This window comes from Chrysoperla carnea, chromosome 1, assembly GCF_905475395.1.
Source record: "Chrysoperla carnea chromosome 1, inChrCarn1.1, whole genome shotgun sequence".
NCBI classification, from domain to species: domain Eukaryota; kingdom Metazoa; phylum Arthropoda; class Insecta; order Neuroptera; family Chrysopidae; genus Chrysoperla; species Chrysoperla carnea.
In genome coordinates this window covers 122,353,546-122,425,634 of record NC_058337.1, presented here as the reverse complement: position 1 = coordinate 122,425,634, position 72,089 = coordinate 122,353,546, and the positions used below count along the sequence as shown (strand labels likewise).

Genomic DNA, 72,089 nt, shown 5'->3' with positions numbered 1-72,089 from the left:
TTCCTTTCCTCATCATTCATTTTATTAAATTCTTCTTCTGTTATTTTAGGAACAGACACTTTTTTCTTTAACTCCAATTTTATTTTGGAATTAATCCAAGACATTTTTGGAGAAAAATCATCAGTTGTTTGTTTCAAATTCTCGTAACTTGATTTTTCCAACTTATGCTTTGGAAATTTAGGAGCCAATCCCTCATTTAATAACTCATGTTCTGATTCCATTGTTAACTGACTTCTTGTTCTAGGGCTTAGTTTAAATGAATTCCAAGACAATTTTGGACCTAACTCTTCGCCAATTAACTGCAACATTTCATCTTGATCCATTTTTCCAAATTGTTTTGGTGGTATTTTAGGAGCAAGTCCTTTTTTAATTAGCTCATGTTTTATTTCCCGATCCAACTTTCTGAAACTGTTCCAAGATATGTTTGGAACTAAGTTATCAGAAATTAATTGTCTTTTTAAGTCATTACTAAGCAAATTGAATTCTTTTTCTGGTATTTTAGGTGCACATCCCAAATATATCAAATCTTTTTTAATTTCCAAATTCAAGTTATTAAACGTATTCCAAGATAACTCCGGGGTTAAACCTTCTTCCATGATTTGTTTCATTCGTGCGTCATTTAGTTTTTTAAAATCATTTTTAGGAATTTTAGGGGCCAACCCTCTTTTTATTAGATGATGCTTTATATCTGGGCTCAATTTGAGAAAAGAATTCCACGATATTTTCGGAACTAAGTTAGAAGCAATTAATTTTCTTTTTAAGTCATCATCCATAATTAAGAAATCATTTTCTGTTAGTTTAGGTGTTAAGCCCTTTTTTTCCAAATACCACTTCACATTGGGATTAAGTTTACTAAACGAATTCCAAGATAACTCTGGGATTAATCTTTCATTTATTAAATGCTTTATAGCATCGTCATTCATTTTTGCTATTTCTTGTTTTGGAATCTTGGGTGCCAAACCTTTATTTACTAATTTACGCTTGATATTGGGAGTTAAATTTGCAAAATGGGTCCAAGATATTGCTGGAGCTAAATTTTCTGAAATTATTTGTAGCTTAAGATCATCATCCATAGAATTAAACTCCTCTTGAGTTATTTTTGGTGCTAAACCTTTCTTTAATAAGCTTCTTTTAAAGTCACTATTAAGTTTATTGAAAGAATTCCAAGATAACCTTGGCGCTAGCTCATTGTCGATTATTTGCTTCTTTTCCTCGTCATTCAATTCTTCAAAATCTTGTTTTTGGATCTTAAATGTCCCACCTTTGCTGCTTAATTTGCGTCGAACAGAGGGACTCAAATTTTTAAAGGTAAACCAAGATAAGTCTGGATATAAGTTTTCAGTAATTACTAGTTCCTGCAATTCATCGTCCATTAAAATAAAATCTTTTTCTAGTATTTTTGGAACTTGCCTTTTGAGGATTAAAGCTTCTTGCATTGTTGGTTTGAGTTTATTAAACGTGTGCCATGACAGTACAGGAACTAAGTTATCAGATATCAATTGATTCTTCACATCGTCATCAACTGAAAGAAATTGATCTTCTGGAATATTCGGAGCCTTTCCCCTATCTAATAATTTATTTCTCAATTCTGGATTCAATTTGTTGAACGAATTCCAGGATAATTCCGGAGTAAGGCCTTTTTCTATAAATTGAATTTGCTGTTGAGTATTCATTCTCATAAATTCAACTGGCTGTGGCGTTTTTGGAGCCCACCCTTTCTCTGTTAATTCACGTGTGATGTTTGGACTCAAAGTCTGAAAACTGTTCCAAGATATTTCTGGGGCTATGTTTTCAGAAATCAATTGGTGCTTCGTTGCGTCATCCATTAATTTGAACTCTTTTTCCGGTATTTTCGGCGCGAATCCCTTCTTTGCTAAATCTTTTCTCATTTCGGGATTTAATTTAATGAAATAACTCCAAGACATTTGCTTCAATATTCCTTCCTTCATTAAAGAACCGTGCTTCTCTCCATCCGATTTTTTCAAACTAGTTGGTGGAGGTTTTGGGTCTAAGCCTTTTTTCAATAATTCTTGTTTTATCTCGGGATTCAACGTGTTGAATGAATTCCAAGATATTGTGGGAACAAAGTTATTAGATATCAATTGCTTCTTCACATCGTCATCAACTGAAAGAAATTGATCTTCTGGAATATTCGGAGCCTTTCCCCTATCTAATAATTTATTTCTCAATTCTGGATTCAATTTGTTGAACGAATTCCAGGATAATTCCGGAGTAAGGCCTTTTTCTATAAATTGAATTTGCTGTTGAGTATTCATTCTCATAAATTCAACTGGCTGTGGCGTTTTTGGAGCCCACCTTTTCTCTGTTAATTCTTGTTTTATGTTCGGATTCAAAGTCTCAAAAGTGTTCCAAGATATTTCTGGGGCTATGTTTTCAGAAATCAATTGATACTTCATTTCGTCATCCATTAATTTGAACTCTTTTTTCGGTATTGTCGGCGCTAATCCCTTTTTTGCTAAATCTTTTCTCATTTCGGGATTCAATTTTATGAAAGAACTCCAAGACATTTGCCCTAATATTTCTTCCTTCATTAAAGAACCGTGCTTCTCCCCATCCGATTTTTTCAAACCAAGTTGTGGAGGTTTCGGGCCTAAGCCTTTTTTCAATAATTCTTGTTTTATTTCGGGATTCAACGTGTTGAATGAATTCCAAGATATTTCGAGAGCTAAGTTATCAGATATCAGTTGCTTCTTCACATCGTCATCTAGTGAAAGGAATTGATCTTCTGGAATATTCGGAGCCTTTCCCCTCTCTAGTAATTTATTTCTCAACTCTGGATCCAATTTATTAAACGAATTCCAGGATAATTCAGGAATAAGGCCTTTTTCTATTAATTGAAGTTGCTGTTGGCTATTCATTCTCATAAATTCAACCAGTTTTGGCGTTTTTGGATCCCAACCTTTCTCTGTTAATTCTTGTTTTATGTTCGGATTCAAAGTCTCAAAAGTGTTCCAAGATATTTCTGGAGCTATGTTTTCAGAAATAAATTGATGTTTCATTGCGTCATCCATTAATTTGAACTCTTTTTCCGGTATTTTCGGTGTTAATCCTTTATTTGCTAAATCTTTTCTTTTTTCAGGATTCAATTTAATGAAAGAATTCCAAGACATTTTCCCTAATATTCCATCCTTCATTAAAGAACCGTGCGTCTCTCCATCCGATTTTTTCAAACCAGTTGGTGGAGGTTTTGGATCTAACCCCTTTTTCACTAATTCTTGTTTTATTTGGGGATTCAACGTGCTGAATGAATTCCAAGATATTGCGGGAACTAAGTTATCAGATATCAATTGCTTCTTCACATCGTCATCTAAGGAAAGGAATTGATCTTCTGGAATATTTGGAGCCTTTCCCTTCGCTAGTAATTTATTTTTCAACTCTGGATTCAATTTATTAAACGAATTCCAGGATAATTCCGGAGTAAGGCCTCTTTCTATTAATTGAATTTGCTGTTGGCTATTCATTCTCATAAATTCTGCCTGCTGTGGTGTTTTTGGAGCCCAACCTTTCTCTGTTAATCCACGTTTTATATTCGTATTCAAATTCTGAAAAGTGTTCCAAGATGTTTCTGGGGCTATGTTTTCCGAAATCAATTGATGCTTCATTGCGTCATCCATTAATTTGAACTCTTTTTCCGGTATTTTCGGCGCCAGTCCCTTCTTTGCTAAATCTTTTCTCATTTCGGGATTCAATTTAATGAAAGAATTCCAAGACATTTGCCCTAATATTCCTTCTTTCATTAAAGAATCGTGCTTTTCTCCATCCGATTTTTTCAAACCAATTGGCTGAGGTTTAGGGTCTAAGCCTTTTTTCAATAATTCTTGTTTTATCTCGGGATTCAACTTGTTGAATGAATTCCAAGATATTTTGGGAGCTGAGCTATCAGATATCAGTTGCATCTTCACATCGTCATCTACTGTAAGGACTTGATTTCCTGGAATATTTGGAGCCTTTCCCCTCGCTAATAATTTATTTCTCAATTCAGGATTCAATTTGTTAAACGAATTCCAGGATAATTCCGGAGTAAGGCCTTTTTCTATTAATTGAAGTTGCTGTTGGCTATTCATTCTCATAAATTCAACCAGTTTTGGCGTTTTTGGATCCCAGCCTTTCTCTGTTAATTCTTGTTTTATGTTCGGATTCAAAGTCTCAAAAGTGTTCCAAGATATTTCTGGAGCTATGTTTTCCGAAATCAATTGCTGCTTCATTACGTCATCCATTAATTTGAACTCTGTTTCCGGTATTTTCGGCGCCAATCCCTTCTTTGCTAAATCTTTTCTCATTTCGGGATTCAATTTAATGAAGGAACTCCAAGACATTTGCCCTAATATTCCATCCTTCATTAAAGAACCGTGCTTCTCGCTATTCGATTTTTCAAAACTAGTTGGCGTAGGTTTTGGATCTAACCCCTTTTTCACTAATTCTTGTGTTATTTCAGGATTCAACGTGCTGAATGAATTCCAAGATATTGCGGAAACTAAGTTATCAGATATCAATTGATTCTTCACATCGTCATCTAAGGAAAGGAATTGATCTTCTGGAAGATTCGGAGCCATTCCTCTCCCTATTAATTTATTTCTCAACTCTGGATTCAATTTATTAAACGAGTTCCAGGATAATTCCGGAGTAAGGCCTCTTTCTATTACTTGAATTTGCTGTTGGCTATTCATTCTCATAAATTCAGCCTGCTGTGGTGTTTTTGGAGCCCAACCTTTCTCTGTTAATCCACGTTTTATATTCGTATTCAAATTCTGAAAAGTGTTCCAAGATATTTCTGGAGTTATGTTTTCCGAAATCAATTGATGCTTCATTGCGTCATCCATTAATTTGAACTCTGTTTCCGGTATTTTCGGCGCCAATCCCTTCTTTGCTAAATCTTTTCTCATTTCGGGATTCAATTTAATGAAGGAACTCCAAGATATTTGCCCTAATAATTCATCCTTCATTAAAGAACCGTGCTTCTCGCTATTCGATTTTTTCAAACTAGTTGGCGGAGGTTTTGGATCTAACCCCTTTTTCACTAATTCTTTTGTTATTTCAGGATTCAACGTGCTGAATGAATTCCAAGATATTGCGGGAACTAAGTTATCAGATATCAATTGCTTCTTTACAACGTCATCTAAGGAAAGAAATTGATCTTCTGGAAGATTCGGAGCCATTCCTCTCCCTATTAATTTATTTCTCAACTCTGGATTTAATTTATTAAACGAGTTCCAGGATAATTCCGGAGTAAGGCCTCTTTCTATTAATTGAAGTTGCTGTTGGCTATTCATTCTCTTAAATTCAGCCTGCTGTGGTGTTTTTGAAGCCCAACCTTTCTCTGTTAATCCACGTTTTATATTCGTATTCAAATTCTGAAAAGTGTTCCAAGATATTTCTGGAGCTATGTTTTCAGAAATCAATTGATGCTTCATTGCGTCATCCATTGATTTGAACTCTTTTTCCGGTATTTTCGGCGCCAATCCCTTATTTACTAAATCTTTTCTTTTTTCAGTATTTAATTTAATGAAAGAATTCCAAGATATTTGGCCTAATAATCCTTCCTCCATTAACGTTCCGTGTTTCTCATGATCTGATTTATATAAATCAGTTTGTGGAGTTTTTGAGTCTAAACCTTTTCGAACTGGTGTTTTACTAGTTGATGCTTCACTATTTCGATCATCACTACTTTCAGCCAACATTCCCCATACTACTTGATTTTTAATGTCATCGGTCATTGTTGTTTGTTTCCTTACCTCATTTTCATCAAAATTACTGATTGGAGCTTTCAGCTTAACATTAGATGGTTCCATATCAAAAATACTGTAATCTATCGGTGTTTCTTTTAACTCCGAAGTTGCAGTCTCTTTTGATATAATTTGGTTATCTGCTATCAATTGTTTTTTTATACCGCCATCAGCAACGACATTTTTTTCTAAAATTTTCGCTGCTATACCTTTTTCCGTTAATTGCTTTTTCCTCTCTGGATTCAATTTGTTAAACGAATTCAAAGACAATTCCGGAATAAGCCCTCTTTCTATTAGTTGAAGTTGACGTTCGCTACTCATTCTCATAAATTCAGGGGGCTCTGGCGTTTTTGGAGCCCAACCTTTGTCTGTTAATCCACGTTTTATATTCGTATTCAAATTCTGAAAAGTGTTCAAAGATATTTCTGGAGCTATGTTTTCGGAAATCAATTGATATTTCAAAGCATCATCCATTAATTTGAACTCTTTTTCTGGTATTTTCGGCGCTAATCCTTTCTTTGTTAAATATTTTCTCATTTCGGGCTTCAATTTAATGAAAGAATTCCAAGATATTTCTGCAACTTTTTCACTTTTAATCAATGGCCCTGGCTTCTCAACATCCAACTTTCCAAAATCAGATGCATGAGTCTTTGATGTGAAACCTTTTTTCGTTAATTCTTGTTTTATCTCGAGATTTAAAATTTTAAAAGAATTCCAAGATAACTCTGGAACTAAATTATCAGATATCAATTGTTTCTTCACATCGTCATCCACTGAAATAAATTGATCTTCTGGAATTTTGGGAGCTATTCCTTTAACTATTAATTTGCTTTTCAATTTTGGATTCAATTTGTCAAACGAATTCCAGGATAATTCCGGAGTAAGGCCTTTTTCTATTAATTGAAGTTGATGTTCGCTATTCATGATCATAAATTCAGCAGGCTCTGGAGTTTTTGGAGCCCAACCTTTCAATGCTAATTCACGTTTGATTTTCGAATTCAAAGTCTGGAAAGTATTCCAAGATATTTCTGGAGCTATGTTGTCACTTATTAATTGATATTTTGAATCGTCATCCATTTGCTTGAACACTGTTTGTGGAATTTTGGGCGCTAATCCTCTTTTTTTAAAATCGTTTCTTATTTCTGAATTCATTTTAATAAAAGAATTCCAAGAAGTCTCTGCAAGCAATCTGTCCTTTATCTGTGATCTCAACTCCTCGCTTTGCAGTTTCTTCACTTCAAATTGAGGTATTTTAGAAGTCAAACCTTTCCTGATAATTTCATGCTTTATCTTGGGATTTAATACTTTGAAAGATTTCGAAGATACTTCTGGAGCTAAATTGTCAGAAATCAGTTGTTGTTTTACATTGTCATCAACTAAAAGAAATTGATTTTCTGGAATCTTCGGAGCCGTTTTCTTCTTAGTCAATAATTTTCTCATTTCTGGATTCAATTTGTTAAACTCATTCCAGGATAATTCCGGCATTAATCCATTTTCTATCACTTGTAATTTCTGTTCGCTATTCATTCTCATAAATTCAGCCCGTGGTATTTTTGGAGCAAAATTTTGATTTGTTAATGCATGTTTTATTTTTGGATTTAAAGTTTGGAATGTTTTCCAAGAAATTTCCGGCGCGATATTTCCTGTAATCAATTGATATTTTACATCATCATTCATTAGTTGGAACTCCCGTTCTGGTATTTTCGGTGCCAATCCTTTCCTTGCTAAATCTTTTCTAATTTCAGAATTTACTTTAATAAAAGCATTCCAAGATTCCATGGGAATTAAAACATTTCCTTTGATTTCGTTCCTTAAATTTTGTTTTGAATTTGTTGATTCTTTCAATGTTTGATTATCTTTGCCCGGAAAAGATTTCGCCGATTGTTTCGTGGCTGTTTCTTTTCCAAACTCTGGATATAATTTTTGAAAGGAGTATAAAGTCAATTCTGGAGTAAAACCTTCTTCTATTGACCGTTTCATTTCATCGTCATTCATTTCTTCGAATTCCCTCTGGGGTATAGTAGGAGCTAGACCTTTTTTTGTTAATTCATGTTTAATATCTGGATTTAAATTTTGAAAAGAAGTCCATGATATTTCCGGAATAAAATTTTCATTAATAAGGTTCTTTTTAAAAAAATCATCCATTCGTTTAAATTCTCCAGCAGGAATTTTTGGTGCCATACCTTTCTTTGCTAAATAACTTCGGACTTCAAGGTTTAGTTTATTAAATGAATTCCACGACAATTCCGGAGCTAAACCTTCATCAATTAATTTTATCTTTTGATTATCGTCCATTTGTTCAAAGTCCTTTTGTGGAATAGCCGGTGCCAAACACTTTTTAATTAATTCTTGTCTTATAACAGGATTCAAAATTTGAAAAGTATTCCATGTAAGTTTTGGAACCCAATCTTCTAAAATTATTTGATTTTGGAAGCCATCATTCAACAAAATAAATTCTTTTTCTGATATTTTCGGCGCCAATCCCTTTTTGGCTACTACTTTCCTTTTTTCAGGATTCAATTTGATAAAAGAATTCCATGATATTTCTGCTGCTGATTGTTTTATCAATGACGCAAGACTCTCGTCATCAAATTCTTCCAAGTCAATGGAAGGAGTTTTTGGGGCCAAACCTTTTTTCGCTAATTCATGTTTTATCTCGGTATTCAAAGTTTTGAAATAATTCCAAGATACCTTTGGAGCCAAGTTATCAGATATCAATTGTTTCTTTACACTGTCATTAACAGTCAAAAATTGATTTTCTGAAATTTTCGGTGCAGCCCCATTCTCAATTAATTGTTTTCTCATTTCTGGATTTAATTTGTAAAACGAATTCAAGGATAAATCTGAAGTTAATTCTTTTTCTATTATTTGAATCATCTGCTCGCTACTCATGTTCATAAATTGAGGTGGCTCTGAATTTTTTGGAGCCCAACCTTTCATTGTTAATTCACGTTTGATGTTCAGCGGTAATGTTTCAAATGTATTCCAAGATATTTCTGGAGCAATATTTTCGGAAATGAAATCATATTTCATTGCATCATCCATTAACTTGAATTCCTTTTCTGGTATTTTCGGAGCTAATCTTTTCTTTGCCAAATCTTTTCTCATTTCGGGATTCAATTGTCTAAACGAATTCCAAGATATTTCTGCAGCTTTTTTTACTTTAATCAGTGGTCCTGGCTTCTCAGCATCCAACTTTCCAAAATCAGATGCTTGAGTCTTAGGGACCAAACCTTTTTTCGCTAATTCTTGTTTTATCTCGGAATTCAACGTTTTGAAAGAATTCCAAGAGACCTTTGGAGCTAAGTTATCAGATATCAATTGATTTTTTACATTGTCATCAACCAAAAGAAATTGTTTTTCAGAAATTTTAGGAGCCATTCTCTTCTCAATTAGTCGTTTTCTTATTTCTGATTTCAATTTGTAAAACGAATTCCAGGATAATTCCGGAGTTAAACCTTTTTCTATTATTTTAATCATCTGTTCGCTACTCATTCTCATAAATTCAGCGGGGTCTAGCATTTCTGGAGCCAAACTTCTCAATGTTAATTCACGTTTGAAGTTCGGTGGCAATGTTTCAACAGTGTTCGAAGATATTTCTGGAGCAATGCTTTCGGAAGTCATATGATATTTCATTGTGTCACTCATTAATTTGAATTCTTTTTTTGGGATTTTTGGCGCCGATTCCTTCTTAACTAACTCTTTTCTTATTTCGGGATCTAGTTTATCAAAAGAATTCCGAGATATGTCTTTTTTGTCGCCTTTTCTTAATGAGTGAAGCTTATTATTCAGTACGTCCAAATCTGATGGTGGATTTTTAGGAGCCAAACCTTTCTTTACTAACTCATGTTTTATTTCGGGGCTCAATGTTTCGAAAGAATTCCAAGAAACTACCGGAACTAAGTTATTCGATATCAATAGTTTCTTTATATCGTCATCAACCAAAAGGAAATGATTTTCTGGAATTTTGGGTGCCACTTCTATCTCAATTAACTGTTGTCTCATTTCTGGGTCCAGTTTGTTAAACGAATTCCACGATAGTTCCGTTGTTAATCCTTTTTCTTTTATTTGAATTCTTCCGCCATTCATTCTGGTAAATGTAGCAGCCTCTGGCGTTTTTGGAGTCCAGCCTTTCAATGTTAATTCACGTTTGATGTCCGGCTTCAAAGTCTGAAAAGTATTCCAAGATATTTCTGGAGCAATGTTTTCGGAAATCAAATTATATTTCATTCCGTCATCCATTAATTTGAACTCTTTTTCTGGTATTTTCGGAGCTAATCCTTTCTTTGCTAAATCTTTTCTCATTTCGGGATTTAATTGTATAAACGAATTCCAAAATTTCGTGGGAGCTTTAACGTTCTCTTTTAATTCGTGTTTTGAACTATGTTTTAGATTTGTCAAAGCATCCGATGTTTGACTTGTTGGGTATATTGGTGCTTGCATGTCATAATCTAATATTCTGATATCTTTCTCTGAAAATTTTTTTAATGATCCATCCTTCAGTTTTTCATTTATGAGCTCTGGATATAACTTTTTAAACGAATACCAAGATAATTCTGGAGCTAATCCTTCTTCTATTGACCGTTGGATTTCATCGTCATCCATATCTTTAAATTCTTTCTGGGGTATTCTAGGAGCAAAACCCTTCTTCGTTAGTTCGTATTTAATGTCGGGATTCAAATTTTGAAAAATAGTCCAAGATATTTCTGGAGCATAATTTTCATTAATTAGTTTTTTCTTTAAAGTATCATCCATAAGTTTGAATTCTTCACCGGGTATTTTCGGAGCCAAACCTTTTTTTGCTAAATACGTTCGCAATTCAAAGCTAAGTTTATTAAAAGAACTCCACGACAGTTCTGGAGCTAAGCCTTCGTCTATTAACCTCTTTTTATTATTTTCGTCCATTTCTTCAAAATGTTTCTGTGGTATTAGAGGTGCTAAGCACTTTTTAATTAATTCCTGTTTTATACTTTTGTTCATATTTTGAAAAGTGTTCCATGTAATTTCCGGAACCAAATTTTCTGCTATCAATTCCTTCTTAAAGCTATCGTTCATCAAGCTAAATTCCTCTTCTGGTATTTTTGGGGCCATTCCTTTCTTTGTCAGATCTCTTCTTTGTATCGGAGTCAACATAGTGAATGAATTCCAGGATAATTTTGAAGGAAAACCTGTAACTGATTGGTTAGTTTTTTTACTATCTACATCGTTGGATTGTATCAAATCGTCAGAAATTAATTGTTCCTTATAGCTATCATTCATTGAATTCAATTCTTCCTCTGAAAATTGTGGCGCTAGTCCCTTCTTTATCAAAAGAATTTTTATGTCAGGATGAAGTTTATTAAAAGAATTCAAAGGCAATTTTGGATAAAATCCGTTATTGATTGATTGCATCATTTCTTTATCATCCATTTGATCAAACTCCTGGTTCGTTATTGTAAAAGTAAACCCTTTATTTTTAATTTTGTTTTTTACTAAGGGATTTAAATTTTTGAAAGTAATCCAACTTAGCTCTGGTATGAAACCTTCAGAAATAACTTTATCTTTTTCGTTATCTTTCAGTAAAATAAATTCAGATTCTGGTATTTTAGGCGCGAGTCCATTTTTGAATAAAGAAGTTTTGATGTCATGGTTCAGTTTATTAAATGAATCCCATGACAACTGAGATGTAAATCCTCCACTGATTGATCTCATTTTTTCATCATCACTCATATTTTCAAATTCATCTTCCGACATTAAAAAAGTCACTTTTTTGTTTTTTATATTCTGTTTTACATCAGAATTTAATTTTTTAAATGTAGCCCAAGAAAGTTCCGGAATTAAATCATCAGAAATTACCTGTTTTTGTAAGTCATCATTCATTGACAGGAATTCTTTTTGTGGTATTTTTGGAGCCATACTTTTCCGGATTAAAACTTTTTTGATTTCGGGGCTAAGTTTTTCAAAACTATTCCACGACAATTCTGGAACTACTCCATCGCCTATTACTTGTATCTTTTGCTCATCATCCAAATTCTCGAACATCTTCTGTGGAATATGTGGAATTTTCCCTTTCCTTTTCAATTCGAGTTTAATATTGGGTGCTAAGTCTTTAAAAGAATTCCAAGATATTTCTGGAGCTAGTCCGTCGTGTATTACTTGTATTTTTTCTTCTTCATTCATTATTAAGAAGTCATATTTTTGAATTTTTGGAGTAAAGCCTTTATTCATTAAATCTTGTTGTATAACAGAATTTAAATTTTTTAAACTTTTCCAAGATAATTCCGGAATTAAGCCTTCACTTATAACAAGTCGTTTTGTTTTGTCATCCATTTTTTCGAATATATTAAACGGTACTTTAGGAGCTTTTCGCTCTTTGATTAATGCTTTTTTAATAACATCCTCTAATTGAGTAAATGTATTCCACGAGACAGTAGGTTTTAAGCTTGCAGCTTTAATTTTATGTTTAATCTTCACGTCAGAAATTTTAGCTTCAAGTAACTGGGATCCTAACTCAATCATTTTTTGCTTTAAATCGCCATGAATTTTTTTAAATTCCTTCAATTCTAATTCAGTGCTCATACTCGCAGCCTTTAATTTTTGTTTTACTTTAGGTTTTGTTGAAAACTCAGTGTCTAAAATTACAAGACCTGTGATCTGTTGCTGCGGCTTAATATCTTGAGTTGTCAAATTATTTTTATCAATTAGGCGGATTTTTGTAGGACTTTCATATGATCTTTTAGTTCGAATATCATCCATTCTCGTGTTTGTCTCATTTTTTGGTTTGAAATCATTTTTAGATACCCCATTATTAATTTCTTTATTTAAATTCTTTTTGAGATCAATATTGGAATCGTTGAATGTTTTCGATGTATTTTGAGAAGTTGTTCTTTCGTTCTTCGGCTCATATTTCTTTTTTTTACCACTACTGTTACCTCTGAAACTGTCCCGCGATGCTTCACTATACCAGCCATCTGTCTTCGTTTTCTTTGTAGATTTATTGCCATTTACCGAATAATCACGACTTGGGGATTGCTGTTTAAAACCTTGAGAGGTCGTCTTGTTTTTATCATTAAAATTGGAAGCTGAAGCTTTATTGATTTTATCATCGATGAATGAATTTCCTGTTTCTCTTGGTATTTGCGCAGTCAAATTCTTTGTGTCTTTGTCCTTTTTAATCATTTTCTTTTTGGCATCTATACTAAAATTTCTAAAGGTTTCCGAGAATGAATCAGTAACTATACGATTAGATATTAATTGAATTTTGGAATGATCATCCATGAGTATAAAATCTTCAATTGGTACATGTGGGGCAACTCCAGCGGAAATAATTAGATTATCAATATCTAAATTTAAGTCTTTAAATGTTTTCAATGATATTTGAGGTGTCAAACTGTGTGATACTATTTCTTTTTTTGAATCATTGAACATTTCCATGAAATGATTTTTTTTCATTTTTGGATTTAGGTCAATAGGAGTCTTGTGCTGTTTAACATAATCACCAAGTTCCAAAAATGTTTCCCATGAAATTTCGGTTGTTAAAATGTCTTCTGTTATCATTTCTTTTTTTGTTTCATCATTCATTTTTATGAATTCAACAATCGGAACCATTAATGCAACACCTTTTGATATATCAATTTTAATATCTTTTGAAATCTGTGAAACTATTGGTGTTATTCCTTTTGAAATCACTACCTTTTTTGTCTGATAGTCCATTTTATAAGAAATATCTTTTGGCACATTCGGGACAATACCATTCAATATTAATTTCTTTTTAACGTCTGTAGTGAAAATATTACAAGTTTTCCAAGATATTTGAGGTGCTAAACCATTCGGTATCAATTGAAAATCTTCAATCGATATATCGCTTGAAACTCCCACGGATAGGTTTTGTTTTTCATTGTCCGGATGATTGGTTGTTTCTCCTAGCAGGGCTTGTTCCAAGTTTCTTAATGTCCTTTGTTTTTGATAATCATTGCAATGATGTTTTGATGATTCTAGTAGTCTTTCTGAAAATTGATTTTCTTGATCCCTCTGTGTTCTTTTCATTTTAATATTTACATTGAAAATATCCACGAAAAATTTTACCCAGTACATTACACCTTCTAATATAATTTGGGAAAATTGCTCAGAATCCTTATACTGAAAGAAAATAACATTGTTGGCATTTTTCTCTACTATATCTTTTAATAAATATTTTTGCTTTGCTCCACTCTTTTTTTTCTCAAAATTTATGTCTCTTTTTAATAAAATTAAAAAACTCAATAAATAATTTACCAAACTTTTAAGTTTATTTACTTTGTAGTTTTCTTTAAAATGATTATTTTCATTGTTCCGTAATGGTACCCTAAATTCTAATATTTCATATATTTTATTTTTTATTTCTTTTCCGATATCATCAATTTTACTAAATGTTTGCACTGGTACCTCAGAGCTTGTTTGTTGAATTATTGCTGACATATCTAGCGAATAATTATTCAGCAATTTTTTTTGATAAATGATTAGACAAGATGCGCGTTTATTAATCAATTCAACTAAGACAAAATGTTTAGGTATTTTTTTCTTTTTCACAAAATTATCTAGCATTTGACAGATATTCCAGGAAATATTTTCGTAATTCATTTCTTGTATAATATAACTTTTAATTTGTTTAAATGTATGCAGTGAATTTAGCAATTTCCATGCTTTTCGAAACATTTTCATGTCCTCAAAATTACTTTCTTTAAATTTCTGTAAACATTTTAGTACTTGAACTATTTGTTGTTTTAAGTCACTGTCTAATTTGGTCAAGAATTTCCACGACGGATTGGTGATAAAATAATTATTGCCTTCTAAATTTTGTAATTTAGTTGTTCCTTCAGAGATATACTTTTTATCAATTAAATTTTTTTTTGTAATTTTATTTTGTTTTTTTATTACATAAGGGAAATTGCGACAAATGCATGGAACACACTTACACTTTTTATATCGTGATGGGCTTGATTCTAAATTATTCTGACTTATTATTAACTTTTCTGCGCTTTCCACATTTTTTAAGTTTTTTATTTGAGATGGTTTGTTTTCAAATGTTTTATCATTAATTTCGTAAAATGTGTGGTCAGTACTATTTGGGATTGATATTTTTGCTATTACTCTTTTCAAATCTATATTTTGTTCAACAATGCTATTCATTTTTTCAGTATCTTTCCCATGAGAAAATGTTTCTAGAACTTTTGGTACTGTACCGTTTGTAATTTTAAAATTTAATAAATTTTTTAAATCTTTATCTGATATTGATGCTAATGATTTTTCCGATAAATTACTTTTCATTTTATTATTTAATATTTCAGAGTTATTAAACTTTTCAAAACATATTCCCGAAGTTTCTGGTGTTTTACAGTTGACATTAAATTCTTTTTCATTTAATTGTTTTTTTTCAGTAAATCTTACATTGGACACTCCTTCTGTGATTTCATTTTTTATAACTTTAGACACTCGTCCTGTTTTAGCACCTATTACATTTTCTGTAAAACTTTCTTGTTTAGCACTTATCTTCTTTTCGAAAGAAAGGTAATCAACCAAGTCTTGTTTAACTTGGGTATTGACATAATAACAACTGACGTTTGAGTCTAATGAACCTAATTAAAATCAAATATTCTTATATATTTAAACGAGCAATTCTTGTATATATATAAATATATATATATATATATATATATATATATATATATATATATATATATATATATATATATATATATATATATATATATATATATATCAACGATCTTGGAAATGGCTCCAACGATTTTCATGAAAATGAGTATGTAGGGGTTTTTTGGGGCGATAAGTCGATCTAGCTAGGTTTCATTTATCAGAAATGTCGTTTTATCCGTCTTTTCATGAAAAATTCATCAGACATCTATTGGTGTATAACGTAGTTAATGAAATACAATGCAAATTATAACATAACAAAAAGGAGGCGTTTGAGTAGTCTAAAGTGAAAAATATGACTCTTGCTGACATCTATTGGCGAATAACCGAGCGAAGCTCGGTCATCCAGATATTTTCAAATAACGTTACTATGAATGGAGGTGAATAAAGCGTTAAAACAGGTTACTAAAAAGAGATACGCTTTCACTAGTAAGAATTAGCAACTGCAATAGTTGATAAGTTGTTGCAACGATAATGGAAAATGAGAAATATGACAACTGTGCCTAACCAAGTATGCACACTCTAGAAACCCATCAGCAACATTGATTATTTGAGATACTTTTTTGTATTAATTTATTGGCTAAAATACAATCAGTTATATACATAGATTATTTTGGTAGTTTATGACCAAATTAACAAATTTCGTTAAAAATACTTTTATGAATAGCGATCTTAATTTTACTTTTTTTAAACTATTTGTACATACGAGATTCAATAATTGCTTATCGACCATTGTAGGTGACGAAAACCATTTTCATAAGCACAAATCAGCTAAGTATTATTCTACAAAGCTCACTGCTTCGATTTGGCCCATTTTTAAGCTCGATTAATACCAACTATGTTATTTTGATATATGTAGTTTATTAACGACAAGCACGCATGCTCGTCAGCATTCATCTGTGCAATTCGTTGAGGAAATGCTAAAGGTAGGTAAAAATTAAGGGATTTTCATTTTGAAACTGGTTGTTGAAGTGCCTATAACTTACCGAATTTCATTCGTATATCGATTTCTGTCTTTAAAAAAGCATTACATTCTTAGAGCAACTGAGACTTTAATCGATAATGATGGTTGTTGGAAAGCAATTATTGAATCATTTCAATTATCTTACTTAGAAACATTCCTAAGTATCACGCACAATCTTACCTTTTGGTTGGTTCATGCTTTCATTATTTCTGTCCATAATACAACATTCAGAATGTTCATTAATGGGTTTTTGTTCCGTGTTAGAGAACTTACTTTCAAGAGTTGGTATTATTTGTGTCGATGTTTTATGTTCACCTATATTTTCCAATTTATTACTCTCTTGTGATTTTATATTAGTGCATTTGCTTTCAATGGTTGTGCATTTGCTTCCAATGGTTGGGCATTTGCTTCCAATGGTTGGTATTAATTGCGACGTTGCAATATTAATACACACATTTTGTAATTCATCATATCGTTGCCGTTCTCTATTTTGTAAATTATCACAACATTCTTCTGTGGTAATGGATTTATTTTCCATGGTTGGTATTGATTGTGATGACGTAATATATTGTTGGCTAAATTTTTTTTCTGAATTTGAAGTTAAGATATCCCTCGATTGATATGTATTTATTTTACTGCAATTTAAACAAAATAATGTTGGATTTTCTTTTTCTGTATCACATGACTTAATTGTTTGATTTGAAGGGTATGAAACAGTTTCCAATTCTTTGCTCTCATCTGTTTGTATACTACTTTCATCTTCATAATTATCGTGGGTTAAGTGATTATTATCACATATAAATTTTGTTTCATGTAATATTTTATCATGATGACATATATGTCTCATATATGGATACAAACAATTTTCAACCATAGTATATTTATTATCATATTCAATATTTGTTGAACAGAAATGTTTCATTTTTAATTGATCTTGTAATTGTGTGTTTGGTGATATGTAATTTTCATTGTAAAGTTTGGCATTACAATTATATTTAATGTTAGAATTTTGATATATTTGTGCAATTTTATTACAGGCTGTTTTTTCACTTTTTAATTTATCTTTATTTGTTATTACTCTAGCTGTACTTATTTCTGATGATAAATTATATTGATTGAGATTATTTTTATAATTTTTATTATTATGAAAATTATAATTGTCGTAATCGTAATCTTCGATTATATAATCAGATTCTGGCCATAAATAAGGTTTACTATCAGAATATTTACTATTAGATTTTGATGGTGGTTTTTTGTTTAAATCGTCATTATGGGATTGTTTGTAAGGGCAACATTTCATTGGTTTGGGATATTCTAATTGTTCAGTTGTACCACATACATATTTTGCATTTACTTTACGTAATGCAGCGCATGGTGATGGTTTTATTGGTTCTGGTTTTAACCAATTTGAATCACTAACTTCTGGTTGACGAACGGGTATCATGTCATCTTTATATATGTCTTCACACTTTAAAGATTCCAGCATCATTTTGTTTGCTTTTTTCAAATCTGATAATAATCTACAATCGAGATTGGTGTATTCCTAAAATGTGTATATTGTGCATTTAGATAAAATATTTAGTGGAAGGAAACTTCTGACCTAAAAATGGTCGTCGGGCCCAGCTTAGTTTTGGGCTAGGCTAGATTGGAGTGACTGTTCTGGGGTGGGACACACTTAGACCATAGGGTTCATGTGATACCGAAAAAAGTTGACCCACCAATACTCCATGAACCATTTGAAGTTGTTTAAGAACAGCAGGAGTAGTGCGTTGACGTTAACAGACTTCAGGTCGGAGAGGTCGTCAAAAAAGGGCTGACTCAATTGAGTCCATCTTCTCACCGGCTTCATAATTTCCTGGAATGTTTTTGTGTCCCGGTACCCATGCCAGGTTTACATTCATTTGTTCCGCCAGCTCATTTTAACGCGTTTAGCAGTTTTGTGCTACTTTTGAGGTTAGGTAGACCGAGCTGAAGGATTTTAGCGCTGCTTAGTTGTTAGTGAAGATAGTGATGCCGCTGCACGTGAGAGTGTACAGTATTATACATTCACTTACATCGTAACTAACCATCATTTCCGCTTAATACACGCTGCAAGGATCCGGTAGACGAAATGATAGCTATAAATTTAAATTTTCTCCCTAACCTAGATTCGTCGGTATAAAATACCGCACCCTCTGGCTTAACCAAGTTCTCGCCCCAATCTTGCCTGGGGGGTATTTAGTCTAGTCTATACGTAAATAGTTAAATAAGGTGTTAGGTTTAATAGGTACTTCAAGTTTAATTTCATATTTCTTGTATCTAATTTTTTGGCAAGCAGCTGGTTATCTATCTAGTCAGTTTTTCGTAAATTTTTAGTAAAGATACATCAGATTCACGTTTCGGTTATTCCTGTGGTAACTATAAATTTTTACTTACCTTTTGTAGCACATTAAGAGCATCTGTTAATTTTTTTGTAGCCTTCCGTAAATTTGGTATCGATTGTTGTTCAGCAACAAACTGTTCCAAGCGTTTAATACGTTCAGCCTTCATTTCTTCTAATTTCTTTTCACTCTCTAATCGTTTGCGCTTTTTTTCAGGATCATTTAGACCTAGACATTCTAAACATTTACAAAATTTACAATTACAATTTTCAAGTGGCGTTTTAAATGGTAAATCGGACGTATCAGCACATGGTTTTGTACTGCCACACAGAAGTCCTTCTAATGCTTTTTTATATGCATGTTCTTTAGTTGCCATTTCGTCAATTTTCCCTTTTATTAATCGTTCTTGTATTTTTAATAATTTAAGTTTTCGTATACATTCATCTTTTGTTTTTACGGATGATGTATCGTTTGCTACAGCTAATGCTTCTTCAATAAATTTTGTTGTTTCTGTAGGTAATGCAAGATTTTTTTTCCTTCTGCAAAATAAAAAGTATACTTAAATAAGAAGCATGGTTGGGCTCATGGCCCAGAAAATGATCGTAGTAAAATCAACTCTTTTATCAACGGTTTAATTTACCTCATATCTATTTGTGCTTCAATTAATTTTTCTAAATCAATTTGCGGAGCTCTTCCGTTTTTTCGCCATTCTTTACAAATTAAAACTGCTGGAATAGTAGACTGCAATAACTCGATTCGCTTTTGGACAGCCTCCTTAAAAATAATAATTATTAAAAATTATTTTCGTATGCCCGAATTTATTAACTTGACATTTACAGATTTTGAAGTATAATTCTTTAATTCTTGAAAAACTTGAATAGAAATTTATTTTCGAATCCAAAGCCGAAACCATATTTGAGGAAATTTTATGTATGAAAAATTAAACTTCAAGATCTCTCACAAACTATTTTATAACTTTTCTCAAAAGCTTTTATTTGTTGCTTTCTTGCAGTTATTCAAAGCTTGACCTAGTACTTACTGCAATAGTGCAATACCTTGTAAAAATGAGTAATATACTAATATTCAAAGGGAAATCAAGGCTCCTATTTTGCAAGGGGAAGGGGGTTTCATACAATGTAAAATAAATTTATTTTTAAATTACTTACAATATTATTTTCAAGTATTTGTTTACGTTTATTATGTTCATGAACAATATAATCCATTTGGAGTTGATCTGACATTTTGGCAACTTTTACTTCCTACTTATTAACTAAATTTTATACTTGTTTTACTCTATGAAGAAAAATAGTTTCATGTAATGCAAAATTAATATTAAGGCGTTATTGTTATTTATTTAAAATTGTTTTTTCATTACCTTTTATTGCATTTTTTTATTCTTTTTAATATTTTTGTGATTATGATTCGCGGAAAAATTAAATATGTGAAAATGACTTCAATAGTAATGTTGCATTTAGCTAGAGTAATGTGTGACACCAGAATGATTTGGAAACAATAAAATTTGGCATTTGGATAAACATTTTTTATTACCATGGGAATATATTAAAAAGTTTGAATCAAATAGACCTTCAAAATGTTAACTGGTAGGAAAATTTGGAAATGAGAGTTCAACTTGAGATACTTTACTAAAGATACGTTAAATTTGACCAAACACTTGAAAAATATTACCCAAAATAAGTCGTATACTTGATTGATCAAAATTGGATAAAATTTGCGAGTGGTGGGGCATAATCATTTTTTTTGGATTTTGAAGACGTCACAAAGTTCAAAAACCAATTTTTTGGATATATTGGCCAAATTTTAACGTATTTGGACGAATTTTTTTTTGAAACCCACTAATTTTTGGTCATATTTTTCATTTTTGGTGGTACTTGCTTTATATTTTCCCTTATATCAAAAGTGGAAAGAACGATACTGCATTTTCGAAATTTATTGAAGATACGTTAAATTTGACCGAATATTTGAAAATAACGACCCAAAATTAGTGGAATTACATACTTGGTTGATCAAAATTGGATAAAATATGCATGTGATGAAGCAAAATAAAATTTAATGGATTTTTATGACGTTTTACGAACTTCCAATGTTTACTGTTTCAATTTCTCTACTACAACAATTTTCTACTAAAACGCATGATTTATTTTCTATGTTGCATGGTTTTCTTCCTACGCACAGTTTGTTTTTTACGCATGCTTTTTTCATATTTTTTGCATCTACACATGTTCCAGGTATTTTTTTACCACAACCTCCTCCTGACGATTGTTTACCACATTTTTTCGATCCACATTTTGATGTTAAATTACATTTTGGTGTGTGCTGACATCCTGTTAGTGGAAAAATACACTTTGGTTGATCAGAAAATACTGATGTTGGTACAAAGCACGGTGTGTACAAAGATGTTATTGGATTAAAATTTGGTGGTATAGTATATTTTGGTGAAGATTCCTTGCCTTTTGGTATATGAAGACATTTCGTTGATGGTTTATGGCATGGTATGTGTGGAAATGACGGTGGTTCTAAATTACATTTTGGAATGATTTTACATGTTGAATGTTGACGACAAGATAGAACATCTGCCTTACATGAGAAATTTGATTTACTTAGTTTACATCCGTCAATAATTGGATCATCTTTGAAATTAATTTCAACACTATTAGTTGCATTTGAAGTTTTATGAAATTTGATTGAATCACGTATTAATATACTGTCATTACAACCAATGAAGGAACATGGTGGATTGTGGGAACATTTTGATTTTACTGGTAAACATAGACCCAAGTTTGTCTTTTGCCCACATGAGGACATTGTGCTTCCACATGGCTTTGGTGTACGGCATGATGACTTGATATTTACGCATGACTTTTTCCCATCAGATGATTTTGTACCGATAACGCACTGTTCTAGTAAAATATTGCTATCGCTTTTACAACATGGTGAAATATGTAAACAATTTTCACGATCACATAATCGGCAAAAGTTTGGTGGAGGTGGCGGTTGTGGTTTTACTTCACAGAATTGTTTTTCTCGTGCATAATCAATAATTGCACATAGATGTGGATCGAGTGCTGGTTTAACTGTTAATCCGTCATGTGCAGAAACTGTATTTAATGATGTTTGAATGGGTCGATGTTTTTCGCGTAATTTTATTATTTTTGCTGCGGCTGATACGGTTGTGGTTACCTCTTTTAATTGTTCAATTAATGAATTATGTACATTTGGATGATTCTGGAAAATAAGTTTGTTTATTATTTACTTGAATTCTGTAATTGAGGCTAATACAGTAGTTGAGCTAATACACAATCGGGACAACTGTGCGCACTTTTCCCTTTCAAACCCATACCATGTTTTAGATAGAGCCTTTATAATTGTCTATAAATGAAAACAGAAAGTGCTTGATTAATTCTTCGTTCACAATTACAGCGTCTTTGTATCACTCAAATGTAGAGCTCTCTTCTACCACACTTTTTTCCGGAGATAAAGGCGGTGCATTCACTTATCCACTGCACTCAGTTACCCCCAAATGACTCGAAGTAAATTAAAAATTTGATTAGAACTATTACCTTCATTATTCCATTAAGTGATGTGGATAATTTAAAAGCAATTTCTTCAATATTTTTCCTCCAACATGTATCAATACAAACATAACCATTTGTACCATCTTTTAATCTTTTTCGTGTTTCAAATTCTTTTAATTTCATTTCTTCTTCCTGTTTTATAGCACTATCAATTTTTTCACGCTGCTGTTGTTGAAACAAATTAATACGTTTATCTTTTTCTTCTTCGAATTTTTGACCAGCAGCCAGAAAATCATTTTTTTGCATACAAATATAACATTCACATTTTTTACAATCGCAGATATTCTTTAATTTTGGAGGTAAATTTTTTAATGTTTGTAAGCATGGTTTAACATTTTTTGTTATTACATTTTCTAATACATTTTTATACGCTTGTTCTTTACGTTCGACTTCTTCTATTCGCTTTCTTATTAATTTTTCTTGTTGCATTAAATATTCTAATTTTCTCATTGAATCTACTTCATTTAGTTCAGTTTGGTTTTGTGATAGATCTATATTTGCATACCTTCTATCGCCATTGCGTTGCCTATATAATTAATTTTAAAATTAATGTTCTTTCCCAAATTTTTGGGTGATATGGAAATTTATATCGTTTTTTCTATAATTAATATTCTAAGTATCTTACCGAATTTCTACTTGGTCGTCAATGATCTTGTCAATATCATAGTTGGTTATATTTTGACCTGTTTTTAATTTTTTCCAAATAGTTACAGCTGGTATAGTTGCTTCTAACATTTTAATCCGTTTAGCTGTTGCTGCCTTTGATTTATTTGAAATTTAAAGTAGAATTAAAAATTTGAAAAGGATCATAGGTAAATCGGGCGCTATTCCAGATTAAAAGAAAGTTTCATGAAGGTTACAAAAATAAGGAGTAGCAGGGTAAAAAATTATTTTTAATAAAATTGTTTGATTGTTACAGTTTGCCAAAAGTGCCCAATTTACTCTTCACTAAAAACTAGACCAAACTTACAATGGTTTCTTCAAGACCTAGATCTGGTTCAGTACTATCTTTCAACACTGTATTTATTCCCGCATAAAAAGCCATGATTGATGTTAAATATTGTAAATTCCAAAAAGTTGGGTTACTCTTTTGTTTGGTTTCTCATTTTTGTGGGTGCTTTTTTTTTGGTATTGACTTTGTACTTAGATGTAATTACTCATAATTTTAAAAAGATGTGAACTTTTTATGAAAGTATTGTTTGTCATTATGGTCCTCATTATTTTTTAAATAATTTGATTAACAAACAATTCCTTATGTTTCTATAGAAATCTAAAATTAGACCGACAGTTAATGACAGAAATTTTGTGTTGGTTACCTTTCTCTTCAAGAGTTTTGATATACTTTGATTGTAACTAAGATAATATATTAATCTTACTCCACTCCAATTTTTTATTCCCACCTAAAATAAGAAGATTCGTATTTCATCGGTTTTTGATATTCTAATTCCTTTTGAAAAAATTAGCTGAAAAATTTTAAAAAATCACCCTGCATAAAAATATAAAGAATGTAAAAATAGAAAAATGTTTAATAGTTTATTAATTATATAAATATTAAAAGAAATCAAATTTATTTTCATACAAATATATTAAAATTAAAATAAATACAAATTATAAATAATATAATTTAAAATTTTTAAATTAGTAACAAATTTATAAATAAATAAATTTTTTATAAATAATTAATTATATCTTATATCGATTATCCAGTTTCTAGAATTGCCCCACTTTTCTTCTTTCCATTTTTTTTTTCGTTCCACATTGATAAAAAAAATTAATAACTGGGAGTTCCAACTGGCTATAACAATTGGTACTAATTAAACCAGAAAGTGGACCATTTTTTCACTAGTTCCAATTTAGACTACCAGGTTACTTATCAATACCAATATATATTGGACTAAGAGCCAGCGCCTGCCAGACACACATTAAAGTATAAAAGCTGAATTTTTTTTTGCGTATTCTCACTGGTGTAGGGACCAATCTTTGGGGGCTACAAACCTTGACTAACGGTTCCTTCGGTAGGTAGCAGGTAATCAGGGGCGCAGTACCCGAGCTCTCTCACGTTAAAGTATAAAAGCTGAAATTCACACAGATTGTTCAAATGACCATTTTAAGTCAATATTGAAAAAGACAGATCAATCCGAAGGGGTTAACACTCCCCCAGACGTGGTAGAAGGTCAAATGCAAAAATACACAATTCTTCCATGATTATGAACTTATTTCACTGCAAGAGTTATTTTATTATTTAAATATGTTCAATATCACGTACTGAATGTATAAGCACAAAATCCTTACAAAAATAAGCGGGGGAAGTGCCTCCATTTTAAGGAAAACCGTTTTAGGCTATATCTCCATAACCGTGCGCTTTAGACCAAAAATGGTAATAACTTTTATTGTAGATAATTAAATTACCTACATTTTTGTAAACTAATTTTTTTTGTATCACTAACCGTTTATGGCTTATACAACTATGACGATTTACTTATTGAATATTTGACCGATATGTCTTCTAATGTTAGTTGGATGGATTGATATGTCTTTTTCAATATTGACTTAAAATGGTCATTTGAACACTCTGTGTGAATTTCAGCTTTTATACTTTAACGTGAGCGAGCTCGGGTACTGCGCCCCTGATTACCTGCTACCTACCAAAGGAACCGTTAGTCAAGGTTTGTAGCCCCCAAAGATTGGTCCCTACACCAGTGAGAATACGCAAAAAAAATTTCAGCTTTTATACTTTAATGTGTGTCTGGCAGGCGCTGGCTCTTACTCTATATCTTTTTTTGTGAAAAATTAAATCAATTCAACATATATTCACAATAATCATAATCAGTCGTAATTTGAAGTTTTGACTTTAACTTCTGTGTAAATTGCTAATACCATTTTTATGTTAATTAAAAAAAGAGATAGAGGTGTCATTTTTGTTTAATGACAGTCAGAAATGACGCGTTTTAGTTGGAATGCATGTTAAACTTGAAACAAAGACTTAACACATTACGTTTCATTCAAACATTTCTCGAGACGTTACAATACCCTAGTAAATTTCAATTGAATCTTTTCTTAAAGAAAAAAATTTCCTTACGAAATTGCAGTCTGTGTAATTGCCTGTTTAGTTTTAATCGCAGTTTCCGTAATCCAATCACGTACCCAATTAAATACACTACGAACCAAACCTAATCGTTTATTTACAAAATTATCACATACTTTCTTTTCATCATTAATTTCATCCTCGCTTACGAATTTCCGTTGTTGTTGAGTTCTTATTTTAAATTCATCTGAATTACTTTCATCACTGAACTTTTTTCTTTTCATCATTATTTCACTTTCATTACTTTCATCACTTGCAACTTTTTTATATTTCTCCGAATTATGATGGTGATGTTTGTGATGATGGTGATGCTTATGCTTTTTATGATGTTTTTTCGGAATCGGTTTCGACATTTCTGGATGTCCATATAACTGTTCATAAATCTCTAAACGTTTGCGTAAAGCTTCCTTCGATTCTTCTTGATCAAAATGAGTATCTTTCATTAAGTTATTTAAAATATAATTATAAAATTCATGATTTTCATCGAAATGAGGATTTTCCACGGGTTCGTGATGTATTTTCTTCATAAATACACTTTCATTCTCCTCATTTGGTAGTAATTGTACTCGGTATGAACTTTCTGGTTGTGGCACAACACTTTTATCGAATTTCGTTAAATAATCAATACTGGGAAATTTAATACCATCTCGATTTTCTTTATGTAAAAGATTTTCATGATGATCGCTGTTTATATGCATTAGATATTGATTTTCATTTTCTTCGGCATGGTTTTGATGGAAATCGATATCTTGATTCATTAATTCGTCATGATTTTTTGGAAATATATGATGCGAGTTAATTTTCGATAAATAATCTTGGTTATTAAATTGTGTAAAATCGTGATTATTTAGATACATATTTTGAAATTTTGATAAATAATATTCTGAATCATCCTCAAGTGTAGGTTTTTGTTGAATCATTAAATTTTCATTGTTATTCGGATCGATTGTTGCACTTTCAATATGTTGGAATGGTATCGCAAACCGATTTTGGTCATCTAAATGTCGATTAATGCGGATATCTTTATTAATTAATTTTTCATAGTTTTTTGGAGAAATACTATCTTTATTAATTAATTTTTCGTAGTTTTTTGGAAATATGTTATCTTTATTAATTAATTTTTCATAGTTTTTTGAAAAAATATCATCTTTATTAATTTTTGGTAAATAATCTTGACTAGGCTGCAAGTTAGATAGTGGATTTATTAACCATTTATCATCCTGAAGTGTTAATTGTTGATGAATTAATTTTTCATCATTAATTGGACTCATTGTTGTACTTTCAATATCTTGGTAAGGTGTTGTATACCTATTTTGATCGTCTAAATGCCGATTAACACTTTGAGCTCTTGACAAATAATATTCCTGATCATTTTGAAGTGCGAGCAACGGATTTATTAAATTTTCATCATTAATTGATACCATTTTTGTTCTATCACCTTTCTGGAAAGGTGTTGTATACCGATTTTGATCATCTAAATGCCAATTTATATTTTGAGGCCTCGAAAAATTATATTCCTGATCATTTTGAACAGCGGGCAGTTGATTTATTAAGTTTTCATCATTAATTGGTTTCATTGTTGTACTATCAACTTGTTGGAAAGATGTTGTATGCCGATTTTGATCATCTAAATGCCGATTAATATTTTGAGGCCTCGACAAATAATATTCCTGATCATTTTGAAGTGCGGGCAGTTGATTTATTAAATTTTCATCATTAATTGGTTTCATTGTTGTACTATCAACTTTCTGGAAAGATGTTGTATACTGATTTTGATCATCTAGATGCCGATTAATTCTTTGAGCTCTTGACAAATAATATTCCTGATCATCTTGAAGCGCGGGCAGTTGATTTATTAAATATTCATCATTAACTGGTTTCATGGTTGTACTATAAACTTTCTGGAAAGGTGTATTTTGTGGATTTATTAACGATTTATCATGATTATTTGGAAAAATATTTTGAACTTTTGATAAATAATATTCTTGATGATCCTGAAGTGTGGATTGTTGATTCAGTAATTTTTCGTCATTAAGTGGATTCACTGTTGTGCTATCAGTTTTCTGGAAAGTTGTCGTATACCTTTTTTGATCATCTAAATGCCGATTAATACGATTCGATTGTCCCTGAAATGATGTTTTTGTTGTATTCTTTAAATGTTCAAAATGATGTTTTAAAAATTTATTTTTTTCAATTAAAGTGGTTAATTCAAATGCAGATCGTACTGACCTTTTTTTATTCGGCAATTCTCGTGGTATACGTTTACGACGATTTAATTGTGTTATTGTTTTCGATAATGGATTATTCTTGTAGAAGAAATTTCGATATGGTAATGATAATGATTCATCTGTTTCTTGACTATACGATTCAGAATTCGAATATTCATTGCTATTTGAAGTATTTTTTTCGTATGACACTTCATCTGATTCTTCTTCTGTAGTTTTACTCTTTGAATCACTTCTTTCATACGAGTCATCGCCAGTGCTTTCATATGAAGATTTAGCTAAACTTTCACTACTTTCTTTGCACGAGCAATTACATTTTGGTGTTAAATGTTTCGAACATATTTTGCTAACGTCTAAGGATAGTTGTAATTGTCCTTTACTATTCCTCGTAATTTTTAATGGTATTTTTAAACCGTTATTTGCGATGAAATACAACTGCCCATTCAAAAATTTAGGATTAACATGTTGGAATTCTGGTAATTCAGTTGCTGGCACTATTTTACCAGAATTTGATCCAAATACAGTGCGTAATGTAGTCACTAGTTGTGGATCCATTGGTGGTAAAATTGGCGTGGGTATTTGTTGATCTATTTCGGACGTTTGTTCATAAGTTTCACTTACAGTCGAATCGCTTACAGATTTCGATGAAGTGCTTTCAGTCACCGTGGAATCACTTTCATATCTCGATGAGGTACTTCCAGAGTTCTGTTCTGTTGTTTCGATGGAATTTAATGTGCGAAATAATGAAACTTGATCAATTTTTGGTTGAAATTGTTTTGGCTCAAAAAGTAAGTTCTTTTGATTATTATTCGTTTTGAGTATGGATGTTAATTTCGGGTAAACAGGTTTATTCCAGGTATTTGAAAATAAAGGCCGTTGTATTTGATTTGTTGATAGAATTTCATTAGAATGTCGCTTGTTAACAAATTTTTCATCTGATAATTCACTTTGAGAATCATTGTTTATCTCTTCATGCTTTAATTCATGAGACGGATGAAATTTAGGCAACATTAAATTTGTTAAATAATTTGGAATTGCCTGAGAAAAGTCTTTGGTTATTTCTTCATGTTTAGATTTCTGATAGAAATCGAAATTTGGAGCATTTTTAGCATCCGGAGAAATTATGTTAGACAGATAATTTTGAGTATGCGGTGAAATGTCTTTTGTTATTTCTTCTTGTTTTAACTTCTGTAGCGGCAATAATTTAGATAAATCAAAATTTTTATTCAAATCGAAATTTGGAATATTTGTAACTTCAGTAGCGATTTTGTTGGATTGAATTTGGTTGAAAGTATTCGAATTTGGATTGATATAATTTGTTTTTGGTTTAATTGAATTAATTGTAATTGTCCGTAATGGTTCGAATGATTCTGAAATACTTTCTAAAGTATTAGATTCCCTAGATGCGAGTTTCGATGAATTGAAATCTAATTTCGTTTTTAGTGTAGAGAAAGTGCTTTGGGGTGGATCTGTTTGATATCGAGAAGTATTTTTGTAGATGCTTCTATTATTTGAAATACTATCGAGTAAATTATCTTTTTGAATTTGATCGGTTTGCTCTTCTGAATGTCCTCTTGGTAATATTTCATTAGAATGTCGTTTTACCGTAAATTTCTCAACTGACGAAAAACTTTTTAACGGTTTCAATTCATTAGAATGTAATTTCAGTGAATTTAAAGTAATTGTTAATGGTTTTAATTCTTGTCTAAAGTCTTCGATGTCTTCTTCGATGGTTTCTTGTGTACTAGAAGATACTTCTAATGTATTTCTTGAATCTTGGATACTTGAATCGTCTAATTTTAAGTCATTCTTATTTAGAGATTGTACTTTACTGTCTGAGTTAGTGGAAGGAATTTGTTTTGAGTTCGAAATATTTTTTGCTTCCAATCCACTATGATCATGAATTGTACAATCATTCGACGAAACTTCACATGCACTTTTCATTTTTTTCATAATTTTATGGCGCATAATATCTGTAATATCGGATGAATTTATATGGACCGTACCTGGCATAAATGCTGGAATTGATACGGATTGTGACGATGAATTTTCAGAGTTTTTTATTCTTTCAACATTCATCGGTAATGTTTTTACGTAGTTATTTTCCGTTGAAGTAGATGTCATGTCATCTTCTTCATACGTGAAAAGATCATTTTCAGAATTGTCAATTTCCGTACTGAAATGATCAAAAATATTATTTAATGGTAATGTCGTTAAATTAATTTCGTCCATTGGTGGTTTTCTTCCTGCAGTATACGTATTTTGGAAACTTGAGGAGATTGGTTGTTCATTTACACCATTTGGATTAAAGCCAATCGGTTCATTTAAACGTAAACTTTTTTCAATTGTGTTTGTGACGTGTGGAAAAATTGTTGGAATTGTTTGAACTGTGTCCAATTGTGCTTTCGAAAATATGTTAGATTTGACTTGATCCATCTCTTCTGTAGGTCTTCTTCTAAAAGATTCTAGTGTTTCATATAATTCCTCAGTAGATTTTTCTTCTTTTACAGTAAGGGGACGATTTTCAGTAAAAGTAGCCCTTGAATTTTGTAAAACATTTGGTACAGTTGTTAAAACATTATTGAATATTTGCTTTTCCTTCATAATATTTTTTGGAACAATTTTTACGTTGTTTACTTTACTAGAAGAAGGAGTTAATTTTTCAGCTGATTTTGAATTCGTATTTTTGGTTTTGAGAATATTATTAGATGACCATTCACGTTTTGGAGCGATATTTAAATGATTTTCGTCCGATTCCATATCCGAATTTTCTACAGTAATGTACTCATAAATTTCTTCACTTTTTGCATCAATATTATTATATTCGGTTTTTCGTGAAACGGATTTTTCTATGGCTGTATTTTGGTCTGCAATTTTTGGAGAGCTTGTTACTCTTAAAATTCTATTATCTAAAGTTTTCGCTGGTATATTAGTAGACACTCGATTTTCTTGTAAGATGTCTTTGGTATTAGTTTTACCTGACCCTTCATGCTCTTCAAAGTTTTCTCCAGTAATATATTCATAAATTTCTTCACTTTCTATAAAATGCGTAGTTTTTGGCAATTTCATAGATAACTCTTTTTGAAACTGACTGTTTTTAGTCTGAGGAGAATTTCGTGAAGAAGTTACTGCACTCATTAGTAAATTTGGATAAGTAATTGCAATGCTTTGCTTTTTTAACGTATTTTCAGATTTTTGTTGTTTTTCAAAAATGCTATTTGGTGATGCCAATTTAATACCCATTAAATTACTAGCCAAAGGTGATAAATTTTCTTCAGTGTTCTCCATGGTAACATACTCATAAATATCGTCTACATTTTGGTTCTGGTCGACAGAAACTTTTCCAGTTGAGCTAATGCTTCGAACAGTTGTTGCTACATTTGGTAAAGATCCCAAACTAATATGACTCAAAGGCGTTTTTGTCGTAAGATTATTTTCAATATTTTGCGAATATTTTTCTTTTATGGGATTCTGAATATTATGTTCAGGTTTTTTTGACTCACTTACAGAAATAGATAAGCTATCATCAGATTGCGAATCAGAATTCTCTGCAGTAACATATTCATACATTTCTTCACTCTTAGGTTTAGTTTTTACTAAATTGGAAGATTTTGGCCCCTCTATTAGTTGCTTATGACTTTTGAAACTATTTTCAAAAATACTATTCTTAGGAAGAACTTTTATTTCTATAGAATTAGTAAAATCTGCTGATAAGTTTTCGTCTGAGTTTTCCATAGTGACATATTCATAAATATCGCCAAAGTTTTGGTTTCCAGAATCTAGTGGTGTTTTATGAAAAGTTTCGATATTGCTTTGGATATTTTTTGATCCCATAATTGGTTTCGTTACCACATTGACATCCCTAAACGGTATATTCGTTGTGTATTTATTCTCAAGAGTTTGTGGGCTTAAAATATTTTGAGAATCAATTACAATTTCTTTTGGTCTGCTAGAAGAAATAAAAGAGCTTTTTTCATTCGAATGTGAATCTGAATATTCTTCAGTAAAATATTCATAAGAAGGCTCACTGTTTATAATGGGTGTAGTTTGTTTTAAATTGGAAGACTCAAGCGCTTGGATGGAAGCGCTATTTATTTTTGGCTTTTTTTCTAAAATATTTTTTTGTGGAATGATATTAAGTTTTTCCATTGTTACAAACTCATTATCGTTAAGATTTTGATTTTCTAGTTTGGATACAGAATTGGGTATTTCTTGCGGAGCATTGGAATTTTTTGCTAGAATTGTAGATGCTGTAGATTCTCCTTTAAACGCTTTATCCTCTAAGATGCTCAACGGCAAGTTGGTAATCTTTTGTTCAGTATTTTGATTATAATCTCTAAATTCTTCATTGGGCTGAGTATCAGAGTACTCTGCAGTAATATATTCATAAATTTCTTCATTCTTTATAAGAGGTGTAGTTTTTGTCAATTCGAATGATTTTGGTGATACCATTAAGGGCAAATTTGGATGAATTTTTACCTCTATAGAATTAGTAAGAGCTGGTGATAAGTTTTCATCAGAATTTTCTTCGGTAACATATTCGTAAGTTTCGTTAGTGTTTTGCTGTAGATCATCAATTAAAAGATTGACTGATTTTTGTAAAACAGGTGAACTATTATTTCGAGCAGTCTTGGTTCCTACACTTCGTTCAGATTCTATAAAACCTAATGGCAATTTATTTTCAACAGTTTGCGAATATTTTTCATTCAAGATTCCTTGACCATTAACTTCAGGTTTCTTTAACTTTCCATCAGTGTAAGATAACTTGTCAACAGACTGTTTTTCAGAATTTACTGTAGTAACATATTTGTACATTTCTTGATTATTTACGAGCGGTGTTGTTTTTATCAAATACAAATAATTTGGCGTTACAGTTAACGGTTCAATTCTTTTTAAATTATTTTCAAAAATACTATTTTGTAGAATCATTTTCACTTTCTTAGAATTAGTTAATGTCGGTGATAATGTTTCATCAAAGCTTTTCCTTTTATCATCAAGTTCTGGATTGTCTAATTTGTGTAAAATTGGTAAGCTTTTACTTAGAAAAGTTTTGGTGCCTACAGTTATTGGTTCAGTTACTTTATATTTGAATGGCTCGTTTGTGGTAAGCTTATTTTCGGTTTGCGATTTTTTTAGCTCACTTACATCAACCTGAGAATCAGAATTCTCTATAGTGACATATTCGTATATTTCATCGCTCGTTAAAAGAGGTGTAGTTTTAACCAAATCAAAAGATTCTGGTGTTATCATTAAAGGCTGATTAATTTTTGGATTATTTTCAATAATGTTATTTTGTGGTAGAACTGTTACTTCTATAGAATTTGAAAATGCCGGTGATAATTGTTCATCAAAATTTTCGCCAGTTACATATTCATAAAAGTCGTTGTCATTTTCATCTGGTGTTTTGTGGTTAGAAGAAATATTACTATCAACAGTCGTTTGATCCAAAATTGTTGTAGCTATCGAGATAGGTATGTTAGTTGTTAAATTATATCCCACTTGAGATGCATCTTCATTTACTCGAGGTTTAGACAACTTCGATTCGATAACATTATAGCCGTCATTTTCGTTTGTAGTTTGGTCAAATGTAGATGAGGTCGTTAGTTTGAGTTCGTTAAAATGTTCTTTTTGTTGGGAGTTAACGGTTGTTTGATAAGTATTATTTTCCACAGCATTTTCGAAATTTCTTTTAAAATGTGTTTCAGGTATTTCTGTGTGTATTACTTTAACAATAGTTGCTGCAGACTCTGCACTATGTGCATTTGATAATTTTTCCTCGAACTTTAAATCAAAATTTTTAACTGCAAGATATTTATACATGTCTGGCTTATCATCATTTTGAGGAGAAACAAATTTATTTTCCTTGTTCAAATTTTCATTCGTATTAACTGTTAAAATTGAAGGAGTACTTTTTTCGGAATCTGAACTCGTTAGTGTTTGTGGTATCAAATAATTTTTTTTCAGAATATCGGGTTTAAAATCTGGTTTATTGATAACTTTTGATGAAACTAATTCCTCCATTGACGATCGAATTTCTCTGGATGATGATGCCGCATAAGATGGACTTTCCAATACAACATTTCCTAATTTTGTTTCTTTATTTCTCAAAGATTCTTTTTTATAGTCTTCATTTTCTTCGACTTTATTATTTTCATATTCAACATTTTCGTCACTGTTTGTGTATGTAATTTCTTTTGGATCTAACATATGTTGAAATCCAAAATTTAATGCTTTTAAAACTGGATTATGTGATGTTATATCTGTTAATCCACCAACTTCTGTTGCCGTTTTTTCATCAATTGAATGCTCCTGAATATTTTCTACATCGTCTGGATCTAATACTTTATGTGAAATTCCATAATTGATTGCATATAAAACAGGGTGATGTGAACTGATTTCAGCCTCTGCCACACCTATTTCTAAGTTATTTGGATCAATAATTTTATGTGTGTGATAGTGATGATGAGAATGTGGCTTTGAAGTTGTGGCAAATTCTTGTGGATTTTGATTCTCAATGGTACTTTGCTGTGGATTAATTTCGTTTTCTAATTCTTGCTTTCTTTCTTTCTGCGGATAACGATTTTGATGTGGCTTCAAAGTTGTGGTAGAAACTTGTGGATTCTGAGTTTCAACTTTAGTCGCCTGCGTTTCAATTTTGGCATCTAGTTCGGGCCTGGTTTCATTAGGTGGATTAGTTGTTGTTTCAAAAAACTTTTTACTGGTTGTTGTAAATGTATTTATTTGATTTTTTTCAGAATTCAATACTGTTCCAGGATTCACTTGGTTATCAGCTTGAAGATTTTGTTCCGTTGATTGTGAATCATAGTATTCCCAAGTATATTCTGTGCTTGAGCGCTTGTCTTTATTATTCGTGAGATCAATTCGTCTGGTCTCATTTTTTGTTATGTCAACATTCTTCGACGTTGTAGTTTCAGCTGTTATCTTATTTGGTTCGATTAGTGATTTGTCGTTTGCTGGAGTATTTTGTAGTGTAGAAATAACTTTCGATATGGGTAAATATTTAGTGTATGCGGTTGGAATAGTTGATGTTAAAATTTGATTGGGAATAATTTTTTCTACTTGACCTAAACTTTCAGAAGATATTAAGGAATCTTTGGATGAAGAATCATAATACTCCCAACTATATTCCGTGGTAACGGATGGTGTGGGAACCTTATTATTCGTTGATTCTTTTGGTACAGTTTTAGGTTTAAAATTTGTATTTTGATCAATTTGAATATTCTGGTTTGGTTGATTCAAAATATTTTCGGTTGAATCATAGTACTCCCATGTATATTCATCTGGGGTTGCTTCCGTCGTAATTTTTGATTCTTGAAATTGTTTTATAGGATTTTGAATATTTGTCTGGTGTATTTTAATACTATTAAACTCATTTTTCTTTTCTTGTTTTGGCATTTCCGGGTTTATTTGCACTTTTTGAATTTCACTGGGGGAAGCACGAGAAGAATTTTGATTTATTGGTTTTCTGGACTCTTGATTAATGTTTTGAGAAGATGCTAAGTTCTCCTTAGATGTTGAGTCATAATATTCCCAGGTATATTCGTCAGGATTTGCCGTAGTAGAACGAATTTCTTGTTTTGTGGGTTTTAATTGATTACTATTCAAACTATTTTCATGTTTGATTGATTCAGATACAGTAAGTTGTTCCGTAAATATTTTAGGAGCTGCAAAATCTTCTTCTTCAGTGACATATTCGTATGTGGATGAATCACTGGCTCTAAGACTGCTTTCAGTTTGACTCAAGGATTCTCCACTTACGTATTCATATGAACCTGATTCGTTAGAATCTTCAGATATTAATTTTACCATTAGAGGCTCCGTTGTTTTACTAACAACGTTTTGAGGATTATCATTCTTTAGTTCTGTATCCAAAATTTCAAACGAATATTTTGGATCATTTGCATTATTCTGATTCAAAATCTTCTTACATGCTGGACATGTTTCTAATGGTAAATCCGTATTAATTCTTCCACCGGTAATATCTTGTTCAATTAATTCATCAATTCGTTGCTCAACTATCTCCTCAATTTCTGCTTCACTTAATCCTTTGTACTTATTATGTATTTCGTCTTCAATTTGTTGAGCAATTTTTTCATATTTTGCATTAAATTCACGTAATGCAAGATTTTGGAATGGCTTTACTTGCGGTATAATTGTTGAATTTATTGGTATTAATTGTCCGTTCACATATTTGTGACAAGTACAAAATATTTGTTCCTCTAAATTCTTATCAGATTGATCAATTGGTATTTTGAATGTTTCAATTGATTCTGTTGATAATCTTTGCAGTGATTCATCTTCTTCTGCCATCTTTTTCAGATTTTGCGGTGTTTCTAAAGAGGAAGATTCGCTGCTGAACTCGTATTCGTAAGTAAAACTGTCAGGTTCATTCGTTTCAACTGGACTTGTATTAATTTGAGTGGATACATTTTCAATGGATGCGATTTCAGATGGATCGTTTGAAATTGGAATATTTTCTAAAGAACTTGATTCATACTCATAAGTAAAATCTGAGTAATTAGTTTCCACAGGTGGATTATTTGTCTCAAGTGCAGTATTTTCCAGATATTGGTTTGTCTGATGATTCTGGATGGATTCCATAGATGATGATTCATATTCATAAGTGAAATCTGGATCTTCACCTTCAACGATTTCATTGATTATTTCAGTTAATGTATTTTCTAGATTCTGGTTTGATGTTACGATACTCTGAATTGGCTCTGAGGACGATGATTCATATTCGTATGTGAAATTTGGATCTTCAACTTCAACTGCAGGTAATGTATTTTCACGTTTTGAAGTAGAAATTTCCGATAGATCAATTTCCGAATTCAAAGTAATCGGTTCGATATGGAGTTGTTTTTGTAGAATATCTTCAGTTTCCATTAAAATTGGTGATGTGTTTTCGACTTGAATATGTATCGGTTCCGTTAAATTTGTGCTTGATACTACTGACGACCGATCTTCATTTAATTCATTTTGAATTGTAATTTTGCCATCAAAATCATTCGAATTCTGGACCACATCTATTGTTTGTTCATATACAATTGGTGACATTATTTGGGCAGCTTCATTGCTATCGACTAAAGTTCTCGTAACTTCCGGTACATGATGAATATTTACATTTTGGTTGTGTTCTAAAACATCTTGTTTTTGTCTCGTTAATTGCTTTAATGATAAATTATGTAAGTTTGCTTTAATTAAATTCGATAACGTGTTACGTAATTCTTCTAATGACAGTTTTTTGTGAGCATGTTGTGGTTTATATTTAGCCTGTGAACAAATAAATTAATTAAAATTTTATAGCTATTGAAGGGTTTTCGAAATGTTATTACACAATTTTCTCTTTATTTATTATACAAAATCTCAGGGTTGGAAAAGTAAAATGTCGAAAGAAAAATTTCGTAATATTAGTTACGCATGTCAAGTACTACCCATCTTTTGAGAAGTTCGGGAGAAACATGTTTTTACTAAATAGAAACAAATTTCAAAACTCAAGAAGGAAGATAAAATTAATTTTACTGCAAAAAGTTTATCACGGCCCTAGAAGGGAAAGTTTGATTTCCTGGTGTATGTAAATAAAGACAGATGTTTTCTTTTCATTCTAATTGTAGATCCTTCGAAGTTTTTTTTATTAAAAAATATTTAACTTAAGAAAAAAATGTTTTATAAATGAATTACATACATATTTAATAAAGTTAAAATCAATGTGTTTATATTATGTAACATTTTTGTATATGTATAGGATGGTCAAAGTTATAGCAACAGGATTCCAAATGTAATAAACAAATAATGATAATTCCTCAATTTACTTTGCTGAAAAAGCGTCCTTTTTTAGATACATGGTGTTGAATTTTTGTTAAAATTAGAAAAAAATGATAGTCAGTCATGGGGACTGTCGACAGAAGTGAAACTTAAAATTTTGGAATATCTGAATTTTAAAATTAATTAACATAGGTATAAAAAACTCTTATAAACAATAGCTATTTTGACTGGTTGGGCTTCGTACGCAGGTTTTTTGAATGGCAGTTCATCAGCGATACCACTGAACCACCAGGCAGGTTGATTTTATGTTGAATATTTAGTCATACCTGACAGTCACGCAAGTTCAGTGCTTTTTCCCAATTACAAAGGTGACCAAAGCGCTTAAAGAAGTTTTGACTTAAAAAAGAATATTTTTATTGATAAATATTTGAAAATTTGACACAAAATTCAAGACTTGATACTTGTGATAAATTACGTGGTATAGATACGGGCGGAACCCGTTTCGAGAAAAGAAATCCTCTGACTTTATTGCAAATACAATAATGCGCAATGTCCCACGTTTTGGCAATATTTGTAATAATATCCTTTTTCCTAAAATTTCAATAGATTTCTGGCGGCCATAAGTGTATTGAGAAATTGTCATTATTTTAACGTACTCTACGGGTTCTATGAAATCCTGTTGTTACTTGGAACACCCTGTAATTTGAAGTTTCTATTTTCGACAAATATTATATAAATACACCTACATGTACCATGAGAAGCAGGTGTTTAATGTAAGTAATAGCTTTTGTAAATTTGCCTTACTTTATTATGTTACACGTAGTTCATTGTACTTATAGTGGTAGGAAAGGTCCTAAATGCAGTTGAATATGTAAAAAAAACCGTGAGCGGAGTTTTTTCTTTGTATTCAACGCATTTTTCGAATTCAATATTTAATTCTTTTACCTTCACCAATTTCTGCTGATAAGCAGAAATGTTACATGATGAAAGAATAACTTAAATTTGCACAGTAAAAAAAATTCTATTTTTATTTCTGGCTAGAATGCGAAGGCAACCCTTAAATTACTTTCAAACGATTCAAGATAAATGGGCTGAAATTTTTAGGGGTTCAAGAGGTCTCTAATACGGATCGTCTAGAGAGGAATTTGGAAAAAGTCCTCATGACTTTTTTCGCGGACGTATGTTGACTGAAAAGTGGTTATGTATACTTCATATCAGAAGGGGCTTAAGGTTAAAAAAATAAATTCAAATGACTTTTAATCATGATAAAATCCGGAAAAAAACCCAGATATTTATCAAAACAGAGATGAGGACTTCATGATTCGTCATTTCAACGTTATTTATTAACTTCAACCCTCCCCCCCTTACGATTTACAAAAAAAAAAAAAAAAAACCGAAATGGCCATATTTTTCAAATAAATAGTTTTTTACCTGATTTTGTTTTGCATGTATAAAATCAAGGAAATTTTTCAATTTCGTTGGACTGCTAACAACATTTTGATGATGATTTATTGGTAAATTATAAGAATGAGCTAAGAATTCTGTTGTAGGTTTCTCAATAAGAGATGCAGATGGTTTCGTAACTTCTGGATAAATTTTCACACTTGTATCTTGTGGTTTTTCGGTTTCCAAAATACCATCAAAATTAAACCCATTAACATTCTGTATAGTTTTTTCATCTAATGGTATTTCTGTTGGTTTTTCCAGGACAATATTCGCTTTATCAATTAGTATAACATTTGAATTCTTCTTGCGCCACGGTTTTAATTGTTCCAATACAATCACTTTCTCTAACGGTGGTTTATTATGTTTAACCGTTAAGAAATTTGGAAGATCATTCGATTTAATTGTTGTTGTTAACAATGATGGTTTACGAAGATTTTCTAACACATTATAAATATCTTCTTCGGATGATTCCGTAGAAATTTCTGTGGTTGATGAAAGTCTATCATCTTTAAAATAATGTAAATAGTTAGAAAGTGGTTTTGGATTTAATGTATTAAATGGTTCGTCCTTAGCTTCATAACTTGCTACATCCCGATGTAAAATAATACCTTCATCATCATACCCCTCATCACCGATAAATTCTTGTAGATTTTCTATAGAAAGATTATTTTCTGTAGAAAATTCGTTTACATTCTCTGTTGTTGGTATTTTTTGATTAAAGTAAGTAATACTTTCTATGTTTTCGGTTGGTGCAAATTTTGTGGAAATTAAATTTATGTTATTTGTTTCACTTTCATATGAAGAAAATCCAGTTGGTTTTTCTTGTAATATATATATTTCATTTTCATTTTCTTCATTTAAGTTCGGTTTTAATAATTGCGGAGAATGGAGAGTGTGGTAATTTTTTTGAATGTGATGTTTACTTAATAATTTTTTTTGATTTTCATATTTTTGTTTTAAATTCTGCATAAATTCAACAAATTTTTGATGTTTTAATCGATTGATTTCATTTAAATGACGATTATTGCTTTTATTGTTGCATGGGCATTCGTTTAATGGATATTTGGAACAGCTGCATAATTTATTTTTGCTTAACACAGATGATGCTGCATGTTGGAAAGATTCGTGATGCATTGATTGTAGTTTTTTATCTAATTGAAGACGTGTTTCTGGTTCTGTAAATGTTTCATCCACTGAGGTCCTGTAATAATAAAATTAGTTCTAATAAAATCTATATATATATATATAAAAGAAAGTCGTGTTAGTTACTCCACTTATAACTAAAGAACGGCTGAACCGATTTAGCTGAAAATTGGCAGGGAGGTAGTTTAGAGCCAGGAGAAGGACATAGGACCGTTCGACAGCATTCCCGTGTGACTTGACATGAAACGTCAGTCACTATAAAACGTGGTATAACAAAAAAGAATCAGACTTGGAATAACAAAACGCAAATGACAGCTATGTAATTGACGTATAATGACAGATATGTAATGACGTATGGATGACAATTTGATATTTGTAAGAAATCAATAATAAAACTATTTGTATTAAATAAATAATTAACAATTGTAATGTAATGATAGTGTCATTGCCCATTCGTAAAAAGTGATCGAAATAAATGTTAGTTCAACAAGTTTACCATAGATGACACCATCGTCGAAATTAATAGTTAGTTCAATATGTTTACCATAGATGGCACTTAGATGTATTTTGTAATCCTTTAAGTTTTTTCACTGAAATAATTTTTAAAATTCATACTTTACTATGTTATGTTTTCTTTACTACAAATTATCAAATTGCCATTAAGGCGGAACAAAGTTCGCCGGATCAGCTAGTACTCAATAAATTGTAATATACAGTTGTCTCGATACTTTAATACTATCTTAATAAATAATTAAAATAATAAAAAATAATTTTTATGAGAGATTCAATTTAATTCAAATTGAATCTTTTGAGAATGAACCCAAGTTCGAAAAATTTTGAGATCAAATAAAACTTCTTGTCATACATTTATAATAAAATTATTTTTTATTATTTTAATTATTTATTATAATATAGTATGTACTACCAAAAACCTAATATAAATTCAATTACTATCTTCATGTATTTTACGTACTTACCGATATTTACATCGTTTGACTTTTGCTACTGGATCATAATTATGTGAGAGTAATGGAAATATTGGTATATTATCTGTATCTAACATACGTTTTGGTCGTGTATTGTCATTATTGGTAATGATAGCATTTTCGTCATTAATTTTTAATGATATATTATCATTATTAGGTACGTCGTTAACTAAATTATTATTTGTGATATTTATAATTGATGATATCGGTTGAATATGTTGATTGATATGTCTGCAAGAGAAAAAAAAATTATATAATATCATTTAAAGGGCATCTTTTAAAGTTGTCATGAACAAATATAATAATATAAAAAATATATACATATGTGATATATCGTCTTATAGAGACATTTTATTCCTCTTTCTCATTTCTACAATGATTCTCAACCGTCCTCGTATTTTGGAGTAGAGATAAAACTATGCCACCAGATGTCGAAATAAAATAATGTCTAACATACATTCCTAATTTTTGCACTTTAATTAGAATCATAGAAGGACATAAAATGATAGATAGAAACTCAACCCTTAGACCATCTGATACGTCTCCTCGACTAGGAATTACTTAATTTATTCAAACAAAAAATTATATAAATCGTTCGCTCTTCGAAAATACGAGGGCGTTTATACTTATAGCAAGAAAATTTCTGTTTTGTTTTTTGAAGAATTCGAATGTATTTCTTAGAACTTCTTTTCGTTTTTCGAGAATGTTTCATAAGACCACTAGTTGAAGCTATCTGCAAATCAACTTGCTATCTTTTATAGTTTTGGAGAAAATGGACACCAAAGTTTTGTTCTAATTTACGCGCCCACGGACAAACAGTGACGTTTACGAAAAAATGTGTCAAACAAAAGTTGTTGGATGGAAATGTACCAATTAGGTGATATTATGAGCACCTATATCAAAATTTTTATAGCTTGAGCTCTTTAAACTTTGTATATATATATATATATATATATATATATATATATATATATATATATATATATATATATATATATATATATATATATATATATATATATATATATATATCATTCATTATATGAAGATTAAAAATTCGATTATTTCTATTTTTATAAATTCTTCACCGCACTTCCACCATATTTCTCAATTCTTCTTCACAGTTTCTCCACATTTAATAAATATTTTTAGTGAATGTTTTTTTTTTATAGTTGCAGAGGCATAGATAGCTATTTTGATTGGATGGCATTATTTTTATTAAATCATAGGAAAACAGGAAAAAGATTACTATTATTGAAAAAATAAAATACCTAGCTCAATTTCAAAGCTAAAATCCTTTGAAATTCGTTTATTTTATTTAATGCAATTAAATATGTCTGCAATTTATATTTTTTTATTATACCATGTATATATGAAATATACATAGTATATTAAGTTTAGTCCCAAGTTTGTAACGCTTAAAAATAATGGTGCTAGGAAAAAAATTTTGTCATAGGTGTTCATAAAATCACCTAATTAGTCCATTTCCGGCTTCTCGTCCGTCCGTCCGTCCGTCTGTGGACACGATAACTTAAAAACGAAAAAAGATATCGAGCTGAAATTTTTACAGCGTACTCAGGACGTAAAAAGTGAGGTCAAGTTCGTAAATGAGCATCATAGGTCAGTTGGGTCTTGGTTCCGTAGGACCCATCTTGTAAACCGTTAGAGATAGAACAAAAGTTTAAATATAAAAAATGTTCCTTATATAAATTAAACAACTTTTGTTTGAAACATTTTTTCGTAAACATCACTGTTTACCCGCGAGTGCGCCAATTAGGCGGAAATTTTATAATATGTACTATACTTGATTATCAGTTATGTATGTGTCACATGTTTGTATGTGTTATGTGATAAAGAAATCAACACTGACTATGCATGGTATTTCAACAATTAACTCAGTCAATTGTTTGTTTTCACTTGTTTTATTTCAAATTATATAATTATTATTCATAATACATATATTAATGAAATTGTGTATGCATGACAAACTTTTATCTATTCCTTGCGTGTAGAACCGAACTTGACGACGCGTAAGAAAACATTAATTTAGTTGTATCTTTTCTTTTTATTAGTTTAGTTTTCACTCAATGATCATATTATTTGTGTAAAATTTTTGCCTAAATTTTCAAATAATAATGTTACACATTAAACAGTTTAGGCAATATTATTACATAAATAACGAGATCATTGTGTGAAAATTCATTGCGTGTTAATTAATCAACAATATAATGAAAAGATACAGTAATGAATATTTCCGCTTGGGTGGCGGTAATTTCGGTTTTACACGCAACGAATATAATAATTTACTAAATGATGTGTTTTGATAGGTAAATAAATGGTGGTAAATTTTTATAATTTATTTAAACAATGTTTTATAAAATAAATATGAGAGCGTAAAAAATATAATTTAAAATTTTTCCTTTAACAACTTTTAGAGCATACTAGGATGGCGCGATAGAATAAAAAGTTTTTGGACTTAGTTTTCATTTGGATTCTTATTTGGGATTTAATAGAGTATGTTTGGTGAGTAATGCCACAAAACATTTTGGTCGGATTTATTTTAAATTACTATTAAAAATTCACTTGACAATATAACTCTCAAAAGTGGAACAATCGTTTCTACAAAAATATAGAAATAACAATACAGAAAAGTAACAATAATTTGATAATGAACCTGTTATGGTATACTTTTGGGAGGATTTTTAGTTGTACCGAGATAAGATTGGGAGAGGGCATATAATATTGAAGCCTATCAATTCTATTGTTGAATTCCCAAAAAGTAAGGCTTTGTAAATCTGTTTTTTATAGAACGTTTTTAAACTAATTACTAATTGAAATTTTATAAAAATATGAAATACAGAGTTTTTCATTTAGATTTAGATTTCACTTATATTTTTTTAACATAATGCCATTAATGTGTTAATGAAAGATAGTAAAATATATATATATATGGTAATATATTGCTGAACAGCCCTGTATTTTATGGTGTATATTATTATTACAATATAAACTTTTATTGAAAATAGTTTATTGAAAAACTTTAAACAATTTTTCTTGGAAACAATTCAAATCCAGTGAAGTAATATAGATTGAATCTACAGTTACTATGCTAAAAACTTAATAATAATTCTAAGCTTTTACTGGAATGTCGTTAGAACTAATATGTAGAGTGCCAGAAAATCGATAAATATGAACTAAAGGAGTCTCCAATATTCCTTAAATGCATCCCCTTGTGTAGATAGTCCCAGAAGTACCTATTACGCTAAATACCATTAAAAATCACCTTAAAAAATCTTTACCTGTCCCCGCTCATCAAAAACCCTCAGATATCGTCCAAGTATTTAACAGTCGAATCAAATTATTTTTTCATTATTTTACTCAATTTTTTAAATAAATTGTTTCAAGCTGCTATACCTTATGTATGTTTAACTGTGACATTTATGGATATTTATTGAATATTAGGATAAAGCTCGTTGAGCAAATAAGTATGCTTTTTTTCTTTTTAGGCATTCAGTAGTTGCTTGGGTATGCCAACTGTCGATATATCGTCGATAAAAAAATATCATAGAGATAATACCATAAAGCTGCAAAGTCTATCTATGGTATTATCTTCATGAAAAATACTCTGTGGAGAGACCATGCGTCAAGTTGTTGCTGAACGAGTTTTTAATACCATCACTTAAGAGCCATCACTCACATAGTTAGAGTCATCATAGTCCCTAAAGTACTTCACTTATGTTAAAAACGCTTTTATCTAGATTTCTTTTGAGAAAAACGGCATTGTTCGCGTTGTGTGATGGGTACTGAAGAAAAGTTTTACAAGTTAAAAAAAAAAAATTAAATTTCTCAGCAACCATCTAGATTTTTAGAAGTTTTTTTCAAAGCCTCAATATTATGAGTTGAAGAGTACCAGAAAAAATTTGTCAACGACGATATGACAAATAATTCTTTGGAATTTGCGAGTTAGAGCAGTTGGTCAAGATGATGTAGACTAACTTTAGCCGAATTTGTGGAGTTTTTACCATAAAATACTCAAATGGGCAAATGTTTTTGGGATCTTTTTTCTCAAACATCTGTAGTCCTTCAATATATTCCACGAATGTTCTAAATCACAATGTGATACCACGCGATATGTCAGAATAAGACGTGTAGTTTGTCCTGATAAAATATTGATCCGTAACTTGTGATAATCTAAGAACGGGATTTTTGGAAAACGAAAATGTGTTTTAATCAAGAGATAATGTTACTGAAATCTTTCATCGCATCTTTGCAATAGTTTTTCTATTGTTTCGACTAATTTTTTTGGGAAGAGTATATCGTATATTGGATATTTAAGAAAATGATACATATTCAATGATGTATGATGGTTGTATGGAAAGGAACAAGTGGAACAGTAACCACAAGTGAATTAAGGATCTCTACCCCTATAACAATCAATACTCTCAATGCTATTACACATCAAAGTCAATTACATTGAATCAATTTATAAACTGGATCTTGCCATCTCTTTCTCACTTTATTTTTGTATCTATCTTTATGACAATATCCTAGTATACACCCACATCATTCAATTCCAACAGTAGTAGGTACAACATATATAGTAATAGTAACATTTCAACTTGTGTGTAATAGTATTAAACTTCTATATATAGGGTAAGATGTAGATCCTAGAGTATAATGTAGAAGCTCGAAACATTCTGTAATTTCTCAGCAAAGATTGCTATTTACTAGACAACATTGGTGAATGAAGGTATTTATCAGAATGTAGGTAGGCTGAGGATAGATTATCAATGTGGTTTTGTTTTCGAATAAAAATAAAACATTTTTGGGAAAAAGTAGAGAATTTTGACTCTTCTGACTGTTGATTTTTAGTTTCCACTTGTACCATATTTTTGTTTTAAATATAACCTTAAACAAGTGAAAACAAACAATTGACTGAGTTAATTGTTGAAATACCATGTAAAGACAGTGTTGATTACTCTATCATATTACACATACACCTATACATGCCACACATACATAACTGATAATTCTATATTAATACATACTATAAAATTTGCATCTAATGTGTGCCCTCGTGAGTAAACAGTGATGTTGACAAAAAAATGTTCCAAACAAAAGTTGTTTATTTTTTGATTAGGAACATTTTAGTATCTTTTCTTTTGTTCTATCTCTAACGGTTTACAAGATAGGTCCTATATTGACCTATATTGTTCATACAATTGACCTATATTGCTCATTTACGAACTCGACCTCACTTTTTACGTCCTGAGTGCGCTGTAATTTCAGCTTGATATCTTTTTTCGTTTTTAAGTTATCGTGTTCACAGACGGACGGACGGACAAACAACCGAAAATGGACTAAATAGGTGATTTTATGAACACCTATACCAAAATTTTGTTCGTTTGTTCGAAGCATCAATATTTTTAAGCGTTACAAACTTGGAACTAAAATTAATATACTATGTATATTTCATATAAACAGAGAAAATTTCTAAATTTTGATTCTAGGTACTACATCTTCCCTTATTATATATTATATAACTCTCGAAAATAGATGGAGGGATAGACTGTATCTTACAAGAAATGTGGACAATATACAAAGTATATCAGAAGCAGTTTTAGACTTTTGGAGATTTCTTAGATGAAGGTTAGTTTAAGTTAGATTTGGTGACTTTCCGGAGTTAAGAATTAGTATGAGTTTCTGCCACTAGGGTTTTTGCTCGGGAATTGTCTAGTAATTTCTCCCTAGTCAAGACGGGAAAAAAAAAACCAACGCCTCTTGAACTCGATTCCGGGTGCTAATTTAGGTTAAGTTATATTGGTTGTTCACGAGAGGCACACTTAGACTATAGGGCCCATAGCCTAGGTGATACCATGTATGTGTTTTACCACCTTTTCCACCTTTTGTTAGTTACAAGTGAAGTTAATAAGCTTGTTAAAAATGTACGTTGATTTTATACCTCTGTTTACTTTTTTGCAATGAGCACCTATTCAACGTATTGACTCTTGCTACTTTAATGTTAGACGTGATATATATCTTTTTTGAGACACCGGGTATTTCAAAAGGTGTTTCATACTTTCATAAAGTCAATCATAAAATATATATAAAGTGAATGAAAATACAACTACTGGTTATGTTTTAACTTTGTACGACAGTTCGACAGCTTTTATAACAAAAAATCCAGAACAATGGTTATGAAAGTTTTGATTGTTTAGGGTTCCGTTCTGTTGCAATTGCAAAATGGATTGTTTCTTGTAGCTATCTTTTTACTAAAAATGGCTTGTGATTGGTTGTGACGTCTTGATATTCGTTGGCGGTTGGGAGTCAATCATAATCCTGCTACATTCACATTTTTCGATTTGTTTCCAAATAAAATTATGGTATAATATATTGAAAACAAGTTGAGAAACAAACTATTTATCATCTTGCCTGTTATTTTATAATTTCTCCGTGCGGTAGCGTTACTAAAGCGATATGTTGATGTCACTGTACAAATGCATTGGAATTTGAAATGCACAAACTGAATATGAAAACCTTCGAATAGCTCCTGTTAGTCTGTCGACAACAATGTCTACCAAAAGTTTGAGTTATCTAAAATTGGTCACGAATTTTTTAAATTTTAAAGTAAGAATTACACGAATATGAAACCTATGAAATAGAAGTATGAACAGACCCATAAATACGTCATATCCTTAAGATGGGTCTGCCTTTTTCATTGACAGTAGTGGTGATATAAAGAAAATAGGATAGTCTTTCACTGTTCAAGCAAAATCAGCATACATTATTATTATTATTATTATTATAAATTGTGTAAGTAGCAAAGATACGTGGATATCAAATATTACTGTGTACATTGAACAGAGTATCATAAATGACACCGCATGTCTTGGAAGTGAATTTAAACAGTCAAAATAAGCCGAAAATTTTTCAGAAATTGTTCTATCCAATGTATCGATAACACCATAAAGATTCGTTAATTATCTTTAATATCTTTAATCTCGATAAAATTGATAAAATTAAAATTGAAAAGATATTTAATAACTTATTTTAAATAGTTTAATTATTCAAATAACTTTTTAAATAAATAACTAAATAACATATATATAAACCATAGATGTATATGTCCATACATAAAATTATATAAATTATAAAAAGTAGTGTGTCATTACCATAGAAACTCCTGAAATAAAACTCATGCATGGTGCTAATACATTTTTTGTATCGATTCTCTGTATGGTTTATTAGAAATTAGCAACCAATGTGAACGATTTTACCCAAAAAAGAGCTCTTATACAAAAAACACAAACAAAGAATTTCTCATAAACTGTACAGAAAATCGATATGCATTTTTTACAAAAGAAATTTAAGCTAGTGGTTAATTGATAAATAAAAGTTTATTTTCTCGGAATTAATTCAATTTTCACATTGGATCTCCTAAGGTATCTTAAGGATGTATGAGCATGGTAGTGGGAGCACAAATTTAAAAATAGATATTTTCAATTTTGATGATAAATTTATATTATTACTTGACGATATAAGACGAAAAGTAAGAATAAAATTTTTCGATATCTGGCTTAATTTTCAAAATATCGAAAATTGAAAATTTTGTTTAATTATTTAGCTTTCGATATTTCGAAAACCAAGACACATATCGAAAAATTTTATTCTTATTTTTCGTCTACATTCATGAAGTTATAACAAAATTCATCATCAAAGTTGAAAATAAGATAAAAATAATTTCAACCCTTAATCTACCCTGCTCTTACATCCCTAACCCTTATATGGACGGAGACACTTAGTTTTTTTCTTTTCTAATTCATTGATAATATGTTTACTTTCTATTAAAAAGTTTTTTTTAAATTTGTTTTCATTCATTCCAAATGAAAATTATCAAAAACTTCCAAAATATGTCGTTTTTTGAGATTCCTCCATAAGAGTCAATGTATTTTATATCGATTTTTAATGACTTTTTTCTTAAAAATTTGCACGGATACCTAAGCTGAAATTTTAACCACATATTCTTTGAGTAAAAGACTACCTACAAACAAATTTTGAGCCTTTAAATCAAACATTGTTTTCATGCTCATACATCCTTAAATACAAAATAATACCTTTTTATTTTTACAGTGTTGATTGTAGTTTTTTAAAGAAGGCTGAAATAAAATTTTGCCGTTCTTTATTTTCAACTTATTTAGACTTAACGAATCCATTTGCCACAGATGGGGCGTGACTTATGTTACACCTTGTATGGGTACCTATGTACGATTTGAATTGAAACGATCCGATTTTATCGGTCTTCGTTTTAATGGTAAGTTGAAGGATATTGAATATTATTGAAAATATTGTTATGGGTTCATGATAAAATTGTTTATTTAAGATGCGAATGATAGAGAATGTTAAAGTCAGTAAATTAGGTTTAAATAAGTTTTACTTTATAGATAAACTCGGTGTCAGCCGAGCTACCGTAGCAAATTGTTCTGCCACAGTCGTTTCCTTGACTGACACCGACTCCAAAATTGCAGAAATTATAACTACATTATATTATCGTAATAATTTGATTGAATTTTAAGTAGTCTACTATTTTTTATTTCATTTTACTTTAAAATATTTTGATTATTGTTTGTTATTCAGAAGAATACGTAATTATTTTTTTACTTCTTAGTGCATATTAACTTGTTTTTTATTTTTTTATTTTAAGTGAATCTGAAGTAACTAACTAATGTGTCACTAAAAAAATAATAATCGAAATCGATTGGCGTGATATTGGGTTATTCGTTAATTTGTCGTCCACATACTTCATGCAAATTTAAGTCTAAGTATATGGTTTTCTTATGGATGCCATTGTCGGAACTTGATCAAATTGAAATGGGACCACACAGGAACCACCAGTTTTAAAAAAAAATCATAAAAATTGGTTCATCCAGTCGAAAGTTCTGAGGTAAAAAACATTTACAAAAAAATATAGTCGAAGTGAGAGAACCTCCTTCTCTTTGTTTGAAGTCGGTTAAGAAAAAATTGAAAATAATTTTTATTTTGTTTATATAATAAACGATCTTTCAAAATGACAATTATTTTTATAGGCACACTTAAATTTTATGAATATTTGACAATGAGAATGGAAATTTTATAACTATTACATTTTACTTTGGCACATCATTTGTAGTATAAAAAAAACTTTTAACAAAAAGAAAACCGACTTCAAAAGAAAATCTTTGCCAAAACAAATTAAAATGCACTAAAAAGTAAAAAAATAACGATAATATAATGCAGTTAAAATTATTGTTTAATCTGGAGTCGGTGTCAGCCAAGGAAATAGCTCTGACAGAACAGTTTGCTACATTAGCTTGGCTGACACCGACTCCAAAAAAAAAACAATAATTTTAACTGCTCTATATTATCGTTATTTTTTACTTTTTAGTGCATTTTAATTTGTTTTGGAAAAGATTTTCTTTTGAGGTCGGTTTTCTTTTTGTTAAAAGTTTTTTTATTTCGTAATTTTTAGTGAATCTGAAGTACACTAACTAATTTTTCACTAAAAAAGAATCATCGAAATCGGTTGACGTGATATTGAGTTATTCGTCCTCTTGTCGTGCATAATGAATGCAAATTTAAGATTTTTATGGTTTTCTCATGGATGGCGTTGTCAGAACTAGACCAAAATGAAATGGGACCACACGGGAAGCACCAGCTTTCAAATAGATAAAGAATCATTAAAATCGGTTCACCCAGTCAAAAGTTCTGAGGTAACAAACATAAAAAAAAAAAAAATACAGTCGAATTGAGAACCTCCTTTTTTTGGTTTGAAGTCGGTTAAAAATGAAAATAATAATATTATGTAAAAAGCTCTTTCATAAATTTAATCTAATAATTTTTTCTCAATTTTTTTTTTTGTCGTTTATAATTCTTCTTCTTTACAGAATTCACTTCTTTCAAGATTATTATGATTTCTTTAATATTTTTGACATTTGTTATATATTATTTTAAAAAAAGAAAAAAAGTTCAATTCATGCATATTTAAATATACATCTGTAATTTAATCATTTATAATATTTTATTTACGTCATACAGATCAGGTGTTCAATTCGATTAATAATATGGGGTTGAGTCCGATATTTTTTAATAAAAGAAAGTATTTTTCATTATCCTCTTCGAGTTAACATAAGTAATTCTCTTTTTTTTTTTTTATCAATATTCAATTTATTTACTTTATAACTTTAACATAATATTTTTAGAATAGTGCGAGACGAATATACCTAGTTATATAGAATTTTTAATCGATTAAAAATATAAATTTTAAGATGATTGTAATCCTACAGTATTTAAAAAAAGTTTTGGTTTATTGCACGGTACATACTTATAAACCAAATACATGCTTTGTAGTCAAGTAATGAGTTATTTTTAGCTTTACAATACCACGCAACTACAAAAATATATAATATATTGGGTGCAAGTGTTGCTTATAAATTTTATAATATAGATATCGCTCTTCAATCATCAATACTCTAACTATAGTCGTATCTGTTCATCAAATGATGGATCTTCGATGAACTCATAATTAAATTAAAATTTTGGTTTTATATCTTCGACAACCTGATATTTTTATGGATATTACAATAAAGTACAAGATTGTCTAAATATTTTATATAGTATTTTATCACACTCTCTAGATTTTTTGATATAGAAATATCCAATTGAAAAGGATAACCGATATGATTCATCATTTTTTCAGCCAACTTTGAGCGATAAAATAATAATAAAAAGTCGGATGACCTAAGAATTTTTTATGATTTTTGAAAACTTTGTTAATCAAAAAATATATTTATAAGGAATAAAAATATTACGCAATGCATTTCAAATAGGTATACAAATACAAAATAAATAAAACTATTTGAAAATGGAAAGTTTAAAAGAAAAGAAAAAGAAAACAATAATAATAATAACAAGTTTTTTTCATTAGTTCTCCTTCTGAAAATGCCTTCTTGTTCTGTACAATTTAAATTGAATTAATCATATTTTACTTAATACGAACGGAAGAAAATGTATTTAAAATGAACACATACATAAAATGTAAGGACAAAAGAAAAAGGGCAGATAAAACGATAAATAAATAATATATAGTGTTTTTCAAGTAGCTTGAATAAAAATCTCCTACGTAAATGTCACATTTTTTTTACACATGGATAGGATAATGCCGCTAAGAAATAAATTGACTTCTCAATTTTTTACTAATTTAACGTTTTTATTTCATAATTGACAATTTGTTTAGTTTTTGCGGATAATGTTCCCATGGAAAGTAGTAGGAAAGTTTAGCCTTAATAATGAAACATAAAGAGCTTTTCATCTTAATCAACAGGTTGGAACATTTTAATTTTGTTTTAAAAGGCATTTTATTTTAGATTTATACAACCTAAAAGTGAGTGAAAATACTTAAAAAGGCTACTTTTTGTGAAAAGTTTATAATCCCGTACTTCTTATGTTGTACATTCGATTTCTGGTTAACCTTCACTTATTTAGTCAATGTCCCGGATAGGCATCTCAAATATCTGATATATTCCCATGAATATTTGGAATAATTCGCAAGAAACGAGATAATTATATAATTATAAAGTTATTCGAACTGCGATACATAATAACAGCCTAGAATAATTTCGAGAAAGTGTGTTTTTTAGAACATTTTTCGATGTTCAAATGAAATTAAGAAGTTTCCGTCGTACCAAAAACTTGACGTTAGGTGAATAATTCTACAAGAAGTTATCATTATGGCTTCCTAATGGTAATTATCCAAATTTTAAATATTTTCTACCAAAAAATTTTATGACGTTTTTCCGAAAATTAAACGGATAATTCATTCTTTAAACACATTTTTGCGACATAAACGGCGGAGAACATTTTGGTCTACGTTATAAATCCACAAAGTCATGTTTTGAAATAAATATTTAAAGCTACAAGATTTATTCTGAAAAAATGACAGTTGGGGAAAGATTCAGGAAAAACTGTTTTTAGGACCTTTTATCCACCACTTTGCCGAAATTTGCCTGATCGTCTATGGAATAATATTAACTTAAAAAAATCTAAGATAAAAAGTAAGACAACCATTTAACTTAAATGTAGCTGAATAGTAGTGATACAGATCCGAATTTGCTCCCTCAAAACTTGTTGACAGAAACCTCAGACTTCAAAAAAACTCGATCTAAAAAATTTCCATAATGTTAAACCTCATGATTTGAGTGCTCTAAAATGATCTTCTTTTGTATCTCTACGAATTTTTTAAAGTTTTTTAATTTGTCTTTTCACATTTGATGAAGCTAAATTACTATTTCAACCATAGTTTATTAGAAAATTGCGAGCTTAAGCTGCTCAAACTTGATTATTTTGATTTTGAAACCTTGCACAACAGTGAAAACGCGTTCTTTTTACGTCGAGTCCTCCCTTTTAAAAAACCCTGAATTGTCAGTTGTCACGTTGTCTTTGCTTTTTCAATGTCAAATAATACATATTACCAAGCAAATGGACAAATATACAAATATTGCGTTAATTTCGGGACAACTTTTATAAAATGCACAAAATTGTATAAAAGTGAGTACATAGCTTAACAATTTGTTCAACATATTATTACAAAGTTGATCTTTTACGATCTACCCTTGAACTTTTTTTTATAAAACATTAAATATTAATACACGATAATAAAGAAACTATATAATAAAGTTCATTTTTTATGAAATATACTATAAAAGTAAATGTATAAAATATTTATGTTTAAAATACAATGTTGCAAATTATTGAAATAAAAAAGCTGAATAGAAATAAAGTTGCAAATTGTGTATTGAATGCAAATTTTATTACACTCTGTGTGTAGGAAGGTATTAAAAAATGAATGTTCTTTTTTTTTTTATACTTTCATTTCATTATGCTTTTTAAATTGATAAAATGTTGCAAATTATTAAACAACTCTGTAGAAAATATATTAAATGATAATTGATAAAACAATTGACAGTTCTATATACAGGTTGTATTCATTAATATTGCGAAAAATTTAAGGTGAATTTCTTTGCCCAACAAGTAAAATTAAAAAATTTTTAAAAGCCTGGGAAATTTTTCGGTTTCGTAGCCCTAAACTCATACTTGAAACATATCTTATAACACTATCCATTAAATTACGTTTTTCCTTAGAGCCTTCTCCAAAATGAACCGATTTTGAGAATCAACGCCTATTTTTTAGTTGTTCCGGGTACGAAATCCTAAACTCGCTCTTAAAACATAGCTAAGACAAGTGAAAACAAACAATTGATTGAGTTAATTGTTGAAATACCATGTATAGACAGTGTTGATTACTCTGTCACATTACACATATATACATGTCACACATATATAACTGATATAGCCATAACTTACATACTATAAAATTTGCGAATAATTTGCGCTCTCACAAAATGGGTCCTACGGACCTAAGACCTAATTGACCTATGTTGCTCATTTACGAACTTGACCTCACTTTTTACGTCCTCAGCACGCTATAAAAATTTCAGCTTGATATCTCTTTTCGTTTTGAGTAATCGTGATGACAGGCGGACAGACGACAGACAGACGGAAATGGACTAATTAGGTGATTTTATAAACACCTATACCAAAATTTTGTTCATAGCATCAATATTTTTAAGCGTTACAAACTTGGGACTAAACTTAGTATACCTATTTCATATACATGGTATACAAATTTTACGTAATCATTTTATTTACTTTTTTTGTTCAAATATGTATCATTTATCACCTCGAAAATGTTTGACCGAATAATTTTTATCTTATTTGCCCGAATAATTTTTTATATAAACTCTATATATTTATCATACTGATTTTAATTATATAAAAAAATATGATTTAACATATATATATTATTTAACAAAAGCGATTTAATAATATGCTTCAATTTGATTTAATTTTCTTTAAAAACTTCATTAAGAATTTTCAATCAATTTTACTTTTATTGTTCGCAAAGCTATAAATATGATGTATTTATTGTATAGGTATTTCTTTTATCACTGCAAATTCATCTTATTCAACAAATATTAACTGTCGATAATTCTGTTGCTATTGAAATACCGTTCATTGTTATTAAATCGTTTATTATCTTTTTCGTTAATAATTTAAACAAAAATTTATCACGGGAATATTTGTTCGATACTTTTATATTTTCAGATAATGGAAAACAATGTTTTGAAGGAAGGAAGAAAGTGGAAAGACAACTATTGTATTCCCAAGATGCACTTACAGCCGATTTACATATGTTTGTAAAATTTTAGCTCAATCAGAAACCGGGAAGTGGATCAAATTTAATTTGTAAGATTTAATCACAAAAAACAGAAAGGTGAAATTAAATAAAAGCTATATAAAATTTTTTTTTGCTTAAAATTTTATACGTTTTCAGATAGCGGAACAGAAAAATTTCTGACCCAGGTTTACTAAATTTCAAACTCAAATTTTTACTATTTAGGTCAAAATTGACTTCTCGAAAAACCATTTCTCATCAACAACTTTCTAAAACTTTGTTTAATTTCCGAAAGCAATTGATTGTTCTTTACTTCGGAGAGAACTGACTTATTTCCTTTATAATCGGAAGGAAAAGAAGTCTTTTTGCTTGATTGATATAATGAACCCAAATTTCTTAAGATTTTTTGTTTTAGCATGAATCATTTACCTGCAATAATAAATGGTAAGAGCTTAATAAAATTATGTTTTTTTTTAAACATCCCAAAAATATACCTCAGTTGTGTGGTGATAATATTAAATAAAACAATTAAGGAAACCCCCGACATAAAATTAGGTCTCATCGATTCGTTTGTGACACTCATTTTGTTTTGAATTGGTTCTTAGCTATGTTTCAAGAAAATCTACTAAGCCGTTTGAAGATCATCGCATCTTTTCTAGTTATTTCGGGTACGTAACCCTTAACTCGCACATGTAAAAGAATAGGTAAGAATACTTTCGAAAAAATTATCATTTCAACCGTTCATCTTTTTTTTTTTAGAGCTACGATGCCACAGACAGACACACAGATACACGGATACATTAAACTTATAACACTCCAATTTTTAGTCGGGGGTTAAAATTAGTTCTCTTTGCACTTTTTCCATTGTTTATATTCAAAATATTATTTTCCATTTTCTCAAAATAAAGAAGGCACTCCAAAGCCTACTTGACATATTAAATTGAGCGGGCTCGACTACAACAAATAGTCATGTATGAGTGACTCATAAGAAAAATTATTTTCTACTTTTTAGTACAATAAAAGCTTGTCTCTAAAAAAAGTATTTTTTTGTAAATAGGTACTTTTATTCTCCAATAAAATGACCTTATAATTATTAAATACTAAATAAGCTATTTCCAATAAACCCACGATCGTAAATTTTTTAGATTTAAATTTTTCTATGAAAATATGATAGTAACATAATCTTGATGCTCTTGACTTGGCTAAAAGTTTGACTTAAAATCTGTGTTTACTGAATTCACAATATACAAATTGTTATAAAAACAATCAATCCATTTTTGAATTGAAGGGCTTGATATAAAAAATTTTACCGTAATAATGAAATCCAATAATTATTGTCACTCTTTGTTTCTGAAGAATATATTATTGAAAAAGTCACCACTAATATTAATAAAACTTTTAAGTTCATTTTAACACACTTTTACCTACATAACATTTCAATTTAAAAAAAAAATCACATATTGTTTTATTTAACACCTTAACTTCACTAAAAACTGTTTAAATTTTATTCTACGATTACGTGATTCATTGATGCAAAAACTTCCAAAAAAAAAAATGTTTATCGGTCGTGAACTAAAATTATAATGTTTGAATTATTAGTAAATTAGAACACAAAATGAACCAAAAAAATTAACTATTTTTTAGTTTATTTTGAGTTTATAATTTTTAATGTTTTGTTTTGTTTATAAACAACAAAATGCAAAATTAAACAATTGCAAAATTCATTATTTAAATTATGCAATACTTGGAAATGTTAAACTTAAGTAGGTTAATAAAATTTTATAACCTCCATATAAAAAGCGAGGCATATTTTGATCTAGGCGGTATTTTGTCACTCGAAGCTCTTAGGTAATTTTTTAACCGGCAGAAAGATATACGCTCGATTAATATTGGAAAATATATGTTGTTCTCGACTAACTGAAAATTGTATTTAACAAACATATTAAATACGAATCAAAAAATGCCTCACTCTATAGAAATGCAGTCTGTCGCATTTACGATGAAGACATCGTCATATTTTCGTTATTTGAATATCGATTTAAAATTTTGGATAGTCATGCACGGTGATTGGCCACAGTTTTTAAAATAATTAACCGAAATAAAAACTTTATACTCAGCCTACTACAAATAGACAAATAGAGACCGATTCGAAAAAAATTATTATAAAATGTTCCTTAGAAGTTAGTTTTTTCTACATTCAAAATTATTACAAGTTTATTGAAATATTTGAATATATAGCACTATTAAATTATCAATTTGTCCAGTTTTTACATTCCATACCATACTAGTTATAAAAGTTTATTTTTAAATTTTATATCTAGTGTGCTATGGAATGTAAAAACTGGACAAACTGATAATTTAAAAGTGTTATATATTCGAATATTTCAATAAACTTCTAATAAGTAGACTTTCGATCAGAATTAAAGCTGCGAATTATGTCATGGAAATCGGTATATGGGTATAAAAAAATATACTTTTTCTAATAATTTTTTTGGGTATATCTAACCATCTCTGACGTTAAGCAAAATTTTAAGAATCGGTCCTATTTGTCAAATTATTGTAGGCTGAGTTTAAAATTCAGATTTTGGTTAAGTATTCTATTTGAATCATTTGTTTGTAAAGCTTTTATTTACCTTGCCTCTACATGATGAAATAAAAATTTGGCTTAGCTTCGGAATTTTCGAACCAGTTTTGACTCACATCATTCAATTTAACGTGAATAAATTTCACAATCCGTTACAAAATATAATAATAGTGGGAGCGATGTGAAAAAAAATTATTTTATTTATTTGGAGTTTTTATTTATCACAGTAGTCGAGAAAATAAAGTTTAATGAAGTAAAATAATCACAGGCATGTCGATTTTTCCCTCTCTATGAGTTTCTAATGTTGAAGAAGTTTTTCTCTGTATAAAATGCAAGTAATTTCAGCCATGAATCAACAATACTGAAAATCTACATATGGAAGTTGTGTGGCGCTCTCATCACTTTTTTTCTACTCTTTTGTTAATTTTAATGTCATAAAATAATTTCATCTTCTCAGATTAAGATAAATTTTGATGACATATTCAATAATATTTTATGCTCAGCATCCAACACTAAAAGGGTGTTTCTATGCTAAAGAAAAAAAATTCTTTAAAAATATATTTTTATTTTATTTTTCAATATATTTATTATTATAAATTCTTTTATATACTTTTATTAAAAAAATGTAAATATAAATAAAAAAAAAAATTCCGTATTTCCTCTTCCGTTTTAAAGACGCACTTTATAAAAAAAAAAATAATAATAAAATATCCGGAAAATATTTAAATGTAAATAAAACGCATTAGAAAAATAAATTTACTTTTAGAATTCGAAGAAATTTGTTCTGAACTTGAATATTTCCGTATTTTGTTAACCTTCAAAATGTATAAAAGCTTTATGGAGATATAACCTTGAATGGTTAATGAAACCTTATATAATGTTAATCTTACTTGTTGATTATGAATATTTGTTTTCGCATTAAAATCCTTGTAAATTAAAGAGCAAGATATTAGAAAGAGGATTCGTTAGTCGGAAAGAACCAGTATCAAATCCTCGAATTCATCAAATTAAGTGAAATTTTTGTAATGTCTGTGCTCGATTTTCTATTTGATGTATTTTCCTGAGGTTTCTATTTGATGTATTTCTTAGTTTGCCCGTTTTGTCCAGGGAAGGTGGTCAAAAAATTTACTCTCCAAATTCTGATCCAAGATAAACTTCTCCCATAATCATCTTTTTTTACGTTTGTATATCAGAACTTATAGTAACAGATACTTGGAGATATCCACATCTATAATTCTAGTTCCTGAGAGTATAAATGTGAATTTTCCGAGATTACTTAAAAATATCGATGGATATGCATTGAAAAATGAATACAATTTTGACTGATTCAATCGGTTCAAAACTGATTGAATTTTCCCTGCTTGGAGTTTATGAAAATTTCGTTTTTTAATGATTTTATTCATTTTTCCCTATTTTGCGGATGAAACATTTTGACCTATCAAACTCAAGAAGCATTTGCAAATTTCCAAACAAACTTTGATCTAAAAATCGCGAATAATTTTGACTCAACGATTTGCTCTAGAGGTTTAAGAATTCTAGAATTAAGTTGTGTTTATGACCTGAACCAATGACCTAATGATTTAAGTGAATTTGTTTTTTTAAATTTATATTTTGCTTAGTGTTCGAAGTGTTTTAATTCATTAAAGTTGCAAGTTTCCAGTAGATTTTTTGATATGACTCAGCATTTTTGGAGAAATTTATATACGCTATAAAATGAACCAAATGCTTCAAAAAGTAAGCTAATCAAATTAAAATTTTTCGAAGAATAATTCTCCAGTAAACTCGAAAGCGTTTTAATACCTCATTTTTCTTTAGTGCGTGTAATCCGAGTTTGTCCAATCCCAGGAGGTGAGAAACAATTTGAAGAGGGTTTGCAGTTTTTTTTACAAATTACAAAAAAAAATTATGCATCAAATAAAAGTTCTAGCTGAAGTAATTGTGCACATTTTTGTTTTTTTCGACTTTCCAGTTTCAAAATTCACCAAAATTTGCCCTTTGAAATCAAATGAAAAAGAATCCATCTTGTTAACCGTTAGAAATGTAACAAAAGTTTGAATATAAAAATTATTTCTTATAAAAAAATTAAACAACTTTTGCTTGAAACATTTTTTCTTACACATCACTGGACAAAACTTGGGTGCCCATTTTCTCCAAAACCTTAAATAATAGGGAGTTGTATAGTTGTGGCTCCAACTGGTGGTCTTGTAAAACTTTATCGAAAAACGAAAAGAAAAGAAAATACTTTCAAAAATTTCAAAATTAAAAAAAAAAAATAAAAATTTTTCGTAGAATTGCTAGTCAGCAAGCTCGAAATCATTTTAATACCTTCATTTGGTCCTAAGTGCGGTTAATCTGAGTCTGCTCAATCCCAGGAGGTGTGCATAACTTTTGGGAGCCAAATAGCTGTGAAATTTTTCTCTTCTTTCAGTTTTTTATTTGTAGCTAGAAAACGTCGAAATGACTTGTACTTCTGCGTCGAATGACTATCTAAAACTTCTCAAACAAACCTTTTGATTGATTAATTAGGAAACTAAATTTCGAAGCAAATCTAAAGCAAATTTTCCAATAAATTTCTAGTTTTAAAAGAAAGTTAAAATACTTTTTTTTGTATGACTTTTCTCATTATATGACTTAATTATACAGTTAAACAATAAATTCATTCACTAAATAGAGACCTATATATTGTATAACTATGAAAACAATTATTTTGGAAATGAACAATTCATTCCATGTATAATAAATAATATCATCTATCATCATCATACATAGAATATAATTGGATTGAATAGCAGGCAGGCAGGCTTGATATTTCTCTATCTTAATATAATTAGAAACAAGTTCGAAATCCTACTATTGTTGTCTAGTTACCTATATATATACAGATTAACATTAAACAATAGAGGAAATCCTACTTTAATGTCCATTGGGGCATTTTGTTCCATTCAATATTAATATCAAACGGCAAACAATTCTAGTATTCATAATTTATTGTTACTGTTTTACGCTGTTTGGATCGTTGATCCATACGTTCATTGTTTGTAAATGCACAAACAATTTATAGAATCGATTGTAACAATAATAATGTATTACAAAATACCAAAATAAAATTTTTAGGATTTTGATCATATTGTAGAAGAAAAAAATTCGATTTTTTTGATAACAGGAAAATTTGATCCGTTCTTATTGGAATTTTTTTTGAAACCCATTAATTTTGGGTCATTCTTTTCCGCTTTTGTGCCAGTTTTTCGCTAGCTATCACTTATGTGCTTAATTCCGGGACCTAGGCTCCACATACTTGCAACCTGTTAAAGATAGGTTAATTTTGATAAAATTGAAAATTATGACCCAAATTTAGTAGCATTACATACTTGGTTTATCAAAATTGGATATAATTTGGATGTGATAGAGCAAAATAAAATTTTTAGGATTCTGATGACGCCATAAAGTTAAAAATTCGATTTATTTCTTAACACGGGCAAATTTGATCCGAATTTATTGGAATTTTTTTTGAAAACCATCTAATTTTGGGTCATTCTTTTCAGCTGTGATGTCAGTTTATCGCTAGCTATCACTTTTGAGCTTAAGTCCGGAAGCTGGTCTCCAAATTCTCGAAACATATTACAGCTAGGTTAATTTTGATAACAAATTTGAAAAGTATGACCCAAATTTAGCAGTATGACATACTTGGTTTATCAAAATTGGATAATATTTGGATGTGATAGAGCAAAATAAAAATTTTAGGATTCTGATGACGTCATAAAGTAAAAAAATTCGATTTTTTTGATTTCTTGCAAATTTGATCCAATCTCATTGGAATTTCTTTTGAAACACACTAACTTTGGGTCATTCTTTTCAGCTGTTATATCGCTAGCTATCACTTATGTTCTTAATTCCAGGGCCGGGGCTCCTCATTCTTGAAACCTAATAGAGCTAGGTTAATTTTGATAACAAAATTAACCGAACTTGAAAAGTATTATCCAGATTATGTTAATAATAACTACAATTTTGTTTGTATTACTCTGTATTATTTATTTTATTTATTATCAACAAAATTTTGATTTTGGAGATTAATTTGCAAAATAGGAGCATCGTTACTTTTGTAACAAATGATTTACTGGTTTACAGGCTGAATACGTTCTTTGATATACATTTAAGCGAGGGAGAGATTTCAAAGAAGGTTAGGGTCATTGCGTGTAGTGTTTGTTTTTTAGTAAATAAATATTATAATAATGGCGTCGTATCAATCAAATTAAAATAAATTTTCTAGATTCAGAAGGAAAACACATACCTAGACTTGGTCTAATTCTATTATGAAAATAATAGATAGATGCAGTATATGAAATAGGTATATAATAATACATGAAATGGATAGCTATTATATGCTTCAGTATACGGGAAACATAAACGAGAGAAAATAGCAAGCACGCTTCTATCATAGTTTCAGCTTAAATCTATATAAATTGTATTATCAAATCCTCTGAAAGTATAAATATTATACCTACAGATACGTAAAGAATCCTTCTACACATTTGAATTTGCTGAGTAATAAATAATTTTACAATTTCATACGCAGGGTAAAATGTAATACCTAAAGTACAATGTATCTTGATTCTTCAATTATTCTTTAAATTCTCGACAAATATTGCTATTTACTAGACAAAAATTTAATTAAATGCAAGGTATGACACGTTAGCTGAAGAATCAATGCTTATTTGTTAAGAATTTAAGTTGTTATACCATATACCAGTTTTAAACATAACATTGAATTTTGATAAGGTAAAGTTTAAAAAATGCAAATTGATGTACCTTAGATCGAACAACATAATGTACCATTGTTATACGGCAATATGTATGCATTGAATTTTCAATTATATTCTTCCTATTTTATGATTTTTCAAGTATAGGTGATCGACATAGTGGATGCCTGTAATAGAAACGTGTAAAGTTCTCAATGTTTCAATCACATGCATTTTAAGATTCTGTTTCTTGAAATGTTGAGTGACTGCAATGACCCTTAGTACAATTGGGTGTATTCCATGGTACACTATGATATTGAATCACATTTCATGTTCACAACATCATGTTAAATTCTCGAAAACAAATACATAGTGTGGAAGAATAATAATTCTATAACCAAACACAATTCTCATTGTGATACTTTAAAAAATGGCTTTAAAAAGCACATAAATGTAAATTTTGATTCTAGGTTCGACACCTTCCCCTATGTATTAAATTTTCTATTCGGTAGCATATTTTTAATAAATACAAAAAATTTATTTTTAAAAAACTATTAAATTATTACAATACGTTTTTAAATCAAAAACTCATTTGATGTGGATACAGACGAATAAATTGTTATTTTCAATTATTTTGACTGGGTTGTAATGGGAATTTCTAATAGAGATAAACAAAAACAGGGTGGGTGACATATGCTGTTTTTTTGACATTTGCTTGAAACTCGAAACTCGGAATGACATATTTCAAACAAAAAATGTAACGTAAATTTTATGTATGGTAGACGGTTTCTGTTATTAAAAACTAGGGTTTGTCATAATAACGTTACCAAAGAGTAGAAAACGTCCTACAAACGTGTGAAACCAGAATGCACACTGTTTGTAGACGGAAAAAGTCATGGCAGATTGATATAAAATTAAAAAAAAATTTCAAATTTCAAAACTAACCTGTCAGTACTCTTATCTACTGCCTTTTCGTATTCACGTTTTAAGGATGCTTCTTACCTTTTGGAAACATTTTTATGTAGTCATCAAGTCTTTAATTTTTATGAACTTGTAACTTGTAGTCTGCCACGCATTTCTTCCAAAGAAAATTAAGTCCGTACCCAAAACAACTAAAAAGTAGGCGGTAATCTTGAAAACCGGTTCAGTTTCAGGAAAAAGGTAATTTAATGCAAAGTATTCTAAGATATGTTTCAAGTTCGATTTCAGGGTTTCATATACAAGAAAAGTGTGTCGGGGGTTTTTTAAATTTTGTGATACACTTGTATGTGATTATTTCTTAGATCATCATTACAAAACAACATCTCTTCAAATCTTTTATGTTGCTTCCAAGATATCCGTCCCCCACTGTCCAATACAAATAATAAAGAAATTTTACGAGCATATACAAAGGTAGTTACTAACTGAAATCTATAAATATCTTTTTATGATAATAATGTAAAACCTTTATTAAGAAATATATAATTATATTAAACATTACTCTACGTTTAGTGTAAAAGGGGATAAGTTATTACAACAAAAGGTTTATAATATACTAGAGTGATACCCATCCGCTTCGCTCGGTTTAAACCTTCGCTTATTCCCTTTCTATAACACTCGATATAATGATAAGGATTGTTTTACACAGGTAAAATATATGTATGGTTTTCTATTTTTTAAATGTATAATAGTAATTATTCATTGAGTATATCAGAGATGATGGCCGTGAAATATTTTATATTAACTCTTTTTACAGAAATCTGTAATTTATGGTATTGTCAAATGACTACTTTTACTGAAATCGGTAATTTATGGTAATGTCAAATTAAATTAATTTAAATTTTTTTTAAATTAATATATCTTTATAAATTATATCTCATATGTTATTCTGATATATCAGTTATATTGCTGTACAGTTTCATTAAAAACCATTCGCTAGTTTTAGCGTGAAAGCGTAACAAACAAACAAACAAACAAACAAACATGCTTACTTTCGCATTTATAATATATAGAGATATTTACACTTAATAAGGGTTCAAGAAGATAGCAGGAATACATAACACTCCTTTTGTTTATAATTTAAATTAAAGAAGACACGTCCTTTCAACATTTATATCATATCAGAGACTATATTATATATCTTTACTTTAAGGATATTAGAGGAAATTGAAAATTATAGTTTACCAGAATATGTGAAAGATGTTTATTTAATAATTTAAAGTCCATTTATGGTTTTGACATTATATTTATTTATAAATGTAAGTAAAGAGTAGTCTATGTGTGTGTATGTATATCCAAATGTTATGCTTTGTAATTTTCATCTAATGGTGATGGTTTTCGTTGTATATAAGTATATATTTGAAATATGATTTTTATACAATGTATATATGAAATATATCAAGGTATACTAAGTTAAGTTCCAAGTTTGTAACTAGAGCTTACAAATATTAATGATACGAACAAAATTTTGGTATAAGTTTTCATAAAATCATTTAATTAGTCCATTTTCGGTTGACTGTCCGTCTCTCTGTCAACACAATAACTAAAAAACGAAAAAAGATATAAAGCTATAATTTTAAAATCCTGTATATAAGGTAATTTTGACCCAAGAAATACAAAAATCGTGTGTATGTATTGATTGAATGCATAGTTTGTGAGAAAATCGCTCTTTTTGTCCAATTTTGGATTATATCTCAAAAGCCACGCATTCAATCATTAAATAAACCCGATATTTGGATTATTTGGGTCAAAATTATCTTATAAAATTAATTTTATCGATATCGAAGGCAAAAAAATTTTTCGATTTTTTGCAATTTTTTTAAGAGATACCCCTTAGAAAAAGTCAAAAAATTCGGGAAAAAATTTTTGTTTCCGATTTCGATAAAACTTTGTATATAAGGTAATTTTGACAAAAAATACAAAAATCGGGTGTATGTTTCCATTGGAAGCATAGTTTCGGAAAAAATTGCTCTTATTGCCCAATTTTGGATTATATCTCAAAAGCCACGCGTCCAATCATTAAATAAACCCGATTTTTGGATTATTTGGGTCAAAATTATCTTATATAATGAATTTCATCGATATCGAAAGCAAAGATTCGATTTTTTGCAATATTTTTTAAGGGGTACGTACCCCTTAGAAAAAATCGCCAAATATGGGAAAACAAATTTTGTTTCCGATTTCGATAAAACTCTGTATATATAGTAATTTTGACCCAAAAAATTCAAAAATCGGGAGTATGTATCGATTGGATGTATAGTTTCTGAGAAAATCGCTCTTTTTTCCAATTTTGGATTATATCACAAAAGCCATGCAGCCAATCATTATATAAACCAGTTTTTGGGTCAAAATTATCAATTTTTAAAAGTTATTAAAAGTATCATGTATGAGGGATTTTCAGTTATAAAGTACACAAAAGAAAAGTATTTGACAACAAACTAAAATCGTATGTATTTGCCCATTATTATATAAAACTGGTTTTATATAGAACAAACCTTTATATACAACAAATTACAATATTCCACCTGTCGTAAAATAACATCTAAGTTTAACAATTGACTTTACGTAACACCTGGGATTTATAACAAAATTTTTGATTATTTATGTATCTATCTTTCAAAAGAGATTTAAATTAAGTTTCCTAAAAGCTTTTAATGGATTTTCTTTTACTAAACTAGCTCCTTACAAAAAAGTTTTGATTTATTTAAAATTTTCGAAAAAGAACAACAACATTAAAACATTCCATTTGGAAAATTTTTAAATATAAAAAAATATAAATGAAAATTGAAATTGGCTTGTTGAATAAAAAAATAGTTATCAATTTTTATATTATATTCCAATTCTAAATCATAAATAATATTGAACTTCGCCAAGAAAACTTTTAAAACTATGCATAATTAAATATAAGTTAAGTAAAATGAATAAAATATGCAAAAGAATTCATAGATTACAAACGTTATTGAGGCACAGTGTGCTATGTTTGTGACGTAGTATATGTTGGATATTAATTGATGTTCTCATAGACACAGAGTTACTGAAATACTCCATCGATTTTATTTTAGCTAATTTATTTTTAATTCGGTATTATGATAGTAAATTGGAATAAAATTGAATAACTGAAAAAATTTTTTTATTACAAAGTCCAAGTGTTTCTGGTATAAAACTTACCGTTTATTGTAACTCCACCTGGAGAATAATTAACTAAATTGCAAATTTTAACTGAATGCATAAGCCCCATACTGTCAGATGCAAACATCCTGCCATTTTTTCCACATATTCAGTTGTAAATAACTTCCTGAAATATATACTGCATGCATAAAAAATGGTCATAAAATACGTAAATAGCGAAAAGTTCGATTTGCATAAATTCGAAACTTGGGTCCCAATTATAACTTCATTATTATCCAACTTTTATCAATCCTTAAATGAGCAGACGAAAATAATTATGGAGTTTTCGCTTCAATATGGGCTCACGATCTATTGGTAATAGTTTGAACCATAAGCGATACTCTTTAAACATACCTGAATCGTCCTGTACATAAAAAGAACAATATTATTCTATGTTCTATGTTAAAATATTGTTTGGTTTTGTGAAAGAGACAGAAGTTATTAATAATGAATAAACGCCATTTGTGGTATTATGTCTATACAAATAATACCTACTAAAAACCAACTTTCTCTTGTAATAATAATTGTTGGAACTTCAACAGATGAAAATCTAGAAACAAACACCTATACCACAGATAAAATAGAATTCCCATACCATATACCCAAGAAGGTAAAATTACAATTTATAACGCGAAGGTTAATCCTACAAGAAAATTTATATGAGCATTTCTATCTTTCTTCGCATACATTTAATTGAAATTGTTTTAGCATTTGAAAATAGCCAAACGAAAAACAATTAGTAATATTAATTAGTTAATTCTCGATTAATGTCGAGTACGCCAAAATTAAAGAATTATAAAATTTTCTTCAAAATAATTTGATTTTTCTGAAGGGAAATATTATCGGAAATAAGAAGCCATTTATAAAATACATCACACAGAATTTCATCTTTTGAAACACTTCTTCCGTCGTCAAGACTAGCCTACATTTTCTTCAACTCCCCTCGCAAATATAACGTCTCTTTCTATCCTATAAGAAATTTCGACAGCGCTGGCTAAGGAAAAAAAAAATCCAAGTATCACCTAATTTAGACCCTTAATTCCATCCATTAATCCATTTTTCCGTTAAAAAGTTCTTTACACGAAAAATACACCTAAAAATAAAACGAATTTTTTATAAATATTTTGTTTCTAAGAACATTTTTAACCATCCATGAAACTAAACTTATTATAAGTCTATATTATACAAGACGCAAACTTAATGTAAAGAGGAAGTTAAAATATAATCCGTAAATCACTTTCATATTTTTATTAGGTACTGCGAAGTCAAATACAAATTTTAACAGAATGGTTTACAAAAACTGGCACCTCGCTTTTTTGCCTTTTTCAAAAGTTTCTAGTTATAAAGGACGCAGTGAAAAGTCAGATGTTATCGGAACAATTTTTGGGCCTATGTGTAGAAAAACTTTGCAAACTCCTAGAAATACAAAAAGACATACGTATATATCACAGCAGCTATTTATCAGCCAAAACTGACAAAGCTACAAGGACTTCACAATATACAATACATACGAAGCGAACTACTTACAATGTATATACTCGCCAATAGATGTCTGAAAGAGTGATATTTTTGCAGTTGATGTTTCAATTTTTCCTGAAAACACGCATAAAACTACATATTCTAAAAATGAAACCTAGTTAGTTCGATTTCTGGTCCCCGAAACCCCCTACCTACTAAATTTCATAAAAATCGTTCGAGCCATTTCCGAAATTGTGATATATACATGAATTGCTCGTTTAAATACATAAGATTATTTCATAATAAAAATGGTTTTGAAGCTGCACACAAAAATCAAAAGAATTTTATTTTTGGAATTTAAATTTTGTCTGTCTTTACCCCTATTCTTGAACAGTGCAGTATTTTGAAGTCGACAATTGAAATTCCTGGAAAAACTTTATGGACCACTATGTATTAATGTAACAGAAAATAAATTTATATTAATCATAAGTTATATAAACTTAAATCCTGTATACTTATTTTATACAAATTATCCAAGTTTTCCAAGTGGATTTAATATAATTTCTTCGTATATATTTTCAAATTATAAATTTAAAATTTAACTATAAACAAAACATATATATCTTCGTCTATCGAACGATGAGTTGAATTATGTTTATAATTTTACTTGTAGAAAAAATTTTGTACTTATTTCTTGTTCTGCCTTATAATACATTATATAGTTGCAGTGATTATTTTTTCATAATTTTCATAAAACTGACAGCAGTTAGATATTTTTTCAATTAAGTTGGCACCATGTAGAAAAGTTTTTTATTATTTGTTTTATTATAAAAAGTTATCCTTGTAGAACGCAATATGAATAAATCTGATATCATTTTATTAGAATCGTATACGAGTTTTGGCGAAAAATGTTAATTTTTAACTTCCCGCTAAGAAAATAGGGAAGTTATTGTTTTCACCCCGTTTTGCCAAAATCGAGTTTTCATCAGATCTCGACGTTTTAACGTGTCAGGAAGCTTCCCTGACTACTTCCGCGAGGGTGTCTGTATGGCTGTATGTATGTATGAGTGAGTGTGTGTGTGTGTGTGTGTGTGTGTGTGTGTGGATGTATGTAAACCTCTCATAACTTTTGAACGGCTTGTTCGATATGATCGCGGTTGATGCCATTCGAAAGGGCTTGACCAAACTTAGATTTTGAGGTCTATTTGGACCGATTCGAACCGATAGATTTTGAGATTTTTTTTTTAAGTGGTTTTTTTTTTAATAACTTTTAAACGGCTGTATCGATCAATTCCAAAAACTAATCAGCTCTCAACATCAAAAACCACGTCGATCACCACCAGTCCGGTCAAAATCGGTTGATTCGTTCGTGAGTTATCGTTGACGAAAGAAAACCCAAAAAAGCGTTTTTTCGGAATAACCTCAAAATTTTTTGTTCTATCAATTGAAACTTAAAGATTCTTCATGAAGCTTCAAAAACTGCGTCGAATGTCACCAACCACGTGAAAATCGGTTTATTCATTCTAAAGTTATCGCGATTTGAAAATTTAAAAAATAGTGTTTTATCAAACACTAAGATCACATCTAATTACAATAAAATGCGAGTGGATATAACATCAGAATAGATAAAATTTTTTACACGTTATGAGTCAATACTTAGCGGGAAGTTACAGGGATGACCTGCAGGGTCAACCGTTTTCCAAATTTTTTTTTACAATATCGATAATTAATATTTATTGAGAAAAGTTGTTTCTAATTGAAAACTATCGACGGAATTGTGTCGTTTTTTTTTTTTTTTTTAATTTCAATAGCTCTGTTTCTAGAAAAGGATCATTCTGTTTACTAATTTATCCCGTCAGCATTCGCATTAATCGTTCGATAATCTTTAGTCGCATGATGAAAGATTTACTCATGCATTCTGCACATGTGGTCTAAATTTCGCGCGTTAAATATTCTTTAACTTTGAAAATCATAACCTCTACATAATTTTATATACATTTATTTTTTAATGCACTTGAATAAAAATAGTTTGATTACTTGATTATTGAATGATGTTTGAGAGTGAAAATATTAGAGCAGAGAAATAATGTAAATAATTAAAATCATTTTAACTAATTTCAACATATTTCTATCACAAGTTCGTTTAATTTACTGAGTGCGACTTATATTACGAAAGTAGACGATCCTTTCCAAAAATTTCCTAATTTATTTATTTTTCTTACACCTTTACTCTCGTGATAAGAGTAATTTTCACAATTTCTGAAGAGCTTAAAAAAAAAAAAAAACTGTAGATAGGGTGGAAAAATCTGAAAATTCATAATTTGAAAACAGATAAAATTATATGAAAACAGAAAAAGTGTCAGCAACATTAATCATTTGAACAATAACACTTATTTATGTTTTAAATCGAGCGTGCGCAAAATGCTCATAACGAGAGTACTGACATTTACTGAGTACGACTTATATTAAATTAATAAAAATACACGAACATTCCCAAAACTTTCTTCACGTGATCAGAGAAATTTTTACAATTTTTGAAGGGCTTATAAAAATTGTTAAAAACTATAGATTGGTTGGAAAAATCTGAAAAATGCATAATTCTAAAACAGGTAAAACAATATGAAAACAGAAGTGTCAACAATATAAATCATTTGAACAATAACAGTTATTTATGTTTTTAATCAAACATGAGAAAAATGCTCATGACGCGAGTACAGACGGGTTAAATTTAATTCATGAATTTGTTTCTTTCAAGTATAAGCTTAAAATTTCTTCACAAAATTGATTAATGTTACTTTTAACACATCTCATTATGATAATTCATTATAATCGCATTTAATTTTTAACTTTAATCAAAAGTAAAAAAAAATGATGAATAAAGAAACATGATATTTTATATTATTAACGGAAATTTATTTATGTTTATAATATTTTAATTCAATTAAAAATATGTGTTAAAATTGCAAGTCAGTACAATTTAATATGTTTATATTAACAAAGTTATACTCTAAATATTAAACACTTATACTATGTGTTGATCTACAGTGTGTTTACTTTAAAAATAACCTGTTCATGTAATTGCGACCCTAGTTAAGATTAAATACGAGCTTTCTATGCAAGAGGTACTGAGATCAATACAGAACTTATATATATTTTCTGGAAATATTAGTTTTTCAAAAAAATTAATTAAGTGATTTTCTACAACTTTAGTAATGATTAAAATTTTCAGTTTTTAATAGTAACAGCCTTAATTTCTAAGCGCTGCTTTGGCGTACATACAGATATGAATCTAAAAGAGATGCTAATACACTGTCCTGACAATGAAACTTCAAGGTATGCTGAAAATTTTGATGTGGATTACTGGGAAGTTAAAAATTATACTTTAAAAAAGTAACACAAGAGTGTTTTAAGTATACTAAGTTTAGTCCCAAGTTTTTAACGCTTAAAAATATTGATGCCACGCACAAAATTTTGCTATAGGTGTTCATAGAATCACCTAATTAGTCCATTTCTGATTGTCCGTCCGTCCGTCTGTGGACACGATAACTCCAAAACGAAAAAAGATATCGAGCTGAAATTCTCTTACAGCGTACTCAGGACGTAAAAAGTGAGGTCGAGTTCGTAAATGAGCATCATAGGTCAATTGGGCCTCGGGTCCGTAGGACCTATCTTGTAAACCGTTAGAGATAGAACAAAAGTTTAAAAGTAAAAAATGTTGCTTATAAAAAAATAAACAACTTTTGTTTGAAACATTTTTGCGTAAACATCACTGTTTACCCGTGAGGGCGCTAATTAGGCGGGAATTTTATAGTATGTACTATACTTGAATATCAGTTATGTATGTGTCACATGTATAGGTATGTGTTATATGATAAAAAAAAGAACACTGACTATGCAT

The 72,089-nt window shown here is 29.8% G+C and overlaps 1 long non-coding RNA gene across 1 annotated transcript; it reads left to right on the top strand.

Annotated features, from left to right (window-relative positions):
• The first annotated feature begins 38,275 nt into the window (after window positions 1-38,275).
• LOC123290399 lies at window positions 38,276-60,275 on the top strand. The gene is made up of 3 exons (XR_006534871.1): window positions 38,276-38,288; window positions 45,582-45,587; window positions 60,209-60,275. It is a non-coding gene; the product is annotated as an uncharacterized LOC123290399 (long non-coding RNA).
• Window positions 60,276-72,089: the final 11,814 nt, after the last annotated feature.